The sequence below is a fragment of the Primulina tabacum genome, chromosome 13, assembly GCF_025594145.1.
Source record: "Primulina tabacum isolate GXHZ01 chromosome 13, ASM2559414v2, whole genome shotgun sequence".
NCBI lineage: Eukaryota > Viridiplantae > Streptophyta > Magnoliopsida > Lamiales > Gesneriaceae > Primulina > Primulina tabacum.
In genome coordinates, this window is record NC_134562.1 from 34,409,890 (window position 1) to 34,470,837 (window position 60,948).

General features: G+C 32.4%; 7 protein-coding genes, 2 non-coding genes and 1 pseudogene across 11 annotated transcripts in view; 2 read left to right on the forward strand and 8 right to left on the reverse strand.

The window, feature by feature from the left end:
- The window catches only part of LOC142522053 (auxin response factor 3-like), a 3,741-nt gene extending 705 nt beyond the window's left edge, over positions 1–3,036 (reverse strand). Inside the window, exons 1-10 of the mRNA XM_075625222.1 lie at positions 2,382–3,036; positions 2,257–2,313; positions 1,531–1,710; positions 1,327–1,411; positions 1,161–1,251; positions 924–1,085; positions 551–670; positions 405–483; positions 157–319; positions 1–56 (exon numbers count right to left, since the gene is read on the reverse strand). The exon at positions 1–56 is cut by the window's left edge and continues 500 nt beyond it. Of these exons, the coding sequence (XP_075481337.1) occupies positions 1–56; positions 157–319; positions 405–483; positions 551–670; positions 924–1,085; positions 1,161–1,251; positions 1,327–1,411; positions 1,531–1,710; positions 2,257–2,313; positions 2,382–2,681 (1,293 nt within the window). The 5' untranslated portion in view covers positions 2,682–3,036. The remainder of the gene's footprint in view (positions 57–156; positions 320–404; positions 484–550; positions 671–923; positions 1,086–1,160; positions 1,252–1,326; positions 1,412–1,530; positions 1,711–2,256; positions 2,314–2,381) is intronic.
- A 9,186-nt stretch (positions 3,037–12,222) lies between these two features.
- Positions 12,223–14,009, reverse strand: LOC142523388 (ras-related protein RABA1f-like). Its single transcript, XM_075627171.1, has 2 exons — positions 13,629–14,009; positions 12,223–12,858 (listed from the first exon to the last, which is right to left on the reverse strand). The coding sequence occupies exons 1-2, from the start codon at positions 13,847–13,849 to the stop codon at positions 12,426–12,428; spliced, it is 654 nt and encodes a 217-aa protein (XP_075483286.1). The 5' UTR covers positions 13,850–14,009; the 3' UTR covers positions 12,223–12,425.
- Positions 14,010–18,964: 4,955 nt separating this feature from the next.
- LOC142522691 (WUSCHEL-related homeobox 9-like) lies at positions 18,965–21,953 on the reverse strand. The gene is made up of 4 exons (XM_075626226.1): positions 21,091–21,953; positions 20,157–20,927; positions 19,332–19,564; positions 18,965–19,246 (listed from the first exon to the last, which is right to left on the reverse strand). Exons 1-4 carry the CDS (start codon positions 21,209–21,211, stop codon positions 19,241–19,243), a joined length of 1,131 nt encoding a protein of 376 aa, XP_075482341.1. The 5' UTR covers positions 21,212–21,953; the 3' UTR covers positions 18,965–19,240.
- Positions 21,954–27,512: 5,559 nt separating this feature from the next.
- Positions 27,513–29,272, reverse strand: LOC142522472 (rac-like GTP-binding protein RAC13). The gene is made up of 7 exons (XM_075625892.1): positions 29,051–29,272; positions 28,837–28,924; positions 28,562–28,671; positions 28,396–28,459; positions 28,185–28,249; positions 27,993–28,058; positions 27,513–27,801 (listed from the first exon to the last, which is right to left on the reverse strand). The coding sequence occupies exons 1-7, from the start codon at positions 29,147–29,149 to the stop codon at positions 27,703–27,705; spliced, it is 591 nt and encodes a 196-aa protein (XP_075482007.1). The 5' UTR covers positions 29,150–29,272; the 3' UTR covers positions 27,513–27,702.
- Positions 29,273–32,467: 3,195 nt separating this feature from the next.
- LOC142522054 (ethylene-responsive transcription factor ERF091-like) lies at positions 32,468–33,338 on the reverse strand. The gene has a single exon (XM_075625223.1). The coding sequence runs from the start codon at positions 33,155–33,157 to the stop codon at positions 32,468–32,470; it is 690 nt and encodes a 229-aa protein (XP_075481338.1). The 5' UTR covers positions 33,158–33,338.
- A 1,000-nt stretch (positions 33,339–34,338) lies between these two features.
- LOC142522533 (GDSL esterase/lipase At5g45960-like) lies at positions 34,339–36,088 on the forward strand. Of its 3 annotated transcripts, none has more exons than XM_075625979.1 (5): positions 34,339–34,699; positions 34,835–34,965; positions 35,151–35,384; positions 35,516–35,768; positions 35,846–36,088. In XM_075625979.1, exons 1-5 carry the CDS (start codon positions 34,420–34,422, stop codon positions 36,034–36,036), a joined length of 1,089 nt encoding a protein of 362 aa, XP_075482094.1. In that variant the 5' UTR covers positions 34,339–34,419; the 3' UTR covers positions 36,037–36,088. The 3 variants fall into 3 exon arrangements, with proteins under 3 accessions (XP_075482094.1, XP_075482093.1, XP_075482095.1); XM_075625978.1 differs by having other exon boundaries at positions 34,342–34,699; positions 35,516–35,777; positions 35,846–36,087; XM_075625980.1 differs by having other exon boundaries at positions 34,342–34,699; positions 35,516–35,772; positions 35,846–35,988.
- A 410-nt stretch (positions 36,089–36,498) lies between these two features.
- Positions 36,499–36,571, forward strand: TRNAE-CUC (transfer RNA glutamic acid (anticodon CUC)). The gene has a single exon. It is a non-coding gene; the product is annotated as a tRNA-Glu (tRNA).
- Positions 36,572–38,315: 1,744 nt separating this feature from the next.
- On the reverse strand, positions 38,316–38,389 carry TRNAI-UAU (transfer RNA isoleucine (anticodon UAU)). The gene has a single exon. It is a non-coding gene; the product is annotated as a tRNA-Ile (tRNA).
- A 551-nt stretch (positions 38,390–38,940) lies between these two features.
- On the reverse strand, positions 38,941–41,298 carry LOC142522055 (magnesium-chelatase subunit ChlI, chloroplastic-like; annotated as a pseudogene).
- A 15,960-nt stretch (positions 41,299–57,258) lies between these two features.
- Positions 57,259–60,392, reverse strand: LOC142522551 (adenylate-forming reductase 03009). The gene is given in 3 exon segments (XM_075626000.1): positions 57,259–57,489; positions 58,615–60,262; positions 60,264–60,392. Coding segments are annotated over 2 exon segments (1,677 nt in total). The 5' UTR covers positions 60,338–60,392; the 3' UTR covers positions 57,259–57,489; positions 58,615–58,659.
- Positions 60,393–60,948: the final 556 nt, after the last annotated feature.

The following is a 60,948-nucleotide window of genomic DNA, read 5'->3' on the forward strand; positions in this document are numbered from 1 at the left end:
TTTTTGTACTTCTTGACCTTGCAAGACCTTTTGGAACCTTACATGATCCACAAAGTCTGAAAATTCAAGAATTCAATAAAATATGTGAAAATTTTAACGCTGACGAATAAATATGTAAACAAGAGGTAAAAAGCAAAGCAACAGGAAAGTAGAGACCTCTGGGAATTGGAAAATCTCTTTCTGTTTCAAGAAAGCTGATCCTACTTCTCTTGGAGCCGGGTAACACATAGCTGTTCGGTCCTGACACCGGACTGGATGGTTCGATCTCCCAAGGGGAAACCCGAGAATGGCTATTTCCCTCTGAATCGTCCCATTTTACCTGCAAAGGACATTTAAATTCAATGTTCAATAAATTAAAATAAAATAAAAACAAGAAAAAGCCAGAATGGAAGAAAACCACATACCAATAAGCACTTCCATCTTGAACCAGGCCACCTCATAGGATCCGCATCACTGACGCTAATAACGAGCCCACTGCCGTGACTAAAATACAATCAATTCTCTGGATACTCAATTTTATGGAGCGGCGAAAAAATCTGGCATAACGAACCTTCTGTTAGAAGAATCTTCCGTTTCATGATGGATTTTGAATCTAGTTCCAGACAAAATCGATTGCGAAACACTCTTGGAGAACTTATGATATGGCACTATAATATCAGATGAATGGGCCCTGCAAAACAACCTTAAAATTCAGATTTCTCAATCGGAAAAATAGATAATACAAAGTTATGGAAAGACTCCATTGATGCAACCCCACGTGTAAATGTAGCTTCAGGGGAGGCAATATTGGAACATTGCAGTTACAAGACAAAGATAAACCAAAAGGCGTTATACATCGAAGCCAATTCAGGTACTAAACAGATCCTTGGCTTCATACTTCTAGAATTAACAGATTAAGAGTTTCTACCAGTAATTTGAAGTACCTAGGATTGTACAAAATGCTAAAATTGCTCTGCACTGATGTGGCATTCACTACTTCAGAAATGCTGCTGGAATTGAACTGTTGGATACCATGAGCAAGAATACCACCACTTTTAACTTGAGCAGATCTACGTACTCCAAGCCTCAGCTCTCCATCATTGCCTCTGCAGTATATGATTCCAAGTTAACAAGAATTTTTTTTTTAAAAAAATAAACCATCAATTTGAAGTGATTCAAACCTCAAGAAAAGCACCGCATCTCCGGAAACGAGCTTCTTATTATTGACGAATGCACTCCAACCTGATGTCAGCAAATGTCTTCGAGGCTGACCTGATCCGGAAAAAAAATCAAGTCAGGATGGATCTTGCATAAAAACCAGTAATAGAACAAATATTTAAGAACTACCCCGGTAGATATGCCGGAATTTCCACTCCACGCCATGTAAATCCTTAGCCACAAGCTCCTGTGAAGGTCTTTGCTGCTTATAGTCCTAAAAACAAAAACGGTAAGATTCCTCTTTCAAACAAATCGAAGACATGTACGGAATTTAATGAGAATCAAAATTGCTAAGAATTACGAAATGAAAGGAGATATTGGCAATATCAATACCAGAAGAGGAAAACAATCCTCAGCAGCTCGACGAGGAACAGAGAAGCCACCATGAGTGCTGGTATCAGAAGCAGTTAGACTTTTACAGAACATGTGAGGTGTCAGAGGCTTCAAAGCGTCTTCGGCATCTTCATCTTCCACCTCAGCTTCTATAATACCATCTCTCCATTTTTGCTCAATCTACGGGAAATGAATTTAATGCGCTTAAATCACCATATTAATACTAAAGAAAGGCCCAGCATTGACAACATCCGAGCTCTTTGTAGTTTTTCGAAAGGGAAAAATGGAATATTTTCTATTTATGTGTGAAAAAAGGCCATTTTACCATGAAAAGAACGCCATGAATTTGATTCTCAAAGTAGGTAAAGTTACTGCATTTAAAAAGCATTCTCGTGTAACACCAATACTACGTAGACTCTCTGCTAGCTTCGTATAAATATAGTAATATCGCATGATCTCCATATCCGAAATCAAGAAAAAGACGGCCGACGTCAGATTTCAAAATTTGGAGTTGAAATGCCCAAGATACACTAGACGACAACCTCACAACTCTTTTTACATAAATAAATCAGAAAGAAAAAGAAAACAAAGATATACATGTTCGGATCAACGAGGGAATGCCTTAAAATGTGCTGATTTTTAGATTTTCATCATAAACACGAAGACTCACGTTTACACAATGCGGTTAAACGAACAATGCGATACTCAGACGAGCATTTCTCGTACCTGTTGGTCAGGAACTAAATAAACTAGAGCATAAACCTCGTCATTATTTGCGTCCGCCTAACAATTAAAAATCAGAACTTTCAGTATGGAGAGGCAAAGATAAGGAAAAAAGACCAAATCTGTACCTGGAGTTCGACGTCAATGACGCGACAAAAAACGTGAGAAGGAAGATCATAAGTCACCGCCGGGAGTTCGTGGTGGTGTTCCAAATGTCCCTGGGGAAAGTAAACGACGGCGCTTCCTTTCTTAGGCAACGAACTCAGTGGCCCGGCGCAGGCGTGCCACAGGTCCATGCACACCGCTGGCGCCAACGTCTTCACCAGTCCGGTTTTTTCGGAGACCCCCGACAAGGGGGGGGAACCATACAGCGACGCCGTTCCATCTTCATTATTTAGAATGTTCAAATCGATTGATCCGCACGTCATATTGATCACACTAACTCTGACCGACAAAAATCATAAAAAATGGAAGAAATGGGAAAATTATCATGTGAGTGTACGTTAAACGCCACACAGAGCGAAGCTGAGAGAAAAGATGGGACCTTTTTCACTGAGCAAAGCAATTAACACATCGTTTTCCCTCACTAAAAAGACGGGAGTCCCTTCTCTGTCAAAAAAAAATCGAACATAAATTGTTTACTCCTGCAATAAAGGCGACCTGCAAGTTGCAGAAGTAGATGATGAAAAAAGCAGCGCTGCAACTGCAGGGTGGAGGAAACAGGCTCTTGTGGGAGGATGTGTGAGTGGGGCTGGCAGAGAGTGTGTGAATGGAAACAGAGGATTAGATAATGTATATATTGTATGTATTTATTTCTACTGTATCACACAGTGAGATGTGTTTATGGGAGAGATTTTGGGAGTTGACGAAGGGTGTTCGATTCTTGAATGGATGTAACAATAATAATCTGAGGTATATATATATATATATATCAAGGTTTAAAAATTAAAAAAATGATAAAAAATTATTTTTAGCTTTTAGTATATTTTTAATTATATCAAGTTATTAATAGATTAAATAATATACACAATAAAGAATTTAAAAATAACAAAATTTCAAGTTAGGACATGAGTCTCAAAATAATAAATGATGTGAAGAATATAATTTATTAGTCATGAAATAACAAAAAAAAACCCATAAAACCCTGTATGAAAAGTAAATGATCTCATACAAATTTAAGCAAAAACAACTCTCGTTTTAGGGTTGATTCCATCCTACATGTAGGATCACTACCCCATGATAGAATCAAAGGCTCAAATTTAGCTATACATATATGAGATCTACTAATTTTTTTAAAATCACATATGTGTGTGAATCTTGTCCATCCAAACTATGTGGTGGCAGTGCCTCCACATGTAGCATCGAAGTTACCCTCTTTTGGTTGTGTATACTTCCTAGTTTAAGCAACAAATAATGTTACAGAAAAATAAAAAATTAATTATTTTTTCCATATCATTTATCTAATTTGGACTAAATAAATTTCTTAGACATCAAAAATAAATTTTAGTAAGAATAATCACAAATTGACGATTTCAAACCCGTTTAGCGTCCACGAGGCTGTAAAAAGAGAGAAAGGGGATATTATTTTTTAATTGAAAGTTGTACTAAGTTATCCAATATGATGCTCGAAATTTAAAATGATATATATATTTTTTTGATTTTGAGATAAAAAAACAAACCTAGTTTAAAAATTTTAAAAATATTGGATAAAAACTGGTGAAATTGACGAATACTAGTTTTTTTTTTTTAAATATCCTTATTTAATGATCCGATTTTTTAACAAAATAAAGAATAATGATAAATAATTAAAAATATAATTTATGATTTTTTATTTTTATTGGTTTAATTTAAAATAAATATTTATTTATTTATTTTGTTTCACTTTAATTATAAAATAAAAATTAGATACAAAAACAAAAAAAGTGATAGGTTTCTTACTTAAATTTTAAAAACACAAGGTTATCATTTTGACTATTTTCATTTTTTACAATTTTTATTACATATAGAGAAAATCAAATAATAGGATAATCATAATTTAAAATTTTTCATTTATTTTTTTTTATGATTTTTTTTTGAAGATATAATAAACATTCTCATTTTTTATATATTTTAATTTGTACACCCTTACAAAGTTGAAGGGATGTTCTCATAATATAGAAAATAATTGGACCTTTTGTAGTAGTAAAAAACCTCAAATGAGGTAGATGCAATTAACCTTAGGGCTACGTTTGGTTCGAAGGATAGGATAAACTAATTATTAGTATATAAATGATAAAGAAAATGATTGTGGTAGGAGGGATTAATACGGGGTAAAATAATATTATGTTTGGTACGATTTTTAAGTGTAGGATAATTTTGAATTTTTTGATGAAAAGACGAAATTGCCCTTCCCCTTCGCGGCGGCGGCGGCGGCCGGCCGGCCGGAAATGGTCCGCCGGAAACGGCCGGCGGGGGCTGCGGCCGGAAACGGCCGACCGGAAATTTCGGCCGGCGCCGGAAAAGGTCGGCGCCGACGGTCGGCCGGTGCTCGGCGGGCGGCGGTCGTTGAGGCGGCGGGCGGCGGCGGGAAGTGGTGGTGAGTTTGAATTTAGGCGGGAAGTGGTGGTGAGTTTGAATTTAGGATAAGGGTAAAATTGGAAAAATAGGATGGATTAAGAGTAGCATAAATAATCCTAGGGGGTGAGGAGGTATTATTTTAACCTACCTAATATAACCTAATCATTCATAGGAGGGATAAAATGGGTTAAATAATCACGCGTACCAAACGAGGGATAAAGTAGGTTAAATAATATAAACCTACTTTATCCCTCAAACCAAATGGGGCCTTAATTTTAAAACTTGGTTCTAACTTTCTAAAATTGTCACAAGTTAACAAATTAATTTTATTTAAAAGGAAACCGATATTTTTAGAAAATTAAATCATTGTTCACAATAGCTAATAAAGAAGTTTTTCAATCAAACTATTTTTTTTAAAAAAAAAAGAATTAAGAAAATTATTCTCGAAAGTGCTTCAAAAAACTATTTTCAGGTACCATAAAATTAGTTTTTAGACTTCGATCTGCTTTTCTCGTTTCTTAAAAATACAAGTAGAATTCTTTATTTAAATTGTTTATACTTTTTATAATTTAAAAAATCGAGTTAATGAAATATTTTTACGCGTTCTGCCCGTGGACATACATGGGTCTCGTGTCATAGGTTATGTTCTATGTTGAATTTATTTCATTTATCATATAAGTAATCAATAATAAGTGAATATCAAATTCACGTCTTGCTTATTTTATATAACAACATAACACGCAGTCGATATCTTTCTGATGCTGCTAAAATAAATGAGTCGCGTAGACTGCGCACGCGGGATCTGACTAGTTAGTAAACTAGTTCACTTGGCCCATAAATGAGCTCACCTGGCTGGTAAACGGTTCCACGTAGACTATACACAGTTAATTTTGCGGGGCGTCACCTGCGTCACGAACACTCGTCAAGTGGGCGTCGGGAGGGTTCCCGACGTAGACACTCCGACGCTCAAGTCAGTAAGCAGTTCCAAGGAAACTCAAAGAACTCAAGAACTTTTATAAAAAATGAGAGCATACCTTGAATTGTCTGGGAATTTCTCTATTTATAGATTTTTAAGAGCGTCTAATGAGCTTGGGCTTTTGCAATCATAATCAATATTTTGGACCTCAATAGTGCTAAATCCAATTGATTTTATTAACCCAACAAATAATTGATCTTATATCCATCACTTTCGATACACATCGGATAGAGCATCGGACTAATGTAATGTACAACAAAATATAAATCAGATAAAACAGCAATGAGCTAATCCTATGCGACAAGCGTGTAGTATTATATTGATCAAACATATATATAATGTTCCACAAACTCGAATTCTCGAACACCTTGAGGACAATTACTTCAGTTTTTGCGTATGCTTATTGTCAATGTGCACTTTGTCCATCCAATGACGATAACTGTTTCTTAATTGATCGGTGATAAATTAGTATTCAGCGGAACTTCAAGCAACTCCAATCTAAAAATTGAGTAATGTTACATGTAAACAAATTTGTACAAACATATTTATACTATAAAAAATTCAATACAAAAAAATTATTTGTCAAATTTCATTATAACATCGCTACAAAATCTTATGATATAATATATAAATCTCGTAATATAATATTGTACTATATATTGATGGTAGATTTAATATCAGACTGTCAGCCTACTGTAGAAATTGCATAGTACTAGTTACTAATTTTATAGCAACTTAACTTACTTTCATCAAATTGCTTTGTTATTGAGGTAAAGATTCTATTGTGTTGCCAAATTTGGCGCACTTCAACTAAAAATCGCACAAGATAACTGATATAAATTTTATAGAAACAAGCAACTTCCGAAAGGGGCTAAATCTGGAAAGTAGAACTTGAAATAGTTGTTTTCTCGTAACCAAACATCTATACTATACATGATATTCGAATCATAATAAAAACTAAATAGTGTTTTCATATGATTTGTAAAATATGTGAAGCACTCATCTTTCATTTTTGTAGACTCTTATTTCTTTTTGTTTCGTGAAAAATTAAATTGTGTGAAAAGATTCAACATGGATGTCCCTTAAATTTAGTACATCTGAACGGATCCGAGACCATATCAAGACAATCCCTATCTCACAATCCCTACCACTATCAAGAGCCCAAGCTCACGCTCTCTAGCACTATCAAGGACCCTAGCCCACATTCCTTAGCACTATCAGAAGCCCAAGCTCACGCTCCCTATCACTATCATGGACTCTAGCCCACATTGCCTATTACTATAAGGAGTCCAAGCCCACGCTCCCTAACATTATCCGAAGTCCAAGCCCACAACCCCGAGCACCGTCAGGAATTCAAGCCCACCAAAAGGTCTGGAATTCCGAGCTCTGACACGACCGAAGGATATGAAGATATTCTTGTTAATAGATAAGGATTCCGATAAATGCGGGATTCGGGTAAATCTGATCAAGATAAGACAAGAATCCTAGCCGTCATTGAGGTAGAGTCGTAGTGTTTGAAATATCATATCTCAGGTAGGACTCTATATCAAGTCTTACTCTAACAAGATAACTAATCTCTTACCTCTATAAACACCATATATGTGCTACAATTTTACATTCTCACATTCACTTGCTTACTTCACATTAATATATTTCTCTCTTCTTTAAGTTTGCTCCCTGATTTATTTAAGCATCGGAGGAGTCACGTCGAAAAAATTTCTGGCGCCATCTAACCCTATTTCTGTCCATGTAGAGCCCAGAATTCTGACCTGACTCAATCAGCTGTTAAGATTTGAAAATCCGCTCTCCAGTCCGAACTCGAAATAAAATTTTGGTATCATCAAACACACTTGTTAAAAATCAGAAATTTTTAAATTTTATTTTTAAATTTTTTTGACAATAGTAGTTACATGTAAAAAAAATCATTGTCAAAAAAATTGGTTAGACATACAACGCATTCACAAAAGAGCTAGTTAAGTATAATATATTTATTGCTGATAAAAAAGTATTTATAATTCAGTGATATATTAAAATTTTTATTTTTAACATATCACAACGTAAACATGAATCCGTGTTCCGAGAAAATAGATGAAAAGGGGAAGTCTTAGTCAGAGCCAATTTATTGCATGTAAGCAAACAAAGGGCTACAATGGCAGACTCGGGTCCACATTACGATTTTAACCCTGACAAAACGGGTTATCCTCTCAAGATCCATTTTCATGACCGAATGTGCTTTTGACCCCTACCCGTATACGTTTTCCCACACGCGCCTTTTCGTTGTTCGCCTTCCCGTTTATACTTCTTTTTCGTATATCGCAGCATAATTTATTGATGCTTATTTTCATTTATTGATGCACTGTATATATTCTAATAAATATATAAACTTTTTTTTAAAACAAACAATATACACACTTAAATTAAAATAAATTTATACCATGCTAATACTCTATTATAAAGTTTTTAAACCCACATCATTATATAGCCAAAAAATAATATTACTAAAATAAGAAACGGATGACAATGAAACAGGATGAGAATACCTTCCATATCCCATCCCGGTTCATGCCTTTTCTAATTATAAAGATTCCTCATCCACGTCTCAATGGAAGGTAAGTCTTTATTCATGGTCTTATCTAATTTGGGAGTCTCCATCCTCGACCTCGCGGAGATTAAATGTTTACCACAATTCTCATCTCTGCTTCTAAAAGTTTAGGAATGACGATGAGACAAGGTGTATTTCTTATCCTCATTCATGCATCACTGACCCACCATATATTAAATCCTTGTCCTCATAATGATTTCAAATACTGGTTGAGAATTGGCAAAAAATCTTCAAATGTACTCAAACAATATCGATAAAAAGAATCAAATTGCATATATAAATAATAATATTATTTAAAAAATATAAACTTTATAATTCATGGTTTATTGACCAAAAAAATGAAAACACATTATCACGAGGGCGACAATTTAGATTGTAAACGAGATTTTATGATTTGTTAATTGTTAGAAAAAATCATCATCATCATCAGAGCAGTTTTGGGGATGCCCGTCCTTGATTTGCTAAGGGATTTGAAAAGTTTGAATTCGAATCCATACCCGAAAACTTATTTTCGAATTCGCTTCGTAATTCGGTTTTTATCTGTGGGGACCACCAACCCAAATGGTCTATTATCACTCGAAAATTTTCCAAAAACACATTTTGTGGGTCGTCACTATAATTGTCAAAATAGGCAGATAGGTAGCCAGATTAAGAAATTTCTAACCCAACCGCCTATTTGATGGGGTTGGCCAACCCGACGGACTCAACAAACATTGATAGCTTGTCACTTAGGTCACAAACAATTGTTAGAGATCTTATTTTTAAAATCGGACCGGACCGAACAGGCCACGAGTCCAGTCTAAAACCGTTTTATTGTCAAACCCATCAAGAACCGATCCGACCGGTTCACCACTTTAAATTTTTGATTATTTTCTTATATTTATTTTTTTAAAATTATTTATTATATTTTAAATTGTATTTGTAGTTATATATATGATTAATTGGATTCTAAATTTTTTTTAAAAAATTATTTTAGTAGTATTATTACTTATTTTGATTTATTTTTTGTTTAAAAATATAGATATACATTATATTTTATTATATGTATGTTGTTGATATTTTAAATTTTGATAAATATATTCTTATTATTATATACATATTTAATATATTTCGAATTTTAAAAATATATTTTTACTATGTAGTATTATTATTTTAAATAATATAATAGTTTTTTAGTCCGACCCGTCCAAGTGAATACTTGGACCGATTGAACTATTTTTATGAGGTAGGTCGGTTCGATCATCGGTCCGGTTATGAACTGATTAGAAGTGTCAATGGTTACACTGACAAAAACGATCTGAAGCTCTAATTAGTAATCACCCGATGAAATTCTCTCGATAAAACAGAAGTGATTGAAACATAAAATGAAACTTACCAGCTTGGGACTTGAGGAGTTGAATATTTTTAGATTTTTGGAGAATTTTTTGTGTTTAAGCCCCCACGCGGGCCATAGTAAGTCTAATGACTTTAACAAGGGAGTCCATAAATAATTAATAAAAAAACCTAACGTAAATTTGATTTCTTGAGTTGGACTAATTTATTAAATTGTGTTAATATAATCATCACGAGCCCCCAACTCTCGAGCAGTTGCAGCTAGTTGGAGGTGGTCGAGACTAGAAGTTGCAGAATGGCCAGATCGGGGCTTATGGACAAACTCTTGGGTCGGGTCGGGTCGGGTGTATTCATCAAGAAAAGACGACTTTTCATTCATTTTACATATTTCGATGCAATAATTATTTTTATTTTACTCTCAAAATGCAATATAGTATTATATTGTTGTACTTTTAATACACTAGACATCCATATCCATAGATTTTGAAATTTAGGAAACAAAGAACCCAAGTAAATTCTCACGTCAAATGAAATATATACTACAAAAAAAAAAAAAATCGAAAGAAATTATACATATGATCGAATATAATTATAAAATATCATATATTTTTCCATTTGTTCTTAAATTTTCGATAAAGGATATTCTGCCAAGAAAATAATGCATTCTGATATTTTGTCTGGGGTTCGGAAAGTGATAATCAAATGAATATTAAAAATCCGGCGTTGCTTATTCACGAGTAAAAAAGAAATATTGCTACTGGTTTTGATATAAACCGATGCATGCATGATTTTCCAAGTGAAGAATTAAATAAATGAATGGCGGAAGAAAAGGACGGGTGAGAAAGAATTTATTAGGGTTTGCAGAGTGCCCTCAACTTTTTCGCGGGGATCCCCTTTAATTTTATGGCTTCAATTCGCTGCTACCACATATATTCATCTTTGATGTACCCAATCACAATCAGTTGAGGTCGAGTATGGATATTGCGAATGAAGCAGCACACCATGTAGTACGATTATTTATTTTTCAGTCGAGGAGAATTCGTTTCAAATTTAAGATTTTGGTGTCTAATTAACGATATTTTTCAGTCGAGGAAAATTCGTTTCAAATTTAAGATTCAGTCGAGGAGAATTTGTTCATGCATTCCGTCGCTATTTTAGCGACGGTTGTATCATGAGTTCCATCGCTAATATTTTCGGTAAAATAAAAAAAAATTACTTTTAATAATTTAATAAATCTAAAGAAACTTACAATATTACTATGATAACATAATTCATGAAATTAACTAACATTTAAAAATTTAACAAAAATTAAAGAGATAAAATTTACATTAAATCGAAACTAAAATCGTTAAGAAAGAAAAATTTTAAGTGTTGTGAAATGGTAAAATTGTGTAAGAGAGAAAAATTTTATGTGTTGTGAGGGAGGGGTAAGAAAATGGATCCAAAGTGGCGGTATTTATAGAAAATTGCGCGACAGTTATTGGTTAAACCGTTGCTAATAGCGACGATTATTGACAAAATCGTCGCTAATAATGACGGTATTTTTAAAATTTAAATTTGTGACGGTTTGTACTTTGACCGTCGCTAAATATACAACTGTCGCTAATATTAGCGACGGGTTTAGTAAAACCGTCGTTAAATGAAAACATGGGACGGTTTAACTTAACCTGTCGCTAAATGTAGCGACAGTTTATTAAAACTGTCGCTAATTACAACGGTTTTATAGAACCGTTGTCATTGACCCTAAAAACCGTTGTCTTTTTCCTTCAAAAGACAACGGTTTTATAAAACCGTTGTCTTTTGCTTAAAAAAACACTCTACGACAACGGTTTTTTAACAATGGTTTTAGTTAAAACTGTTGTCGTAGAGGTGTTGTTGATTTAAAAATTTCGTGTAGTGTATAAAAATACATTTGAACGATTATTAACTCTGATTTCACAAAAGGAGTTGAATCATGGTAAATGGAGGGATTTCTTGTTGACAAAAGGGCTTGAGAATTATTACATGGATGATTTTGTTCAGAATCTGCGAAGAGTACTTTTGGAGCGATAGAAAATCATCGGGGGTGAAGATCACTTTCGATGGACATTTCTGTCTTAATTCTGACTATGCCATTGATTGCTTGTGCCCTTAACTTGAACGCTGCATTGCTAATATCTACCAGTAAAATTTACCAAAATTTTAAAGTGCAATCACTGGTATCTAACTACATGCGTGGCACGTTTATACAGTTGAAATATTTGTCTAAACATAAATTTTTACTCTTATACATCACATTCCTTTTATTATAAAATTTTGATTCAACCCCCAAAAATTCAAATGCAATAATTGTGTGTTTTAACAATCAAATTGATATATATATATTTTTTTAAAAAAATAGTAATAAATGTTTAAATAAATATAACACAAAATTAAAAAAAAATCTAAATGCAATGATTATTTGTTTTAACTACCAAATTTATCATATTTTTAAAAAAAATTGTGTCGATTGAATCCGTCCGACTCCCTACCAATTTTTAGAAGAACAATAAAATAAAAATATCTTATCATCATGAAAAAAAGATATCTACCTTAATTTAACACAAGCTATTCATGAAATATTCGGAAAAAATAAGAGAGAATCCGAAACGATACATTAAAACTGCCATAGCATGCATTTTTGCATTGTTACAATTAACGGTTAGAAGTTCGAGTTACATTCTTGCATCAACCAGAGCAGCACCCACTCTTCTTCACAGCCGATACATCATCTTTGGTTCCAAGATTTATTGTCTGGCCCTTGGGCAGAGCTGCCGGATCTTCTCCAATTTCAAGATCCTTCCTGCTTACAACATGATATATCTGTGTCAACACTTCGGTAAATGCATTTTCTACATTCAAAGCTTCTAGGGCCGAAGTTTCCATGAAAAAGATCCTCTCCCTTTCGGCGAATGACTTAGAATCCTCTAGTGCAACGGCTCGTAGGTGACGCAGGTCTGCTTTGTTTCCAACCAGCATGATCACTATGTTCATATCCGTGTGGCCTCGAAGCTCTTTCAACCATCTTTCCACATTTTCGAATGTAACGTGTCGGGTGACATCGTACACGATTAAAGCCCCGACTGCTCCTCTGTAGTAGGCGCTAGTTATTGCGCGGTACCTAAAGTAGAGTTTCATGGAACATATCAACAAGAGACATAGCTCTATACCGCCAGCTGTTTCGAGAAGAAGTACGTAAAAAGAACTGCTTTATGACGGGAAATTTCATGATTTTCATATTGGCCAAAACATTACCAGTCTTTGTAAACGGCAATTAATTGTCGAGTTCGGTTGTTGTAACATTAAAAAAATCAGATTTGTTTCAATCTAGACATGGTGATTTCATTTCTTTTGATAACAAAAATGAATAGGTAAGCACAATTTTGCACAAATAATTCACTGCCCTCCTCTCGGTCAGAGCTGTATACAGGGTGCTAGCTAATCTCATGGAAACAAGATCCAAGAATGGAAGATTTTAATCTTAAAACTTATGATCAATTAATCCAGTCCAATCTATAGTGATGAATCATTTCTTCCTCGACCTCATGAATATGAAGCCTAACACAATAAACATAATTATTGAACCCATCGACAAATTTAGGAGCACTGTTCATTATGGATTAATCCGTTCATGCATTTATATGTAAAGATTTGATGAATTTCCTCTATATTCAGTGAAATTTGCATTCACCAAAAGCCAAATACACCAAGGATCGCATTCATCATTCTTCTCCAGTAAAAAAAAACACTGGAGAAGAATGATGAATGCGATCCTTGGTGTGTGTGTGTGTATATATCGCACTTGTTTTGTTGCATGCAGCATATAAATCGAGAGACGATTATTTTTGAAGAAAAACTAAAATTTTTGGGGAAGAAGGATATGTAACAAACCTTTCTTGGCCGGCGGTGTCCCAAATTTGGGCCTTGACGACCTTGTCGTCAACTTGAATGGATCGCGTGGCGAACTCGACGCCAATGGTAGATTTGGAGCTCTGACTGAATTCATTCCGGGAGAACCGAGACAACAGGTTCGTTTTCCCGACGCCGGAGTCTCCTATCAACACCACCTTGAACAGGTAATCGTAATCGTCATCCGCTCTGTATGGTCCCATTTCTCGATTCCTATCCCTTCCCAATTGTACGATCTTTATTTCCTTTTCCCTGATTTCGAAATATTTTCTGGTTATTTCTCAGAGAACTCCGTGTCGAGGTTATTGTTCTCGGAAGAACGAATGCGAATGCATGGCTGTTTGATCTCCGTTACCTCAGCATTTTCAGGGACTGTGAATGGTAAATTAAATCCGGCCATCAGATTCTGAATAGTGGGTTATGTCAAATTGGGTTGGGCCTATCAAAGTAATTATAAAACGGCCCAGCCTGACCTATTCTCAAAAAATAAAATAAAATATTAGGTTGGAAGGAGGAAGATATATTTAATATTATAGAATATATTAGAATAAGCCAATCTGACCTATTCTCAACATTTAATATCTAAGTAAAAATTTGTATGAGACGGTTTCACAGATCATATTTTGTGAGACATATCTCTTATTTGGGTCATCCATGAAAAATATTACTTTTAATGCTAAGGGTATTACTTTTATTGTTATTATCGGTAGGATTGATCCGTCTCACAGATAAAGATTCGCCAGAACATCTCACGAGAGACCTGCTCTAATATCTAATATGACAAAACGCGAATCATCATATAACAACTTTGAGTAGGTCTCTCGTGAGACGGCTTCACGATTATTTATCTGTGAGACAAGTCAATTCTACCGATATTCACAATAAAAAATAATATTCTCAGTATAAAAAATAATATTTTTCATGGATGACCCAAATAAGATATATGTCTCACAAAATACGATCCGTGAAACTGTCACACGCAAATTTTTTGCCAATAACTTTGGAGTAGCTTTAACTTATCTAAGGGGAAAGTTTGTAAAATAATTACACAGGACGAAACCATTCTTTTAAATAAATAGATGATCAAAGTTTATAAAAACAAAATCATTTTTATCCAAGAGAACGAATATTGTGGTGTTTTTTCTACAATAAATAGAAAAGAACAAAAAGTTTTGCCGTGCAAATTACTTGATTATCTAACAAGTCACGCACCTTCATAATCTTTTAGTATTGGGGATTTTTGTCACCCTACTCGAAATCTTTTAAAATAAAAAAGTAATAATAATTTCAAATGCTGACAAATTAAATATATATTTCTCCTTCCAACCTAATTATTTGATGATGACGTTACCCACACCTGTGAGTTATTTCGTTTTCTACTCCAATCTCCAGACACACACACAGATATATATATATATATATCCGAAAACACAAGTCATGTACTCAAATCTATAGAGAATTTAGCTTTAGAAAGTTGTCTCACCCATTCATCGGGAAAACCAATGCACTAATTTGTCTCACCTTGAAAATATTCGAACGACATTCATCCAAACCCAATGCCCACAGTGAACGTACTTTCACTTCGTAGCAGTTAGAAATATCTTTATATATATATGGTGTGTGTTACAAGATTGTGCATGAAACATCACATTGATAGCAATCATATATCCCAAATGACATCTTTGTAAGAATATATATATATATATATATAGATCTTAAAAAAAAGGAAAAAAAAAATTCACCACCTTTAGGTACGCTAATATTAGTCGTTGGGTCAAAATGAAATGGTGGATGAACAAATATAATCTTTTCAAGTAGTTTGGATTTATGAAAAGAGTAGTTATTTTGTGAAATGATCTCACGAATCTTTATCCGTGAGACAGATTAACTCTGTCGATATTCATAATAAAAAATAATATTTTTTCATGGATAACTAAATAAGAGACTGTCTCAAAAAATACGACCCGTGAGACCGTTTTACACAACTTATTGCTTTATTTTATGAGCGTCCAATAAAAATATTAATATTTCAATATTTAATATAAGGAAATATGTATTTCCATGAAATTATAACTTTAATATGCTTAATGGGTGATTGATGGGATTAAATTTATATTTGTTTTATCTTTCAGAAAAAAATTATATACAATTATAAAAATTAAATAAAATGGGTACGTGAGGGGAAAAAAAAAGGATGTTGGCAGCTGGACAACTATTCGATTGACCAATTTGCACGTAATCTCTGCACCACTCAACCCTGCCAAGATGTTGACCTGTCAACTTAAACGCACACTTTTCTTTTAAAATAACTGTTCAAAAGTATAATCATATTTATTCCACCAAACTTTTTTCAAATATCGAAAATTCAGTTAAAAAAAATAATCAAATTGAGATACTATACCTTAACTTTTAAAAAAAATTATACTAACAGTTCTACACTAATTGAAAATATGACAAACTAAAATCTTTTGACGATGTTTCATAGATCGATGATCAAAATGATCAGCGGAAAAATAGTTAGAAAAAAAATCAATTTTTTACGAGTAATATTTTGTTGTATTTGTGTCATCCAACTTGATATCGTAGCGTTTATTTAACTTAGATAACGTTCAAATTAATCTAACCGACATGATATTTCAAGTGAGGGATTGATACAAACAACTCTTTGTTCTTCTCAAATTTAATTATATACATAGTTTTGACTATTATGTTCTAAACTTATAAGAGAAACAAAATACAACATCAAAATTAAAGTTATACTAACAATTGATATTTCACAGGGAGTTTGCTGCAAAAAACTCTTTATTTTTCTCAAATTTAATTATATACATAGTTTTAAATATTATGTTCTAAACTTATAAAAGAAATAAAATACAGCATCAAAATTATATTTATACTACCAGTTTTATTATTTTGACCTTATGCTAATCAGCAAGTTATCCGGCATGGTAAGGTTTTATCAAAAAATATAACCTTAGACTTGTCTAATAATTTTCTGCTTATTCCCCCGTATTTATTCTTTTACTAATTAGCAATTTTTATAGCACATACACAAATCAAATTTTTGATAAGTTAAAATTGCTACGAGGTATTAAAGCTTATTATATTTAGTTATATTTCTGTTAGAAGCGTCAATATATTTTTACAGTTCTTATATTCTGCTAGGAATAACGAATGAAATAAGAATTAATTTTTTTCAATAATTTAATTTCGAACATAACAGTGATCGATATGCCATACATGTATACAATATATATATATATATATATATATATATATATATATAGCAGAGTTTTTGTCAAAATAGTAATTTCTCGACAAAATATCATTTCTAAAAAAGGAAATGTTTATCATGAATATTGACATATGTGTATTGCAATAAATGATCACTTCAATTATTGTTTGCATTGATTATATCAATTCATTTAATTCAATTAATTTTTTTATTAATTCAAATGTAATTTATGTATTATATGTTTCTTATTTTTTTTACTCAAATTAAGATTAAACTCTATTGAAAATATAAACTATATTAAAATTTTTGCGTATCAATCAGTTTAATTAAAAATTGTATAAATAAATTTAAAATACAAATGATTGCAATGTTTAGTATCACTCATGAGGTAAATCATTCAAAAATAATTTTTTTTATTTTAAGTAATTTCCTGCACAAACTACTTACTAAAAAGAAATACAATATTTAATTAATTTATTTAATTTTTCTAAAAATAAAATTGGTTGAGTGTTAAAAGTTATCATTACAACAAAGTTTTCCAATGAACATTAATTTACCATTTAATAATTATAAATTTTTGATCTCAAATAAATATTATTTCGAAATTACCTTAATTTGAAAGAATTAATGCGTTGTAGTTTTCTTCCAAAACTGTATATTATATATCTTGAATTATCTTCTTAAAAATTCAAATAAGAGAGCACAAAAAATTAAAAGAGATAGATTCAAAAGAGTTTCAAATGGACATTAAATTACTCTCAATAAACATGTATATTACTCTCAACAATAAAAAATGCTTTGACATCCAGCATGCAATTCGAGATTTTCATAATTTGAATGAGTTAATATATGATATAATTCTGTCAAAAGCATCCAATGTATAATTTTTGTCCCTTCGGATGTATTATTTGAATTTAAATTATAAATAATGCAATATTGCATATTATATTAGAAACCAATTTTATTCTATTTATCTTACTAAATTTATCTACTTCAAAATTGAATTCTGAAATGACTCATCTTTTCAGCACCATATATGAGTTGAATCATTCCAAAATATAATGTTCGTTTAAATTTAGATTTGTTTGTTGTTATGAACTACATAAATATGAAAACAACGAGAACAACAAGATACTTTGAAATCTGTCTTTCATGATCGATAAATAAAAAATATTATTAATCTATTTGTACAAAATTTTAATTATTACGTATTATTAATGTGATAATTTTCTTCTATATTACAAAGTTCACGTATACATGATAGTATAAAATTTCCCATAATGCAAATGATTAACCAATTCTAAATAAAGTAAGCATCTTATTAGAAGATATTTTATAAAATTTATTGATATTGTTTTGGAATACACATAATAAATATTAATTAAATAACTTTTCTGATTTATACATAATTTACTTATGATCACATTTTTCATTTTTCTTTCGGAATAATAGGATGTTGTGTATATTAAGAAGAGATTTTGTAAATAAAATCACAATCCATTTAGATAAATATATTGATGAAACAATTATTGTTATCATTCAAATGTGTTAAACACGTGCCATGTTACAAAATTGTTTGTGAAATGTTTTTTTAAAAGTTGCGAAAAAATAGTTTTTATTTTTATTTTTTTATAATTATATTATTTTTTTGAATTTAAATATCTATTACTTTTCACTAATTTTTAATAATATCATTCCGTGCATCGCACGAGTTAAATAATAGTATCGTTTTAAAATGACAGCTGGGGAACGGAGATTAACCATTAAAAAAATCAGCCAGTATAATTCAGCAGCTAATTAATTTTCAAAAAACTACTTGGAAAGAATCGACGATATTTTATGCACATGAACTGTGTATGTGCAGCCTTAATCACGACAATGTTCTCATGTTCGTTTGAATATATTGTGAAACGTCACATCGGTTGAATTCTAATATATGATAGGGTCAGATATATGCCATCGCCGCTCTTCAACACTTCACGAACTCTCGTATATTTTTCCGAATTTTGGAAAAAATAACATTTTTAAAAAACACAATTGATGATATTATTAAATCAGAACCCAGCGGCTCTTACCATCTGCAACCACTACTTGATTATAAAGGAGGCTCTCGCATGTCCACTACAAATATAATTTGAAACGAAATGAAGTACAAATGCATAAGTCCACTACATTTTATCATCATCCCAAGTGACAGACGCACATACCAAAGACAGTACTGCATGATAATCAAACGTTACACTTATACTATTTTAGATATAAAATCTTGATTAATACCAAAACAAACTACTAAACCGCGTTACATATAGAGCCATGCAGTTAACGCAATCTCTTCTCCAGCTTCAGCAATTTCCCCAAATTATATCTGTATAATATTGGGCAATAAACAAATCATAACACATCCCTTCAAAAATGAAATGAAATAGAACAATTGATGTTGTTATTATTACCAAATGAATGGTCTTGTGCTCATCTGGCGTGAATGCGCGAAGCAGATAATAAAATTCTCCATGGTGGAGGGGCTGCACAGTAACTCCCCACTCATTAGTGATCACTGGCTGCCCCGATGACTGTACAAGCACTGCATCATTACCAAATGCCTCTCTCACGTTAAACGGCCCCGATCCCACTTCCAAGCACACGTCGTTGATGAACACTGTTGATTTTGTCGGGACCATTACGCCTACACCATTTATCACATCAGGCAGTCGGCCACTATCGAGTTAAATATTGCCCTCCGACTCGTTTAAACTTTTACTTATTTTGGAAATATAAAGTTATGGAAATTATTAGATTTAACTCGTTGCATGCTCTGATCTTTAGCGTTGTAAGAGGGTAGTATAGAGATTAAAACGAGGGATTGGATAACGTCAAATCATGCAGACACATGAAGGGACAGCGAGCAACAATTAGGGCCAAAGACAAATGTATCATTGTCTCTTCCCAAATATGACATAGATGTCCATCAATAAAAAAACGTACCGAATGCCATAAAGAGAGACAACACAGTGAACGATATCATCAGTTGTCACTAATTACATTAGGTGACTTTACTCACATGCTCACACATGCGGAAATATAAACCAGAATATCGGCAAGCAGCTTGTTGATTCTTATTCAAGAAATTAAACCATCTTCTTACGTGCGATGTTCATGTTTATTGGATATTTTTTTAAATGTAGAGGAAAATTATTCGACTATACGGGCTATCATGTAATTATTAATATAAAATAAAATTCCATGAGAAAAAAAAAACTGAAATGATATTCAGATACCTTGAAGAACACAATCGGTGGGGGATGTAATACCGAGAGATGAAGTGAAAATAGCGGGAACAGTGTTATGTGGTGCGGTAGCTATGGTGTGATTAATCTCCTGTTGCAGTCTAATCTTGTCATCCTCAGCCTTCTTTAAAACAGAATTATTCATCAGCATGAGTTCACTAAGAGGGAAACTTTGGCAATTCCCAATACCCTGATCTATAACAGTGGATAAATCTGGAAAGCAAAACCCTTGAGTTAAACCAGGAGCTGCAGTTGATCCTCCATTGTTTTGTTGTACAGGAAAGAAGAATTGTTCGCTCAAGAGCTCTCTAGGAGCTGGTAAAAAAGGTTGGTTCACCGAAGCAGTTGGAGAATTAAGCAAATCGATCACAGGAGTAGAGCCAACAGAGAGAACTTTTTCTGCTGAGCTATTCGGAGAATTTTTATCTGAAGAAGATGATGAAGATGTTGGAACCGTGATAGCGGTGGTGATAACGTTGGAGATGGGAGGCGGAGGAGCGGTGGTTTGAGGCTGGGATTTGGTGATGTTACTGAGTTGGCGTTGCTTGTGTTTGCTTCTTGATTTCCTGTTCTGGAACCAGTAAAAAACATTGGCATCTCCGACTTGGCCATATTCTTGCAATTGCGCCCTAATCTTCCTTATCTCATCCCTTGGAGGATTCACCATCCCTGAATTAAATATAGCTTCAAGTATGCGAATTTGCTCTGGTCTAGGGTTCCATCTTGGTTTTGGCTCTTGAGTTCTTTCTTCACATCCAGGAACTATTTGATAAAAAGCCCATTACCATTAGTTTGAAAATTTTGAACTTCTTTTCCTTTCGTTTTTCTCAAGGAAATGAAACAATAAATCCATGATAAAAGATATCATTGGGAAAACCACTAAATAAAATTATAAAATACCCGTAACATGAAAATATATATGTACCTGGTGTATATGGCGTTCTGTGGTAACCAGCACTCAAGTCATGCTGCTGCCATTGGAGATGAGTTGTGTTGCAGGGTTTTGACTTAAACATGCTAGGCCAATGTCTGTTAGATGATGCCATTATCGGGGTTTTGATGCTATCAGGTTAAAGCTGTGAATAAAGCTGAAAGAAATTTTGAAAAGCAGCCAACCCGAAGAGAGAAACAAATCACAAATCTCTTAGTTCTTGCTGGTCTTTCACTGACTGAATCTTCTCTTTATAGCCTTTTTCACATCACCTACTCCTGTTATGAGTCCATCAGCAATAAATAGTCAAGTCATATATAAAAGGGGTTAAATGAAATAACTAAAACAGTAACAATACTAAGTTTATGGTGAATTAAGGTTTATTATAATGAGAAAACTAATGATAATTAATTAAGATGAAATTAAAAAAAAGGCCAAAACCCAGGACAATAATCGCCTGCAAAATCGCAAACCAAAACAGAAAAGAAATTAAATATAAAGCGAGGAAGATAGTACAGGCCCATACCCTTGCCCACAAATATATATATATGCATTAAAAATTAGAACCCGCGTTTGTTAAACATAGTACAACAAAATTCCCACGGACGTGAAGCAAAGAGAACATTGAAAGAAACATATGCCGGGGCTTATATTAGAATCTTCATCAGAGTGGACAGATGGAGTCCTTAATGCACGAGGGTGGGATGGTGCCGCAGAACGTCTGAACTGCACAGACACACACAATCAAAGAGAAAAAAAATTATTTTTCTTCAAAAATGATTATTGTTTATTATGCGGGCTTGTGAGGATCGGAGGGTTTTTGTTCATCAGAAGAATAGTATTAATGGTAGAGGAGAAGAAGAAATGGATGGTGGACATGGGATTACGTATATATTTAAAATATTTTATTTTATATTTATATAGATTACTGTAATTCGAAGAGGTGGTTGCAGGAATTAAAGAAAAGAGTGTTTGAAAGTCAAGAAAGGGCACATAGGGGTTTGGGAAGCAAGTGCTGTATGGATTTGCTGTCGTCAACACTTTCTGAGGTTTTCTTTCTTTTATTTTATTGATTTGAATTCATGAATGAATGACGTATATTTCATCCACGCGACGATACAGCTACAATATAATGCAAGTTTTTTTTCAATATTATATAAATTTATAGCAAATACGTACCAAAATTTATTTAAAATCCATCTTAAAAATTGATTGAATTAAATCAAATCAAATCAGATAAATTTGTGTTCGATGAAAGCTTTTCCAGTATTCATTTCCTTTTCTAAGGCCAAAATCCATATTTTAATTTAAGAAAATCAAAATTGTTAGCGTCAAACTGACTGAGGAGACCTAAATAAAATAATTTTAACTTACACGTGTGAGACGGTGTCATATTTTATAAGACGTGTCTCTTACTTGGGTTATCCATGAAAAAGTATTATTTTTTATGATAAGAGTATTATTTTTTATCGTAAATATCAGTAAGATTGACTCGTCTCACAGGTAAAAACTCGTAAGACCGTCTCACAAAACACATAATTTTTTTTAATTATCTTTCAAACCAAATGTTAGTATAAAATATGTTCTAAAATAGTCCAGTCCGTAGGAAAAACCTATATCTGTTGGTGATCGAGCGGTGAATGATGTAATAATATGATACGTTGCATCCACACAGTGGATAGACAACATGACTTGACTTTTTTTTATATAAGTTTAATGATAAATGGAATAAAATTTCCAAGAATAAAGAAACATTACATATATTAAAAAAAAAAATTTTCGGGCGAGAATTACGTACTGATGCCACTTTTGATGGTTAGATCCTTAATTGATCAATAAATGAATTGTGACAACTGATTTTTAATAAAGAAAATATAATAGTAATAACTAGCTAATTTGGATTGTACGTAATGTGAGTTATTATTTAAATTAGTTTTTAGATCAATTAACCTTATGTATTAATATATAATGTACATTTTTGATTTTATGAACTACCAATGTAACATCCTAGTTTGTTGTTTGTCAAATGAAAATATGAACGATGAAAAAGCCACCGATTTTATTTTTTTTAAAAAAAGATTCTTTCACCGAAAACAAAAGATATACTGGAGAATTTGTTTGTTTTTAGTATATGTTCATCATACCTCAAATCATCACAGATATCTTTTGACATGATATTTGGTCTATATATATATATATTTGTTTTTTTATGGTCTTATTATCTTATATATCTGAGACGGGTCAACTCGATCTATAATTATCATGAAAATTAATATTTTTGACTTAAAAAATAATATTTTTAATTAATCGACTAAGTTAGAGATTTGTCTCATAAAATTGACTCTTGATACAATCTCACAAAATTTATTGTGTTTTCTTAAAATAGACATAGAAAGAATTTAATATACTATGATATATAATTTATGTTGGGTTTGTATACATAGATATATCACACGGTAAACACTAAACAACACACACATTTTAATTTTTTAGGATTAAAATATTATAATTAATTTAATTTAATAATTTATCTCAAATCTAAAAAAAAAATATTACGTGGGATTCATGCATCTTTTGGATATATATATCCAACCACCTCCATATTTATGTTTTATCTTTGAAACACAATATGAACAAGATCTCGCAATTAATTATCTTTTAATGTTTATTTCCTTCAAAATTAATTTATTGTTGGTTTTCTTTTCTAGATGACGAATATATTAATGGCACCGTTTGACTCCATGGAAAGAGCATTGTTTGGCGTCAAGCGAAGTTTGAAGGTCGTAAATATTCCTCCGCAAGAAAGAGGTCACCGCATTGGACACGAACTTGTAATTAATTTGCTAATCGCGACTCCCTATACATTTTAAATCAATTGATCAAGGAGAGTAATTGCTCTTATCCCGACATTAACAAAAGCTCCAAACTCTAACAATGGAGCATGCATGTGTTGCATAAATTTTAAGTTCATCAATTTCTCACCAGAATTACTCATTTATTCCAACAAAAATAATCTCGATCGTCGAATGTTTTCAAACATAAGTACTAACAATATGATCTAATATTTTTTGTGGAATTTAATCGTAATTATTGAATAGATTTTGGAGTCAAAAAGGTTTATATTATGCAGTGGTGATGGACAATGAAGTATCATGGAAAAGGGACAAAACGCACAATCCCATCAAACGTCTCTCAGTTCTGAGTAGACCCATGATCGAATGCTGGATATGGTAGTAGTTAAACTCCTACTCCTATTTCATCATTTTAATTTTTACGGTGAATTTAATTAGGTAAGATTTAATAATCCCATCAACAGTACTCAGTGAAACTGGAGTTCAATCGTGGCGGGATCTTCAAGAAAGAAAGGGAAAAAAGTGGGGGGGTTGGGTGGTTGGACTTTTGGTGATATTTATTGAATAATTTCCAATATTATGTCACGTTTGCCTTTTTCACGGCGTTTGTTTCTTCCTTTCCTTCCATTTTGTCTGCAACCAAAATGGTGGTTTTTTTGGTTTTAATCAATCTCATTTCTCGCCATCCCCTTACACTTTTTTTTTAACCCCTATTTGCTGGTTAGGATAAATTTTGATTACCGTAGACTAGTGTGTGAATATTTGGCTAGCTACCTGTAGACCTATTTAAACATTTGTATCGTGCAAGGAATATAAAGACCAGCTCGATCCAATAATTTGCTTTTAGACTAGTCGACCGTCCTTATGACCATACCTGTCTTTTATTAGACGATCTTTTATCTTTTTTTTTTATACCAGTTGACCGTCCTTATGACCATATCTGTAATGAAAATTAATACTTTTGACATAATCAAATTGTTTTTTTATTTGCAATGAAAAATAATACTTGAGACGCGTTGGATCGAAAATTCGTCTCAGAAAATTGATTAGACTGATTTTGTGACGTTATAAATTTGGTAAGAGTAGGTCTTTTGTGAGACAATCTCACGAATATTTATCTGTAAGACCGGTCAATCCTACCGATATTAACAATAAAAATTAATACTCTTAGCATGAAATTAATACTTTTTCATGGATGACCCAAATAAGAGATTCGTCTCACAAAATACGACTCGTGAGACCGTCTCACACAAGTTTTTGCCATTTGGTAAAGGGCACATGTAGTATGATTCATTACATTAATCTCAATATTTATATTTTTATTATAAAATTCAAAAAATAATAATTAATAATATAATTAAGTACGTTAGCTAGACACTAACATTAGGTCGAATTTAAATAATTTATTGATTGTAATTACTGAAAATGTTGACTCGCCCGAAGAAGTAATAACTCAGACGTTCTAGTCAGTATAAAATTCATAGAGTAAATAAAAAATTTCACACCCCGGGCCCAAGCATGTGCGATTGCAACAATGAACCCTTATAGAAACCACTTCGTATCCGTTAACGCTTTACGAAAATGGTTAACTCAAGTTGCTATAGAAGTCTATTGTAAACTCTTAAAAAATATTTTAAACTTTCATTGTCAACCAATGTAGGACAAGAGTATCACAAAGAATGACATAAGCTTTGTGCTAGATTTATTTTTATATTTTTAAGATCATGTACTTGAGCTTAACTTCCCAAAACCTATCTCTAGGAGGAGAATTGTCCAAATTCATATATAAAACTCCCAATAGCTTAATTCAATCAATGTGAAACATCTGACACACCAAAAGCTAGCTATAGGGAGAAAATTGTACAAATTCATATATACAACTTCCAACAACTTAATTCAGTCGATGTGAGACATCTGACACAATTCCTCACGCCCAGAAAATTAATAAGCAGAACGTGAGATTCACAAGATATTAACGGATGGCCAATAAGACATGCACAATCAACACATGAGCTCTGATATCATGTTAAAATCATAGACTTGATTCTAACTCCACCCAAAAGCTAACTCAAGAGGAAGGTTGTCCAACTTTATATAAACAACTATCTAGAATTTAATCTAACCGATCATGACACATCTAACATACATAATTATTCACTTTTGCTTTTCTTTTTATAACTTATTTTCATTTTAGTTAAATAAGATGTGCCAAAATATGGTAATGTATAACCGTGAGGTATCAAACGATTATTTTCATGGTAACATCATAGATGTTTCTGAAATAAGAGAAAACATATAATAAAAAGAAGATAATTAGTAATAAATTAAAATTAATATACGAGACTCGTTAGAAAAATGAGTAAATTTAAATAGTGGATAATATTATAACTCAAAAAGATGAAAAGTTATGTTTATTTGTACGCATAAAATAGCATACATACTCGCATAATATATTCACGACACTATAATAAAATGCACGAAATAATCCAGTAAGTAGTGGACACGACGGAATAGTTCTATATGTTTAAGGTAGCACATGTAACAATTAATGAATGCCGCAATTTAAAATCGCATTTTACTGGAATAGGTATGTGTGTCTTGCGTGAAGTGCGCTTACACCCTTCCCTTAATGCAGACGTGCTCTCAGTAAATGCGAAGTGGACACACTTTAATGCACTGATTTATTTGTTTGCTCATGCAGTAATGGTAGAGACTTAGAATTATACAATTGCAGAAAAATTATCTTTATTAACGATATATATATACAAGAATGAACTAATTGTGTGTGGGTTATTCATTGAAATCTTCGGGAAATTAATATAGTTTTTAACTATATAACTGTCAACTAACACGCTAATTCAACTTCCATTAGGAACATTTGAGTCCGTAAACCTAAAATACTCTAATTGACCTGCAAATTATTAATTTAATTCGAACGAGTTTCATAGGAATTTTTATATATAATATAATACAAATAAAACTCAGAATCTGAGAAAATAAAGGGGCAGCAACAGCAACAACATTAACAACAATAATCAGGCCTAAAAATATAAAGTCAAGGCTAGTTAGGGTTCTTCCATATTGGATGTTTGTGTTTTCTCTTTATCTTCTCGATAGTATAAATCCATTTTAATAAATCAATCAATTAATATCAAAATAATAAGAATAAGAAGAAATAAAAATTTGTCATGATCCACAAAACACGGGTACATCCTTTATTAGACCCTGATGGTGTTTTGCTTGGGGAATTGATGACTTTTCATTATATAATATATAATTAAAGAATTATTTTTCATGTCCTGCATGCAAACAGCTCATTTATGTTATGTGGATTCATTCATATATAATAAATTGATCAAAATAAAATAAGACCAGGCCGCACAATACGATCGATGGATATTTTTTGGACGAATTTTATACATTGACAAAAAAAATGTACGTATAAATAAAATACGTATCACATATATGGGTACGTACGTTAACAAGAATGAATTTAAGAGAAATTAAGTGTACGTATAAATAATGAAAATCACAATTAAAAACTACTGATAAAATTAACGCAAATCGAATTCATTCGTCGCATATATTTAGGCTTATGAAATAAAACATAGAGTTACAAAATTAAATTCCGTGATATAATAAACACAATCAGAAATCTGGCATCCAGTGTTCCATTTTATAATAAATTTGATATTGTAATATATAGAACAGACGAAGAGACACACATGCGCGCGCGCGTGCGCTTATGTGAATTTTAAAGGAATGTGCATTTTCTGAGCTTGAGAGGCTTTCTCTTCATTTTCGGCGGTCGCAAAACAACCTTTATCGCAGTATCAAACACGACTTTTATATTCTGAAATTGAACAAAGAAAAAAAATTAATAAAATTTTACAAGAATGTTGAATTTACCAAATCGAACAAAATTAATTACTCTTTACGTATACATATCTAAAAATAACTTATTAAGCTAAATAAAAATAGAAAATTATGGGAAATCTTAATTTTTTTAGAAACATATATTTAGGCAAAATATTTGTGATTTACCTGTTGAGTTTTGGCACTACACTCAATATAAGCTACTGCTCCGATCAGCTTCTTCAGTTCTTCACCCTGGTTCAATTTTTTTTTTTATAAAAAAGTTTAATTGTTTTAAAATTGATTGTTATGGTACTATTTTTTTTTTTTTGGAATTGAAAAAATTAAATAATTTCGAGAAAATGAAATTAATTATTATACCTGGGCAGTTGATATTGGAACCGCACCAGGATGACCACTTAAAAATTGCTCGTCTTCTCTCAAGTCTGCATTTTTATAATTTTATCCGCAACATATTTATGAATAAAAGAATAATCCCCCGATTTATTATTTCACCGAAGGTAATTATTTGGTTACCTTTCCTTTAAAAAAAATTAAAAATAAAAAAAGTTACCAAACCCATTAATTTTACCGAGTTTGGTTCCCACGAGTACAATAGGTACGTTCGGAGAATAATGGCGCAATTCTGAGATCCACTAAGATTAAAAGGAAAAAAACTAGATTATTAATTCGTAAATATTATATCTATATAAAATTTTAATTACAAAAAAAAAGGTTTGGGAAAAAAAGAAACTGACCTTCTTGTATATGTTCTCGTAGCTTGCTTTGCTGATTAGTGAAAAGGCCAACATAAATACATCAGCTCCCCTATAACTTAGGGGCCTTAATCTGTTGTAATCTTCTTGCCCTGAATTTCATCAGTTTTTGGAAATTATACTTAAATTTATGCCATCTACATTTATAATTTGGTAACAACGTATTCAGTAACCTTGAACAGAATTATGTAATGTAATACTCCTATTCTCGAGTTCTAGCCACGTCGAAGAAAATACGAAGGAAAATGTTAATCAACCTGCTGTGTCCCAGAGGCCAATGTTCACCGTGTTGCCATCCACCACCACATTAGCACTGAAGTTGTCGAACACAGTTGGAACATAATCCTATATACATATTATCAAGTATTCAAAACAGTACAAGAAAAAATACATCAAGTAAAAAGGATTTCATGAAATAAGAAACCAATTAGGGCAATGATCTATATATGTCATGTAAATAAATAAGTATACCGTCGGAAAAGTATTACTGGTGTAAGAAATGAGCATGCACGTCTTCCCCACCGCGCCATCGCCAACAGTGACACATTTTATAAACCTCGTTGTAGCCATTTCTTGGCAGGAAAGCTATGCAACACAACAAGGTTAATAAAAATTCTGCAAAACCCTAAATCTTTAATGTTTTAGAATCTCCAACTTAGTGTGGATATTTATAAATATAATCAGTCTTCTTCAAATGCCCATTATAATGTAACATTAAAATGTGACATAAAGATAAAATATATAATTGGGAGAAGTTGGCATTATTTAACAACCTCTATAATGATTGGTTCAAGACTTTACTTTTGTTTGAAGTTGAAGAACAAAGCCAATTGCAAGAAAAAATGGTGCGTATGTGCAACAAATTAGGTGGTAGTGGTGGTGGCTGTTTGTTAGTTAAGTAGACAACAAGGGACAAAAAAGATTATTAAAAGAAGAAGATTGCTTCTACTTATACTATGATTATTATTTTGTAGGTAGGTTTTGAAAATTACGTCTAATTAATTTAAAACATCATTAATAAATGAGCCCAAGCCCAAGAGTAATGTCTCACATCCCTTCTCAACCCATGACGCAATTTATTTAATCTATGAAAATAACTAGGCAAAAATTTGTGTGAGCTAGACAGTATCATGTGTCGTATTTTGTGAGACATATCATCTCTTATTTGAGTCATCAATGAAAAAATATTACTTTTTATGCTAACAGTATTACTTTTTATTTGAATATACGTAGGGTTGATCCGTCTCTCACACACACAAACTCTATTAAATAAAAACTAATATAGTAGAATGTTATAAAGTAAAAAAATATAATTAACAAAAAAATTAATAGCTAGATAAAATAACAAAAACTATATGAGTGGATACTTTTCGCTAAGTAAAATAATAAATCATAAAGACCAACGACAAAAACTTGTGTGAGACGGTCTCATGGGTCGTATTCTGTGAGACGAATCTCTTATTTGGATCATTCATGAAAAAAGTATTACTTTTTATGCTAAGAGTATTATTCTTTATTGTGAATATCGGTAGGGTCGACCCGTCTCACATATAAAGATTCGTGAGACCGTCTCACAAGAGACCTACTCAAGACCAACATGTACAAGACAATAAATTCATTTCAAAATTTTAACATGATAAAGAATATTGTGACTAAACCTATAACTCATAGAATATTAATTAATTATTCATAAATATATATGATTTTTGTCCATTGTAATTAAATCATAATTCAGCAGTTTGATATATTTTTGTGTGTGTTAAAAGTTTTTAATTCTTCGTTAATACTGTAATACTCGTGACTTAAATGCATAATTAGTGCGGAAGCTTTAAAATATAATTTGGAGAAAATGTGTAATTTTAAAAAATTTGGGCTGCATCTCCCCACAAATAGGACATGCCACCTGTCTCAAGCAACACAAAATACATGCAAAAGATTTTCATATTTATCAGATACCATTTAATATAGTATCTACCCATATTTCTTATTCAAAAACCAAAACATGGTTTACAATATTTCCCAAAATAATCATAACCAAAACATAACAAAATAGCATCCAATTATAATCTCCAAAGTTTGGCATATTCCCTTCTCTTGCTCCGACAACTCAGGGATGATCAGTCTTTCTTACCTGTGCCTGCATCACATGAACATAACTGGAATGAGTATAAAACTCAGCAAATAGAATCAATACTAACAAGATACATATATATCATTTTAGTGTAAAACATAAAATGAATAGCCTCAATTTCATTTTCTTGAAAACATTAACCATTTCATTTCATAAACGTCGAATCATCATTAATATCATCCTTCAAGAATCATAATACAACAATACATAGGGATGATATTCATTTCATTGATCAACTGAAGAATTGATAGTTCTTATAAGATAGTTCATTAGTTGCTAACTCTCTTCGTAAAAACGAATCTTATAGGAGGGACACGTACCTCTGCATAAAATGCATCTTATAAGAGAGCACATGTTTTCATCGTTAATTGGCCAATTAGATTGCGGATTTAGAATTGTCAGAGGCAACACCGCTACTATCACTATCAATCCAATCATTCAATCATATAAAACTTCATTCAAGCATTTTATCAAACACATTTGAGGCATTATATAAAGTTTAACTCATTCCCTTCAAAAATGCATATAATTGCACTACCATATATACATATTTACATATATATATCATGAATGGAATTTGAAAGGAGTTAACATCATAAAATCATCAAAACACATACATATAGGATCATGTGATGCATTGAAGAAATGATTCCACTTACAACACTTGGAGCACTTGGTTTCCTAAACTTTGATGGTGATCCTACAATAATAAAGCCAATAACTAACCATCAACACTAAAATAACAACATTAGATGACCTATTTAATCCAATACATCAATCACAACTATTATGCCCTAACTCCACCATCTTCAATAACTAAAGAACAAGAAGAAAAACCACTTACCTTTGTCCCTTTCACTAAAAAGATGAAGTTCCAACTCCGGATTGAAGATTAATTGCTTGATTGAAAGAAAGGATAAGAAGAAAATGAAGAACCCTAGCTTGGAATCGTTGGAGAAGAGAAAGGAAGAGAAGAAAATGAGGAAAAGTTGTGTCTCAACCGATTTTATACCTTAAAACACCCAAAACACGCTTTTGTACTGTGCTGGGTAGAAAGTTATGCTCAATCTCCCAACATGTGTCACTGGAGGAACGACGATACACACGACATACTTCGGGACGCTTTTGGCTAGTCTTCCACAATAGTTTGAACAAAACTCAAAACATGAAAGCTATAGCTTTATGTCTTATCTTTCTAATGAAAGTGGCCTCACATCATTTGGATCACAATACAAAATATTATGCTAAAAACCATAACTACTACCACATTTTCATACCGTTTTAGCACTTCCATTACCTAATTGGCGAAGGATCAACCTTCTATCCTACCAATCCATTCTTTGTTTCATTCTATATCATTAAATACCATTCATATCATATCTTGAAGCCATAAACCATCACCATTACATCACATATCCCCAAACGATCATCATAATAAACCATAAAAGGAATAATGACCATACTTAATCATAATCATTACCTTACATCATATGCATACGAATGTCTGGGCGTTACAAATACAATAGTTTTAATTTGAAAAAGGAGTTCATAAATCATATTTGATCGATAAAAATTACAGGAGTGAAGAAATGTAATAATAATAATAGATCCATATTTGGCACAATTTAATTTCTTATATTTGACATGCATATTTTAAGATGAATTATACTGTCAAATTTAAGAGAGTTGTGTAGGGGAGCGAGACTCCGACTCGTTGCAGCTAGACTAGATACAAACAATATGATCATATACATCCATTACATAGAAAAATGGTTATAATAGGTGTGTGTGGTCCAAGACAATGGCGGCTGTTCACCAAGAAATGAATCCTCTCTCTGATCATGACCAGAAATAAAACAAGAAACTCCCAGTTGGGAAACAGTAGAATCAATTGTTGAAGAAAAATCTAGGCACTTTGTGTGACACGAAATTCCTTTTCCTTTGGCCCGACCAGTTTCAAGTGGAAAATTTAGACACGCCTTTCGTCCTCTTATTCTTAAAGCAGCCTCATCATACGCGACTGCAGCTTCTTCCTCTGTGTCAAAAGTCCCCAACCAAATCCTCACTCCTTTTTTGGACGAATCTCTGATTTCCGCTGCGTATTTACCCCATGGACGTCTTCTCACCCCTCTATAACGTTTACTGATCTTTTTATCGGCTTTTGAATCATTTGCACCTTTTCCTGAGCTTAGGCTTTGTGACTTCTCTGTATTATTAATGCTCGATGCGGGGATCGTTTCTGCGAGAATTTGTCTCCATGCCTTTTCTCCCACGGATGTCCATTCACCTAAACTTGGCAACCTGTCTAAAACTTCCATTATCGATTCATCTTGTTGAAGGGTAGATACGTAATCCCAAGAATCCGAGGACTCGACTGTTTCATGTTTTGCAATGAAATTTGCCCACACCTGTTCCAGAATTCCATCTGGTGAGGGATTACAATCCATTTATGATTCCTGATACAATTCACCAAAACGTTGAAGCTTGAGATTGATGGCAATTAAATAGAGCAGTGACTATTTATTTGATAAAAATATGTGGATATACATGACAGCTAGCTAATATGAGTTGGAACCCGACAAGAAACTTGCATTGCAAACAATTAGCTATTACAGACATTAGAATAAATAGAAGGGCATCGATTTTTTACTGTACTATGTTTGACATTCCATGCACGCGCACACACGCACATATATATACATATGTATATAATTGTTTGATGAAGAAGCCATACTTAAATTTATATTTTAGGAAGTTTATGTGGGATCTAAGCAAGTAAATGGAGACAATTATTTCTTAATAGATTGCTGATTTCTCAAGACTATTTTAGCTTGTATAATTAGAAAAAGTAGGGTATGTTCAAAAAATTCGAGTAATTTGCTTGTCGATTGTTGGGATAATAGCCAAAATGATCATAGCTAAATTTGCTTATTTTGTATTTTAATCTTATAAGTATTCAAATTAAGGTTTTGATCATGCCACTTTTTAAATTTCTTATTTTATTTGGGTGAACAAAATTCAAATCGATTCAAATGACACCCAAATCCATACATAACTTGCGGCTTATAATCTTGCCTTCACTGCTAAATTTAAGTTTTTCTTATCTTGAGGCGGGCTGTAATCTTTTCTTAGCCATAGGGAATACCGACAGGACAATTTGTCACCATAAATTATATAGCATTCACTACATCCTATCAAATATTTTGAATTTTACATATAAATTTTTAAAGATTAGTTAATATTTAATTAAATCAATTCCGCTAAATTCTTGATGTTAATCATGTTATATATGTCGATGACTCGATGCTTAAAAGGAAAAAAAAGTTTGAGATGTTTGATTATATATTTTTATTTATTTGAATTTTGAAAGAAAATTAATACTATATTAATTACTAGCCGAACCCAATGATAAGTTAACTTAAAACATTCAAGCCACTGTGGGTAGTTTTCCAGTATGATCTTCTAGTCCCACTTTGTGTGGTGCTACTTGGATGCGGTCCCTTTGGTTCTTTAACTAAAAGACTGTTTGATCAATTTGCTCATTCTTTTAAATGCTTTGTATCAGTCAATGCTTCGACAATGAGGTCTCAATATTTTTAAATCTTAATACCAATAATGCATATACATATGTTTTCAAAATAATAATAATAATAATAATAATGTACTTCAATGTGTGTGTGTGTAGAGTGGGTCATTTCGATTTTCGATCATGCTGTCTCTCTCTTGTTCATCTCACCGTGTTGCCATACTTTTCCTTCTCGTTTCATTATACACAGCTGAGACTAGAAGCTTGAAAGAGCGAATCTCTGCACTGAAGAATGTTTCAATGTCTGCCATTTTTGTGTTCGGAGATTCCACCGTTGATTCTGGCAACAATAATTTCTTGGAAACCACTGTCAAAAGCAACTTCCCGCCTTACGGTCGGAGATTTCCCAACCATATTGCCACCGGAAGGTTCACCAATGGCCTTCTTGCCACGGATTTTGTGGGTACGTACATTGTATTTTTTTCCATATTTCGTTATCTGCCAAATGGAAATAAAAATAAAAACGAATTCGTTCTTGTAGACATCATCTTTACAATTATAGAATTACTAATTTCATATAATTTACTATATATAACAGCTCAGTACCTGGGGATCAAAGACTATGTACCACCGTATCTGGACTCAACACTTAGCCTCGACGAACTCAAGACCGGAGTTTGCTTTGCTTCTGCCGGCTCCGGCATCGACCCGCTTACAGCTCAAATAGATGTAAAATCTTTCCCTCTCCTTATCTTTAATCTCCTATAAATTTGAACTTAATTTGAATGAAGTTTTTTACACATATGATCACCGACAAAATTATTCATAATATAAACAAGCTTATAAACGGCATCAAATTAATCATGATTTGACCGGCTGATATATATTTTTTTTTTGAAAAATGATTTTGACAGGGTGTGCTTCCATTGCAAATGCAACTGGACAATTTTAAAGAGTATAAAACGCGAATGGAGTCCTCCATTGGGAAAGAGGGAGCCAAAAATCTCATAAATAAAGCTCTTTTTCTTTGTAGTGCGGGCACGAATGATTTCATCGTCAACTACTACGGCCTGCCCGTCCGGAGACTAACCTACACCATCTCCGCCTACCAGAAGTTCATTTTACGTAACGTACAGCTATTCATACAGGTAGTACTACCGTTCTACGATTTATCATAGAGTAATTGTTGTCAAGCAAATAATAATGCAACTCACGCGGTTACATTAATTATTATTTTATTCTATTAAGATATATAAGTATTCTATATAATGGTATGTAGGGTTTAGTGGAGTTGGGGGCGAGGAAGATTGTGATAGTAGGGTTGCCCCCGATAGGATGCGTGCCAGCTGTCATAACACTGAATTCCGACAACGCTTTAACGCACCGTGGGTGTATCGAATCGCTATGCACCGTCGCACGGGATTACAACCGCATGCTCCAGACCACACTCACAGATATGCAGATGAGTGATGGGGCCCGAGTGGCCTATATCGACGTATACAAACCCTTGGATGCCATCGTCAAGAACCCTCGTTCGTTTGGTAATTAATTAAGAACTTTTCAAAATTTTATTTTGGCTTTTTTTGAATAATAATAATAATATTTGCAGGGTTTGAGAAAGTAAACGTGGGATGCTGTGGAAGTGGACTGCTAGAGGCATCATTCGCTTGCAACCCAGAGTCGGTGGTTTGTTCGGATGACTCAAAGTATGTGTTCTGGGATGCCATACACCCCACTGAAGCAGCATACTACGCTGTTTTCCTGTCCATCCGCCCTGTAATTGATTATTTTTTACGTTAGGATATTTATTTTTGTCCATCCATCGATCCCTCACATAATTATTATTTTTATTACAATATTATATATCTTAATTCCTTTTAGAACATACAGTATGATTGAGGGTAGGCCGTACCCTAAACAAATATTTACTCGACCCTACCCCTGCTGACAGTGCCCGCAAGGAATCGATCCAACGGCTCGGATTTTTCTGAGTTAATTTTTTTTTTATATGGAGATGTCATTGCACTGGCTGCACGGGCAGGGTGATACAATCCAACAAAGACCATACATGACATTTTGAATTGCATTCATGATACGCATCAGTGAATTGGCCAACCAACTCCATACAGCAAGCAATATTCGATAACATTCATTAATTACTAGTAACTGTACAAGTTGAAATAATGTAATGCATATAATTCTAATATTTAAGGTGCCGACTATTTATATATAAAAAATATATATTTTTAACCGATCACAAGATCCGTTGTAGTCTAGTTGGTTAGGATACTCGGCTCTCACCCGAGAGACCCGGGTTCAAGTCCCGGCAACGGAATGTTTTTTTATACTTCCTGAATTTTTTTTCCTGCGTGGTTTACAAATGCAATTTTAACTCTCATTGCGTCCAATTCCCTGTCATTCAAACTTTGTCTTAGACTCTTACAATTAAATTAAATTTTATACAAGTTTAGGGGACACAGTAGTTTGGAATTTATAAATCCTTAGTACAAAGTAATGCTAGAACCAAAGAGCATTGGCCCAAATTCCCACTCTCTCCAAGGTAGTAAGTCCAGCAGTAGTAAGAATGCTGGACTTGCCATGCAAGAACAACACCGTCTTCGTCTCCCATCCAGAACTTCGGCATACGTTCTTCGAAAGCAGTTGGTTTCTGGTACACAGTTTATGCAGTCTTGATTAAGATTACAGCAGTCAGAGCCAATATTACGTAAGATTCTTTCTCCCATTTGTGATCAAAGAAATGCAGCAAATATTTATAACCTATCCACTCGCACTCCTCTCCTCCTCGGTTTTCATCCTAATCATCCCATCAAATAATGATCATCATTATTCTAAAATATGTCTTCTTGTTTTTCTGTTCTTTTTTTATTTAACTAAAAAAAGAACAGAAAAACAAGAAGACTAAAAAACACTATTTGATTTATAAGGGTGATATTGTAAGAAGTCGAAACAATTGTAGATAATCATATTCAATAACATGAGTGACAATAGGGAGAATATTACAATAAAAGTTTGCACAGAGAACTTTTGACCTTTCTGATAAAAAATTTGCATAAACGAGTGACAATAGGGTTTTTTCTATCATTAAACAACAATGTGTTTTGTTAATTAAGCTTTAAAATTGGTTGGACTTGAATTAATTTTTATTTACTTACAAAATATCATCCCACTTTTTTAAAACACACACTTTTGCATCTCTCGGATGTCTCGCACCTAGGCAAAGGCGGTTTCAAGTGATGTGCTTGGGTGCAAATATCCTAGGCCCAATGGGTGTGCCTCACTGTTCTTGTTGCCTAGGCGCATACTTTTAATAATTATGGTAACAATGGTGAATACAAAAGAGATGCTAGTCGAGCCCATTGTGTAGAGCTTTGTCGGAGCTCGTGGTTTTGGGGTGTGGAGTAACAGTTTAATTTTATGCATCTTCCTTTGGATTCAGCTCTCCGCAGTTTCACTCGAATTAGTAGAGCTTCATTTGACAACCATCTTGAGTAGATCTCTTCGAGCAAAAATTATCCCCGCCAAGGAAGCAGGGGTTCACGAACTAAGAATACGTCTAAATAATAACTTGGGTAAATGTATTCACACAAAGGAACATCCTTAAGGAATCAAAACTTTCTGACAGATAAAAAGCCGAGGAGATCGGTGAACTAGGTTGACATGCATTGGATAAGAATGATTCTAGGCAAGTTACAACATTTACTAATGAAGGATCCAACCCTATCTCCCTCCTTTGCTTCCGGCCTTGTGGTTGTCTCAGCATCATTGGCATCTGTCTCCTCAGCCTTCCCTCCGGGCAATGAAACTTCACCTGTAATCCGCATAATTTACAAGTTAAAATACTGAAAATAACTCATAAAAACCTTGTAAGAGTCGACAACCATGCGAACAATTTATTTATCTTCCATAAAATGAATTTCCGTGAATATTAGAAAAAAATATGCGAGTTTATTGAATCTCGAATATTATGAATAAATATAATTACATTTTAAATTATTTATGTAAATCACCCGCATAATTCCGGTCGTCGCCCGAAATGTCGAAAAAAATACAAATTAATGTGGTCCCGGCGGGGCTCGAACCCGCGACCTTCGGCTCATAAGACCAACGCTCTAACCAACTGAGCTACGGGACCTCTTTCTTTCACACAAGTTTTGAGTTTTTTAAAAATTTTAATATAACTTAGAATTTTTGTTCGCAGCAGTTATTGGACCATCTGTTTCGAAATTAAATCAAATTATTTAAAAAAAAAAAGATTTGTTCGCAACTGTCCGTTAGTCGATCGAACTGATAGCTATATCATCTCCCACACAAAAATTCGCATTAGTCATTCGCATTTCGAAGTTCGAACCATCTCTGATAAATTCCTAATGGTGCGGGAAAGCTTGCAAGAAAAATAAGTTTAGGTTCTTTCTTTCAAAAAGAAGATCCCTTCAAATTTCAAGAAAATATTTGCATGTCAATTTTTATTTTATTTTTTACTAGAAACATAAAAAAGAAAGAGAGAAAGGAAAACATACTTGTAAGGCATAAGCTTCAAATTTCCAAAATCTTGAAGCATAAAAAGCAGGCATGCATTGAAGGTTCAAAATCATTATATAATGCCGTACGAGAAAGAAAATATTCCACTTATTATTATCCAAGCGAAAGATGAATGAATATAACATTACTCTGTTGTCACACCATCTAAAATTCTTCTTGATCAACTCATACAATAATACTTCCTTAACTCATGTTTTCTCAGCTCCAACTATTGAATTCAATACCGGAAAGTTGATCATCTATGATACAATTATGCTAAAAATAGAAGGAAAAAATTGTACCTATCTCAGCTAAAAACCTCGTAAAATTTCGCGATCACCAGTAATCCTGAGTCATTGACTCCAAAGGGTCCTTCCGAAGGAAGATGTCTCAAGCAATTTGGGATCAGAGAAGCGATATCTTCTGCAGTTACTTTATCTCTTCCTTTAAGAGCAGCCAAAGCTCTTGCTGCCCTATTGTTCACTATGTCACCTCTCAATCCATCAACGTTTAGCTCAGCGCAGACCTTGGAGATATTAACTCTTATCTTCATGATCAATTGTGACAGAAGACAGTGAATTCCGAGCAGAGGAAATCTGCTCTTGGAGTTTGTCTTGCTTTGCCATCTAAGATTCTCGAAATTCTTTAGGATCCCTATCAAATCGGGCCTTCTCCTCGACAATTTTCACCCTGAGCTATGCATCCTTCACCGTTTCGACCTGAGCATGCATTCCAAATCGATCAAGAAGCTGGGGTCTAAGCTCTCCCTCTTCTGGATTTCCAGAGTCTGAGTATGAACCAGGCATGGTGATATCAAGATTCCTTCCCGCTCCACCGTATTCCAACCACAGGCAGCAGAATTAAGAACGTCTACCAAGTGGTGATCCAAAAGATTCACTTCGTCCACATAGAGGATTCCTCGAATCGCTTTAGCAAGAAGGCCAGGCTCGAATGCTTTGACACCTTCGGTAAGGGCCTTTTCAATGTCAATTGTATCACAAACTCTATCTTCTGTGGCCTCCAATGGCATGTTGATTTTGACAGACACGGTAGGGAGTTTTTCGCCTCTATCAGTTTTCTCTCGTGCTTCAGGACCCTGAGCTTCTGGGTCTTTCAGATCCGAATTAAATGCGTCACCAGCAATTATTTTGATATCAGGAAGTAGATCCACCATTGAACGAAACCCTCCTGGTCCCTCGGTTACCGATTTTCATCACGCCTCCTATCTTTGGGTCAATCACATTCAGCAAAAGGCATAGTTTCATCTCTTCTTGCCCAACTATAGCTGCAAATGGGTAAACTGGCCTCTGGCTCTCCTTTGAAGCAGCAACCTTCTGCACAATACATTCACATATTAGAGGAATTATTTCAGACTATACCGTTATTATCTGTCAGCAACAAATAAAATAACTGATACTTGTTCTTGACCAGGACTAATCTCACCGGCAACATTAGAGATTGCGACAGAGAACTGACAACGTCCTTGTTTGAGAGGAATCCTAATCCCACCAAAAAATTTCCTCCCCGAACTCAAACCTGCAGCAAATCAACAAAAAGCAATCAACTTTGTAGCAACCACCAAACCCCCATGACTGATAACACCGTTTATTCATTATCACCCTAAAGTCCATGGAATTCGAGCTTTAAGTACAGTAAAACAATGGAACGAGTGTTCATCTCTCATATTTCGATTGCTCTCTTGTGGTGACAATTATTATTTATCGACAAAACTATGGATGGATTTCGAAAAGGGATAATTTTCTTTGGTTAAAATTACTTCAGATAGTAAAATAAGTCATAAGATAAGAATAAAAACAAATTGTCATTGTTAGTTTAAGGAGTGACATGAAAAATGATTAATTACATTTACTATTATTTTTAAATACAAAATTGTAATTGTAATTGTAATTAAATATCGTATTTATTCAAACCAAAAGAAACTCGTATTAATTGGCCCCTCCAAATTTTTGAACGCCCATGGGCTCTCGATTTCATTTGCATAAAATTAACGCGAGTTTCTTGTACATTTCCCAAACCTCCTCCCTCCATAACTCAACCCCCAAACTCCATTTCTGAATCATTATTGAATTTCAATTGCCTCCAAATGCCTAGTGCTCTTCCCACCTTCAATCTTCTCTACAAATACTTTCACAACACCTCCCTTCTCAAGCATCTCCTTCACAATACACCAAAAGTAATGGCATTCTTGTCTCTTCCCGGCAAGGAGAACACACCGAGTTCGTCTTCTCAATTAGGAGCTAAGTTTTCGGAAATTTCTTTCCACAAGAAGAGGAAATTGAGGATACCTCTGCAGGATATCACCAGTCAACTCCACCCAGAATGCTTACCTTCTTTAACAGCAAGCCCATTATCATCTGACGTGTCTTCTTCCCTTTTCCTCCGCAAGTGTTTGATTTTACAAGTCAAAAATCGATTTACGGGAGCTGGGTTTGGTCCGAATGTTTCGATGTCGAAGAATTCGAGTGTCGTTGCTCTGAGAAAGCACTTCAGGTAGGGAGGGAGTTAATGAATTGGATTGGGATATTTGTTGGATAATGAAATTAGCGTACGACGATACACTCAGATACATAGCTACTAAAAGATTTTTTCCCCCCATTTTTTAATGATTTGTCAGAATCCCTTTATAAACTTGACAATCGTGATGAAGAATTGTGAGATGTTCCATAACTTGATCGTTGAAGTTCAGATGTTAATTAGTCATGTCTTGCTCCTCATGCTCAAGTTCATGGAAATGGAAATTAACATTGCAGCGCTGAGTTTATGAATTATTTTAAAAGAAAAATCTCATGATTCGAAACGTTTGTGGAATTAAAGTCGTAACAAAGTTTTTTTAGATGAAAAGATTTCATTTGAAAAAACGATTTGAAATGACACTTATTATATCACATTTTTATTATATTATATTTACTTCATTTCGCAAATGATTGGATTTGAAATTCATCCAATAAATTTTCGTCCACTAATTAAATGTGTTTCAAGTTAACGTGTACATATATAGATAGAATATAATGCCATGATCAACCACCAAATTGAATCCTCGGTCAGAATGTAGAGCGTGGGAAGGATCTAAAATGTGTCTGTAATAAGTTCAATTTTATTTGAGAAGTAAATCCGACTATTCAAGACGACAAGTGTGAAATCTGTAATTGACAAATTTTTTAGTACAATTATTTACAAAGTACAGTTTCGAACAATCAATTACGTGTGACATGAATATTAATAAGTAAGGTTGTCGCGGTCAGCTGTCCATAGTTGATGCATCGTTTCTATTACTGTTTCTTGGGGTTTCCATCGGGGGGAGGGGTGTCACCAGGGAAGGGGATGTGTGTACGGGCAGAACTGGCACCTGACGGGTTTGGATTGTGTTTGGATGATATTAAATGGGTATGTACCGGATAACGGGCTTTAATAATATTCTATCCATATCCAACTTGTTTAGGCCTTTTTGAATCAACTTATTTTTATTTATCATATGTGATATCTCTTGTCTCATATGATAAAAATAATTAGAGACTTAAAATGAGTTTATAATGGACTACAATGAGCTTCTATAACAACTTGAGTTAATCATTTTCATAAAGCGATGACGAATACCAAATAGTTGCTATATGTGTCCATTGTGCAGCCACATGGGCGCTCGGGACGTGACATAATGGTATCAGAACCTGTCACCAGCAAGGAACACTGGGAAATAAGTGCTATGCGGGGCAAAGTGCTACGTGCATGGAATTCACGTCTTGAATCTGCGGGACAAAGTGCTGCATAATGAGAGCCACCTCTTGAACCTGTAGGGGCTACCTCTAGATTCTTGGCGCCGGAGGATCGAAGGGTCAGGCCGCGACGAGGACGTCGCGTTCTGAAGGAGGGTGATTGTGATACCTCTTGTCCTACGTGATAAAAATTAAAAATTAAAACGGGTTTATAATGGGCTACAGTTGACTTCTATAACAACTTGGTTTATCGTTTTTGTAAACGATGACGAATACGAAATATTTGCTATATAAACTTATTTTGCAGTCACGAAGACGTGAGCCCAAACTCGGGATGTGACATTTTCATCTTCTCTCGAAGAGTGTGTTTTCTGTGAGATTTGTGGATTGCATTATGCAATATTCAATTAATACTTTGTGATATTTATATGAAATTATTGGTTTCGTAGAATTGTTGCTTTGAATGTTTAGTTCAAAGTGTGATGTATACTTTGTTTGAATATTTTTTATTTGATTATTGTTATAATTGTGCAAGTTAAAATAGACATAAATGATGTCAATCTTTCGAAATTGAATGATACTTATATTTAATTAAAATTATTGATACGAAAAGAAAAAAATTATAATGAAATTATTTTTAGTAATAAATTTTTTTAAATTAAAAATTCATAATAATAACTTGATCAAAAAATATAATAATAATTATTATTAAATAATAATAATAATAAATATTAATACTTTAATAATTATTTTAAAATTAACTTATCACATAAGTACATTTACATTATTATTATTATTTTATTTGGTAAAATAACTATAATTTAATAAAATAATATAATAAATAAATATTTATTTTTTATTTTTATCATATGTTTATATATTGGTATTATTATCATTATTATTGATTTATTATTATTTTTATTTTAAATATTAATATTAGCATTTTAATTTTTTATTTTAAATAAAAGTAGTATTATTTTATTATTGTTAATATTTTTATTATTTATTATTATTATTATTATTATAAAAATAAAATAACTAAAATAATGATCATAATATATATTATTTGTTATTATCAACTATTATTTATTATTATTGTTGTCGTCGTCATTATAAATAATATATATTTAAATTAGTTAAATTAATAGAGTAAAATTTTTGTAAAACATATAAGAATTGAGAACGAGAATGGTAACTCTCATCTAAAATAGATGGAGTGACAATTCACATGAATATGTGAATAATAGTCATTCTCATTGATATGAACATTCACATTTCAATATCTTATTAAACAGGAGTACAAGGAATGAGACATGCTCTAATTATCTAACGGGTTTCATAGATAAAACCCGTTAACTTTGGACATGGGTCGAGATAGATATGGATTTCGATTTACACCGGTCGAGTCGGATATCTAGTATAATTTACTTTCGTGCTAACTAGGAAATCTCTTTAATGCTTTAAGCCAAAAAGTTCTTGGGATATATTGACCTAACATACACATAATCACATGCATATGTAAACGAGGGATGAATCCTCGAACACAACACACAAGTTTCTATAAAACGATTCAAGTCAAAATAATACCATTTTTGCCAACTTGTGATACTTACATAGTCGAAAACAAATCATATATATATATATATATATATATGTATTGTTTTCGAATGCAAAATTTCAAAATCACATTTTTAAATATTTGTAAACATTGATATAAATGCTTTTGGATTACGATACTTTTTTTCTCGTAACCCGATCATAAATTTCAAAACAGTAAAAATACAAATTTCAATTGAAGATCTCTATAACATATATAGGTCATATACATCTAATTTAAGCCACTGTTACCTCCAACAGCGCCAATCTTTATGTTTTGACTTGGTTTAATTTGGACAATTTTTTAAAAAAATTGTGCATGCATGACTTTTCCATATATTAAATTAGGAAAAAAAAATTCAACTAACTTATCCAATTTTCGACTTTCAAATTTTGGTTTTGATACATTAAATATTTATTCAATTTTTGACTATTTTTGTCCAATTGTTGACGTGACACCGAAAAGTCCTAGCACGATTTTGAAAATTATTGAATTTTCAGAAGCCACGACAAATAATTAGAGCTAAATAGCCAAAAATTAGAAGTTAGTCATCCAAAAAAAATATATTTGAAAGCTTAATCGACCAGAACTCAAAATTAGACAAGCTAGTGGACCAAAAAAATATATTTTTCCTATTAAAATTTTATTTTAAGTAAATAAGCACCACAATTATCAATATGAATTACTTCCTTTCTAAGTATTTCAAGGGTAAACTGATGGTCGCACAACTCGAGACCATATCTCAAACTTGAGACATTGATGTTTGTTAGGTACTCGGACACAAAAAATTATTTTTGAAAGGGTGCACATAACTCATTATTTTCCAACACAATTGATAACAAAACTTTATTTTAATACTCAAAGAAAGGTAGCCATCTGCATATATTGCATTAGGTCATGACTCATCCCCGTACGAAGATAGACGATCATAAAGTATCTTCGTCCATATATATCCAAAACTTTATCGCTGATGTTAAAATGATATAAAGCTGCTGAGGTGTTTTGTACATCTTTTCGAAATACTTTGGAGAAAGCCGGTTTGTTTTGCTGATCATGCATCGAAATCACACGTAAACTAAGTCGATAAACAGCCGCCCTCTATCCAATGAGTTTCTTTTTCTGCATCAGCATCTATTCGAAACTTGATCTCATCTTGCTGTAATTTTGATCATTTGTTTTTGTCATCCGCTAGCGAGAAAAGTTAATTTGGATCGTGTGGTACGCGTCTTTCGCCAGATGGTATCTTTACACTGCATTTTTTTGGTTTAATGGGCGGACACCTCACCCTCGAACTTCACTGGCTGATAATGAGTAATTAATTTGCTCTTTTTCAACCGCAAATAAGGTCGCTCTACAAATGAAGAATCGCTTTGATAAAAGAAAAACAATTGTTTGGTTTTGAATCCGTCTGCTTTATTTGATCACTACTTAGATTAGATATATCAAGAAACTGTATAAATAAAAGTGACTGCAGTCTTCATATCACCTAACTTAATATACGAGAGAAAAATTACAATGTCTGGCCTGAGCTTTTCGACTTGCCTCGTGATTTGGTTCTTGATTTCATCTGCAGTCGTAGGGGCTCGTCCCGTTAAGCATATAACTCTTGCAAGACGATCACTGGAGGTTCAATTTGGAGGGGAAAAGGAGATTAATCCTCATCGTTACATGAATGAATGGCCTGAAAGAGTGAGCCCTGGAGGACCGGATCCACACCATCATTTTATACGCGATTGACATATAATATCGAAGCATCGTATCAAGCTTTTCGTACTACTCCTTGACATGCAACCGAAGCTCTGAGTTACGTTCTTTCCAATCGTAAAATACAGTTTCATATCCAGTGACTCGTTCATCTTATATTTCATGTCGCATAATTTGGAAGTAAGAAAATTCAGGTGTTTATTTTTTAAAGTAGGTATGAGACACTTGGCAACAAAACATTATTGTATCAAACGATAAGATTTCGATCCCAATTAGAATGCAAAATGTTTGGGTGTTTATAATTGCCATTTTGAATTTGAGAAGCTCTTCGTAAGCACTAAAAATATTTATATTATTCGAAAGTTGTAACTGTGATATCTTTATCCCACATCTTAAAAATTAAACATTTAAAATGAGTTTATAATAGGCTACAATCGACTTCTATAGCAATTTGGGTTAATAATTTTCGTAAAAGCGAGGACGAATACGAAGTAATTGCTATAGGGGCACATTGTGTGCAGTCACGTAGCAACTTATAGTTTTTTGACGGTAAGTTTTGCTTCTTATGTTTTATATGTTTTTGCGTTGCATGTAAAATTTATACTATGTTGAACTTAATTTTCTTATTAATTATTATCATATTTTTTTTATTCTTTCACGGAAATATATGCTTATATTGTTGTACTTCAATAATCAAGCCACTAATTAATTAAAACTTCTCCATTTATGTCTTTCGAACTTTTCTTTTTTTAGGAGACGAAATACATATTTCTATTTTATTTTCTGTACGTGTAGTCTTACATATATGCTAGAAAACCATGCAACAGCATACACAATATTTGGATCAAAATAATCAAATGACTACTTTACAACTTGTATAAACAACATTGGGAAAATTACATTTTATGTAGTGTTTTTTCATTTTTTTCTATTTCTTTACGTTTTCGATCCATTTACGATTTGTAGTTAATTTTTTCGATTTTAGTTATCGTTCATCATAGTGATGATATGACATGAAAAATTGTTGATATTACGACATATACTACTTGTGTGTAGCACGTGACTCTAGTAAAAGAGGAATGAAAATCAAGAAGAAGTTAAATTTAGTGGACTAACATCATGAATTCACCAATAATAAGACATAAAATATAAAAACATGCAATTCACAACATCAAATATATGTTTCTCCCGATAAATACGTTAAAATCTCATATGATTTTAACTCGATTCCAACTACGTATAGATAGATACACAATTACATCAGATCACGCAGTACAACCAACAAGAAATATTATAAGTCGATAAAATATGGATTGGAATTCCACCAAAATTATTTAATCAAGAGTTGCATGTCATCTCTCCATTTTCCCCCGTTGACATATAATTAAATTTCAACTCAAGTATTGCGATGGTCACGGGTGGACAACCACACAAATAAATTATATCATTACAAAAGGAGTACAACTTTAATAAATAAATTATAAGAAACCATATTAATATATTAGTGGCTTGTTGGAAAGTGGGATTCTGCATGTGAGAAGCGGCTTTCACGATATTAATAAAATTGTCACGCCCATATTGGATAATCAAACAATTTGTTTATTGCTTTCATGCAATGCTCACATTATTATTCAAATCAATTGATCATTCGTATTACAATTCAAGCACACTATTCCCATAGCATTTAGATTAACCGAAACTTGATAAATCCAAATAAATTAATAATCGCTTTAATTTACGATTAGATTGGTTCATCATCGTCGTATTTTTCTTCTTAAACTTTATGATTTCTAGCAAATGACGCATAGAGCTTAAAGCCTTAATTAAGGTGATTGGTATGCTCAGACCTTTTGTAAATTTAAGTTCAGTTAGTACAACGTTGAACACTAAATATGAAAGTCATCTCCAGTTTTTTTCGGTTTTTTGTTTTGTTTTTATTAGAGAAAATTATTGTGCTTTTAGGCCTCCATCCCCACTAACAGATGATTTGCTTTTTAGCCCCTTTTATCCCGGTAACACTTTCGATATTATAAAAATATTCGACATAGTTTAATTCTTTGGTTAAGTAACAAAATTTAAAAAAAAATTATATGAAGATATTTGGGAAGGAGATAATTATGAATTTTAGGATTATATATATATATATATATATATATATAGTTAGCGTGTGTGGGTGTGTGTAAACCCTTCCTGTTGGATCGGTATGCCGTATGTGGTGGCTACACACAAAAACCGAGGGATAAGGGCATCTGTCTGGGGTACTATAAAACTGCCCAAACAAGAATACAAAAGGCCATTGTCTTTAAAATTGTTTGGCGGTCAAATTTGACGTGGCGATTCGAGTCTAATGCTAACGCCGGCCTCGTATTATATACCAATAATAATACCAACACCAATAGCAATATTATAACTGTGTAGAACTTAAAGTGTCCCTATGTTTTGTTTTGTCCTAATTGATTAAGACGAACTTAGTGAATACTGAAATCACCTACTTTATTTTATGACAATAATAATGATATAATGTGGATACAATGATTTTATTATATATATGTTGGGGTGTTATTTTTGTTGAGAAGACCAATTGAAACATGATTTTGAACTGCTATTATCACCAGCTAAAACTCTCGGTCTTATAATTGATATCAAAGCTAAGGTCACGAGTTCGGTTCTCATTAATTGCAAATAACGCAATTACCGAGAGAGATTGTAGGGTAAAATAATTGTCTATGTTGAATATAGCAATCGAAACGTAGCACATGAACTATCGTACAATTTAAAATATTTTAGTTATACCGCTGTCATATAATTTTATATATATGTGTGTGTGTGTGTGGAGAGAGTTATATTACGCTGCACATCAGTTGTGGAATACAAATATGGGGAACATGACGTGGTGCCCAGGGGCGGAGGCACAGTACTCTTTACCCGGGTTTTAGCTCGGGTGGTCCAAAAAAATTTATATGTAAATTTTTGTATAATTTTGGATAAATTTGATATTAGCTCGAATAGATCAATTTAAAATATTAAAAGATTTTAGAGTTTAAAATTCTAGTTCGGGTAGAATCGGATTCCTGACTCCGCCACCGGTATTGCCAACCTCAGCATTTTTTAGATTTTTTATTTTTTGTAATTTAACAAAACGGTCCTCCCCCAAATCGCATTAGAACAAATACTCACGCAAATTCTGCTCGCCTCCTAATTTTTGAAAATTTGAAAAACCCCACAAAATTAATCTTTTTTTATATCTCTGTTTCGTTGAAATTTTCCTAACTCGCAGGTAATTTTTTATTTCCTCTAATTTTGGTTCATTTGATGATAAACTCTGATATTTTGTGGTGACATTATCTTTGTAGCAATTCGTATGCCTTCTTCTAAGGGTTAGTTTAATTGGCATGATAATAGGGTGATTGATGAGTAATCACTCATCATCACAAGTTTGGTATAAGTATTGGTACTCCCAATTATCTTGTGGGCTATCACATGGCCCGTGTATGTTCCGCACTGTACACATTACATGGGAGATTAACTATCACATCTTGTCCAAGTGATTCTTTATACAACCCAAGGACAATAATATATAATTCTTGTTTTACCCTTTAATAACAAGTATGAACTAAATTTATACATGTGATTTAATAATATTTATGATAAGAATTCGAGATAAATATTAAAATATAAAAGTTTATGCAATAAAATATAATTGTACAATCTTAAAAATCGTCTTAATCCCAGCTTATTGATTTACTACTCAATATTTAATTTTTAATTATTTTTCAAATTATATAATTCAAATTAATAATAATAATAATAAATAAATAAATAAATAATAATATGTAAAATAATAATGCTAATAAATGAGAAAGTACAAATTAATATCAATAATAAAAAATTAAATAATGATAAAAAATTAATTAAATTAAATCAACGTAAAATCAACAAAATCATTATAAGTAATAAGAAATAATTATATAATAAATATTAAAAAGAAAAAAAGATAATAATGAATGATATTTAATGAATAGGTAATAAAATAATATTAAAAATAATAAGAATTAATCAAATATTTTTTAAAATTATTTATTTGTTTATTATTATTATTATTATTATTTTCTATTATTTATTTATTTTTTCTTTATGTTTATTATATTTAGGTAAGGTGATTATATACACATATTGAGGATATTTTGGTCATTTCAAGATAATACACAAAATTAATCCATAATTTTAAAATCATACCAAACATTATATATTTTATCCCACTGTATTATTTATCATCATCTCTCATTTTTTAATCACTCTAATTACTAATGCTTTAGTTATCCTATCCTACACACCAAACATAGCCTAATAGTTTAATCGAACAAACTTTCTATGGTGGTATTTTTTTAGAGCATTTAGCTGTCAAATGTTTAATTCTATATGATTTTGTGATGTTAACCCTTTTTTTCCTTTTTATTTGTGTTTTTTGGTTTGGATATGATAATGTCTTTGTGTAGTGATTTTACTTGTTGAAGGAAAGAAATGTAATCGATATGTTTTTATATTATTTTTTATGCTATCCAATGCGTATGTTTCATAGTACGTCAATTTTTTTATTTTTTTTAAATGCCAAGGTGGGCGCCACATCAGCATCGTACACATTGGTTTCCTGCAAGTGGTGTGCAGTGTAATATAACTATACATCATTGTGTGTATTTTGCATTTGGATGAATATTTTTAAATTTGAAAAATATGATATCAAGTAATTTGGTTCGAAATGATACACGTAGTTGGCTAAAATGCCAAATATTTTCAAAAAATTTATGCATCTATGATATCTATATATATAGTATTATATAATAGTTGCACACCTTGATATTACTATTTTGACATCACAAAATTTTTTGTTATTATTTTACCCCAAAATTTAACTTGCATCTCCTTTTAAGTTATATCTCAAACAACTAAATTATCCTCCTTTTTCTATAATTTTCCTATCCCCTTTCTCTCAAATTTTTTTTCTATATGATTAAAAATTAAAGAATTAAAGATCAAACTAAATACTTCGATCAAGTATGTGAAATTTAAACTTCATTTATACCACTATAGCTCATCAAACACTAAGGTTCCAAGTTTTGGACGAGGTCTCTAGTTTGAAACTCGGTTATCACAAATCCATCCATCGGCTCAAGGATTCATGCATACCAAATTCGATAAATCAAATCCAGCCAAGTAAATTAAGATTATAAATTCCGGCAAAAAATAGCGTACTCTTTCTTTTTCCTTTCTGAAACAAAAATTGTTCATGAGCATAAACAACAACTGGATATATATATAAGGCGACAAAAAGCCACATTTTTGCATTTAAATTTGTTAAGATCTAGATTTTATACTCCAAAATATGCTAAATCTTATCCCATTAAAACCGTTGGCCCCATTACCACCAAATCTTTTGATTTGTCCGACTAAGTTCTTTATCCATGTCGATTTAAGATTTGTCCTAGTTCGTACATCCCATATAAATAAACAAAAAGATGACTAGACAACAACTCGTAATCCAAATTTTATGCGTATTGAAAGATAAAATCATGTAGGAAACCAAAGAGTGTGTTGAGGCAAATAAAGCAATTCCATTTGTAATAAACAGACAAGAAATTATTGGAACTTAATGAACTGCCGACGCCAACAGTTTTCCTTGTATTTGTCATTCTGTAAAGATTTAAATTCTTGTAATTTTGCTGTCACACGCATACACACACACATGTATACACACATCACTATATAAATCATGGCCTATGTGGTACTGGATCTTACACTTAACCATAGATTCTAAGTAGATCATCCATAAATGGCTGCTTCATTTCCCACGAGATCAATCTCTATATTGATGTTGTTTGTTTTCATATTCTTGGCAAATTCTGGTGTTCTAATGGCGGCGAGTAACAATGGAAACATGCGAAAAGGAATCGATAGCAGGAAAATATTGCAGGAAATGAGGTTAAAATTTGGAAAGTCGTCGAAGCAAATGAACGGACGGCGGGTGATGGCAGGTATACGTAGAGAGGCACCTGAAGGACCAGATCCTCAACATCACTGAGAATTCAAGTATCATGCCGCACAATTTCTCGATGAGCCAATCAATCGATTTTGAATTCCTGAGATTGTTATATGTGTTCTGAAATATTTTACGAGACAAAGTGTTGTCACCTAAGTCAACTCTTTTGCACGAACGCCTGATTTTTGCACATTTACGTATCCATTGTTTGGACGCAAATCATGTTGTCTCTCTCAACTGTGATATATTTTGTGTTAAATCTATAAAATATTGCTTCTTTCACAACTTTTTTACATGATTCATATAACGACAATAAAATAAATATTATGTACATTAAAATTTATCTAAAAAAAATAAAAGAAAATAACGAGTTTTTTCCCTCCCATTTTGAAATATTAAGTGTCCTTTTCATTTTTTCCATTTGTTTATATTTATTTTAATGTGTGTAATATAGGATATTGGTGTCAAACAAACAATATTCGATGATGTCAGTGGCTTTTGACAAAAAAATCAAAACAAAAAAAATCAAATTAGTGGATGAAAAACAATCATTAACAAATTTTTGAACTAAAACTCAAAACACGCTAACTTATAAGATTAAAATTACTAATTTTTCAGATAAATATATTGGTAACATTTATGTCAGCTTTAGTTGACGAAACAACATAAATTAATGGGCAGTTGTGTTCTTAAAAAGAAATCGAGCCGGGGACATATATTTTTAAGCACATATATTTTATTTATCACGAGTAATTTGCTATGTGCAAATTTAGCCCATAATGTTGGCCGAAAGAATAAAGAAGCATATATTTCAAATTTGTGTTTAGGAAAAAAAATTTTATCGAAGAAATTTTGACCAATTCTCCCTTATTGTACTCCTTCGATGACCAATTATAAGCACTTTCAAAAGAGTAATTGTTACTTTTATATGGTTGCTGGATTGCATATGGATCTATGAGGTGATAATATCATAGACTTGATGAAATGGAAGACAAACTAAAAAATTAATTTTTTTTAAAAAAGAGATAAAACTAAATGAATTTTTTATTAAAAAAAAGGTTTAAAGGTGTGTTTGAATCGAGTTATTTAAAGTCAATTTCAAATCCTTAATTTTGAATCCAAACCAAATCTTAATTGTTTGGATAATTTTGATTATTTAGATTTGAATTAATCTATTATCAATTTAATGTGATAGTAATAATAATTATAAATAATTTCAAACACATTCATTTGAAATTTATTTAATATTTTAAATTCATTTTCAAATCAAATTTCTTCGTATGAATTAAATTTTTCATTAAGAATGCCATTAAAAAAATACCAAGTATTATACCGACGTTTAAGGAAAACATCAAGTAGGTCAAACATAAATCAATAGGAAATCTAATTTGAGATTATTATAATTTTACTGACATCAGATAGCAATTCTATCAGCCGAAATCTTTGTTAGAAATCCAAACGAGTCCGGAAAAATCCAATGGTTTAGCATCGGGTTGATTCTAATCTACCATTGTGTGATTCTCGTGGAAGCATATACTCGGAGGTGTCAAGATGGGTTCAGGTCGGATAAGCTTTGTCCCGCACAATCTAACCTTGCTTATAATTATTTTTTTCCTCTTTCTTGATATATCTCTTATATTTTTAGAAATTCTATATATTTAGTAAAAAGATCGTTCTACTTTTATGTTTGATAAAATTTCAAATTTCTAAATACAAATTTAACTATTTTTTAAACGTTAAAGATAAAAAGTCACGAGAAGGAAAAATAAGGCAAGAGTTTGGACCATGTTGTAACCACAACGGCCTAATTGCATGCAACCAGTTTTGGAAGCCCAATTTATTCGAAAAGTAGGGTTTCAGTGAAATAGTCTTAATGATACTGATCCATTCGATATATATTTGTGTGCAAAATAATATTTTTGATATAAAAATAATAATATTTTTTCATATATTGGGTTATATAGAAGATCTGTCCCACAAAATTGGCATGCGAAACGATTTGTATTATTCGATTTGGACTAAAACCGGGTTTAGACTCCACACGCACTATTGCTTTACTCTCCCCTCAATATGCAAACCCATGTTCTCCATGACTTGGGCCATATGTTTATAAATATTTATAAACGTTTTCATAATAAAAGTGTTTTTTATTAAAAAAATTATAAAAGTTTTTTTTAAGAATAAATATATGTTTTGATTACTATTATATTTAAAAAAACATTTTTAGAGTTGGAAAGGTGGTTGAATAACTTTTAAATAAACGTTTTTATAGTTAAAAATAATTAGAAGATGTTTGGACAATTATTCTATAAAAATATTTTAATTTTCGTTTAATCTGCGTTATTTTATTTCAGAAAAATCAAAACAAATATTTTTCAATTGTTTTTTAAAAACTATAATTGGAAAATATTTTTTTAAAAATATTTTTCAAAAACGTTTTACAAAAATTTTATTCAAACATATATTTAAATTTTTTTTGCTAATAAAACACTACAAATTTAAATTTAAATTACTTTTCGAAATGAAACTTTAATCTACTTAGTGATGTAATCGAGTTGAACCAAGCCGAATTCTTGAATGTTTGAGCTTGACTCATTTATAATCGAGTCGAGCTCGAGTTTTATTTAACGGATATATTCACGAGCTTATTCAAGCTTTTATCGAGTATAAACGAGTTTAATAAATATGAATTATACATTTAAATCTTAATTAAATTCATTAAAAATAAATTATATATTTAGAGAAAAATATAACATTATTATTAAAATTCGTAAATTTATTATAATAAATAAATTTAATATTTTTTTATATTTTATAAATAATGTGCAAAATCAATAATTCAAATACAAAAACTATGATTTTTTCATTTAAGAGGTGATTCATGAACTTACAAACGAACATGTTTATGAGCCAACAAGCCGAATATTGTAAAGCTTGAGTTTGGTTTGTTTAACTTTAAGAACCTCATTAAACGAGATCAAACGAACTTTTATCGAATCGAGTTTCGAATAGCTCACAAATAATTTAGTTCATTTACATCCCTAAATTTTATATATTCACAAATTCTACACGTACGTACACAAGCACAAAATAAATTTATTAAAATATAATTTTTTAAATCATATTTTTAATTTATTATGGCAAAAATTTGTGTGAGACGGTTTCACTGGTCGTATTTTGTTCGACGAATCTCTTATTTGGGTCATCCATGAAAAAATATTACTTTTTATGTTAAGAGTATTACTTTTTATTATGAATATCGGTGGGATTGACCCGTCTCACATATAAAGATTCATGAGATCGTCTCACAAGAGACCTACTCATTTATTATATAGAAGAAGTACTTTCTCCGATAATGATTAAAACAATTTTTCTAAGGGTTTGATTCAAAATATTAAATTATTTACATACGCTCATATCGAAGTGTCTCCTCGTATTTTCACTTGTGTGGATATATATTATAGTTTTTAGATCATGAATATCTAGATTTTTATCTAAAAAAATAATGTAAGACTTAATTAATTTAGAAAATTACATATTATTATTAAAATTATAATTTTCAAAATGTTTTTCACATGAAGAAAATAAAATCAAAGAGGGAAAATAATTTTTTTCTACTTACTTGTTCAATTTTGGGTTTCAATTTTTAAAATTTGTTTTGATGCATAAACTTTTAGGTTTTGGTTATTTGGTCCAAATTGTGATGTGACACCGAAAAATACTGATATGACATAAGAAAAATGCTCACATAATATCGAAAAATACTGACACGTTATAAAAAAATTTGACTTGTCAATAGTTATATCAAAATAGTTGTAAATTAAAAGTTAGTGTAACAAAATCGAATTCTGGAAACTTGATTGACTAAAATTCTAAATTAGACAAATTAGTGGACAAAAAAATTATTTTATCGAAAAAAAATATGTGGACCAGATGCCGAAATATTTGTTAATTTTCTAATCTAATATACACACGGACCCACCAAATTTTTTAAATATTTAATTGAATCGTAGCATAATATTTTTAAGAGTTTATGATAAAAAAATATTGATATATATAAGATCCATTAAATTTTTAGTTGATGTCATGTCTATTATTAAATGTCCACTTTTCAATGCACGTCTAGGTAATGTGCTAAATGTAGTTTGAATTTTTCGATGAGATTATATGGTTTCGGGACCACGAAATTTTGGGTTCTTCGGTTGTTTGTCCTGTTTTGGTCATGGCTCAATCAAAGTTTGGATTTTTTTCCATTTTTAGGGGAAAAGAAAAAGTCGTTTACAGAAAAATCTAAAAAAACCTAAATTTAATTTTTTTAAAAAAATTATATTACACCCAAAATTCTTTAAAGTGTCACTTAAAACCCTATCTGTCCATTTGAAATTTTAATTTATTTCCCTTTTCTTTTTATCTTCACCTTCCACATCTTTATCGTCTTTTTAAAGTTGATAAGATGATAGTATAAACACATTATTCTTACACTAAATCTAACGATCTAATTTTAATTCGATTATGTGAGATTCATATATTTTTATGAATTTCACGTATCCAAATCAATTTTGGACCATCGGATATTGCGTTAAAGTGCTATCATTATGTTAGCATGATTCATGAATTCAACCTCTTTTCAATAACTTGCTTGCTAAAATGGAAGCAAACGTGTTGTTCTCTGTTTGAATATTTGTATTTTAATTTTTCTATTTATTTAAAAATTTGATTGTTCTAATCCGTCCAAACACGACCCAAATCCTCCTTTCAGCTTAGTTTGGAAGTTGGATTGGAAAAGAAAGGGTGAGAAAAGAAGGGAATAAAAATGGTATTTTTATTTGGGAGTTGATGAGAGCAAAGAAAAGAAATCGATGTCTTAGTATTAAAATATCTTATCTCCTGGAATACAAGATTGTCCATCTTGTTTTGGCAAAAATTTACGTGAGACGATTTCACGGGTCGTATTTTGTAAAACGGATATCTTATTTGGATCATCAATGAAAAAATATTACTTTTTATACTAAGAGTATCACTTTTTATTGTGAATATCAGTATGGTTGACCCGTCTCACAGATAAAGATTCGTGAGATCGTCTCACAAGAGACTTACTCTTTTTTTTATATTATTATTATTATTATTATTATTATTATATTATTATTATTATTATTATTATTATTATTATTATTATCTATACACAAGATTATACTGCACCATCTCTTATTTTTATCATTTATGAGAAGGCCTTTTTACTGACGTAGTTATCATAAAAGTTTGAAAATATTTTCTGGGAGCTTGGTTTGATTATTCTTTTTATTAATTTTTAAAAATATATTGATTAAAAATATATAAATATAATTTGATTAAATAAAAATATATTGTCGATCGATAAAATATAATAAGGAGTTCATGATACTCTAATTGCCAACTGAAAAAATATCGTAGCCAGATTACAAAATATTCATGTGTTTTCCATGGATACAAAACATGTACTATTGAAGATTACATGCAACTTGAACACAGATATTAATTATTATGGATACAATGTCCTAAATTTATGCAACAGATGTGAACTATTAAACAGCTTCCAGGTTAGTGCTGCATTGAAATACATACTGCATGAACTCGTCTCTCGGACAACAAAGTATCACGCTTGCAACAACCTAAGACGTAAAACAGAAGAAAATTAAAGTTATTACCTACAATAAAAAAGGAAAATCGATAAATTAGTCCTATAAGTTTGCCACTTTTGGTTTTTGGTTCGTTATTTTTGCTATCTTTTATTTAGGTATGGTATTTTTCTATTATTCAGATATTTGGTCTTTTTTACTCAATTTTCACCACGGTTGCTAACTTGACATTTTTTCTTTGCGACTTATAAACTTTAAATTATGGGTTTTTTCACATCACACTTAATGTGGGATATAACATAATCATCACACCTTCTCTCCCACATATCCATCGGCATGCATAAAATTTTATTTAGAGGAAGCAAATCCATAATATTCTTTCAAAAAATCTCTAAATTTCTAAGAAGAATAAAAGTTATTTTACACGAGATTACGACGTCATCTGTTTCTGAAAGATGGATATTGTTATGTAAAGATGGAAAAAGAGCACAAATGAGGGTTTCTTGGGAAAGTGATAATCTAGGTCGAAGGTTCCATGGCTGGCGAAATTGGATAGTGAGTAACTTGTTTTTAAATTCTTTTATAGTCTTGTACTAATTTGTCTGGTGAAAACTGTTACTTTCTATGACATAATGATATGTGTGATTATTTCTCATGGGAAGATTCACCAATGTGTCTAACTATAATTTTTTGACTTGAAATGGAAATTGGTTGTGCTGAAAGTTTACAAAAAAGAAACAAAAAAAGAGAATAAAAATTTGAATTTCTTGCTTGCTGGATCATGACTGATTTACTGGATAATTTCTTAGATAAAGATTAGACGCAATTAAAATCCATATTTCTTGTAAAATAATTTCTCTTATCTAAAAAAATTGGAGATTTTGTAAGAGCAAAAGAGAGACTTGTTTTCCCTCCATGTAAATGTCGATGGATATAGGAGGGAAGATGTACTCACTTTCTCTCCAATAAAAGCTGAAGTATAAGTTAAATTCCATAATATGTGTGATCTGTCAAAACTTACGATTCAAAGTTTATATGTAACTAAGACTGTGTTGAAAATTAGGTAAAAATGACCAAATGTCTGAATAATGAAAATATATTAAAATAAACCAAAAATGTCAAATATATCGGATCAAAAATCAAAAGTTGCGAACTTACCGATTTATCAATTTTCTCTAATTATTAATTGCAACTGATCAAGATTCAAGAATCCCAAATTGGGCCAAATGCAGCAATCCCGTTAGCCTTGCATGCATCAACTATGTCCCTGCTTCCCTCTGGATTACTGGTCACCAGGACCACCTCTGCCCCCCAAATCCTCGCCGTATCAACACTCAATTGCGAGATGTTAGGGCGGCCAAGCACCGCCGTGTCGTGTACAATAACCTTCTCTTTTGGGTGTCCACTCATCCATTCTTTAATCTCCTTCCCGAAATTTTGTTCCACGTTTTTCGTCACCCACAGTACGCAAACGTCAGCCTTGCATGGCTGAATAAGAAATGAAAGAAACACGCAGATTCCGGAACCCGTGGCAACTAAAAGAACCCTACTGTACATATTTGTTAAATAGGGTAACCCCACGAAATGCACCTGTCGAACCCACAGGTGAGTCGGCGGATTTGAGACTAGAGATTTTGTGTAGTCGCCGACTGCTCCGGCAAGCATCATGTGTTCTTTTTTATTATCTGAGATTATCCCAAATGCGTGCCATTCCGAGAAGGGAGATGGGCTGATCCTGCCTAATAATCCAGCTTTAACGCCACCGTCGAATTTGATTATCGAGGCGTGGCTAGATGGGGAAGAAACCCAAACTGGTACACGTCTTACAGTTATCCATGGGACGATGGTTAAACAAGTGATAGCAAAAGTGAACCAAAATTCCTGGCTTTTCATCAATCTGGACCCGAGATCATCACGGTAGGATTTGGTTCCAGGGTCATAAGAAATTGTGAGGATGACAAATAGCCACAGGAGGACTAGAGAAGTCCAACCGGCAAATCGGTGAGTTCGCTCAAACACGTTGTGATGGAGGTGGCGGACGAGGGGGAACGCTGCCAGAGCAGACATGCATAGAAGTGTAAGAATGGCGAATGAGACGCAAATGATTTCTGGGGACGTGTTTTCCCTGTCTCTGAGAGTGAGAACTAATGCATAAATCAGCCATGCAATTGAGGAAACTCCACAGCTACTGTGTATTCCTCCAACAGATTGTAGTAAAGAAGTGGTAATAGTCTTGATTCGCAAAGGAACAAAAGGCCACCCTAGAACGTTAACTGCCAGCCAAAATACAATCCTCAAAAACGCTTCGCTCCGGCATAGAATCAAAGCAAATATATTGGCAACCGAGAATAAAGCAGCCCTGCTTCTTGCATATGGGAATTTACCAGTGGCTGCAAGAACAAGGCCTGTGATATTCAGAACCAAGCAAACGACAAAAAGCTGTTTGTATACAGTGAAAAGCCCTTGATCAAGAAGCATAACACTGAGCCTCGTATTCGGCGCCTGTTTCTTGGCAGCAGCTTCGGATTTCGGCGGATGTTTCTCCCGTTTGCTGAAGGTTGGTGGAAGAGGAAGCGGCTCCTGCACTACTTTCTCTTCTTCGTGGCCTTCCTCAATATCAACAAGTGTGTCAACATCTTCATCGTCCTCATCTTCGAGATCACAAAAATGGCTGCTTGTTCGGCTTATGGACCTCTCTATGATATGTGGGGATGGAAAAACTACAGACAAATTCCCCCATGGAAGCCGAGATCTGCGACTACTGCTGTTGTGTGGTAGGTTTGTGGGCGGAGCAGGAATGGCATAAATCTGCATGGGGTTTAATTTCGAAAGCCACGCCTCTGCAGCTCGAGAAACGACCATATGTTTCAACGCTTTCCATTCACCAGCAAAGATTTTGTCAGGGATATTCTCGAAGAGAAGAAAGGAAAGGAAGGGTTTTGTTTTGCTGTGTTCTTGACTCTGGAGGAGGTCTCAGATTTATAAGCTGGTGGCATCCATCACTAGGGTTTTTTTTTATTTAATAATATCAATCAATACGTAATTTGACTTAATCGTAATTAATGCGAGTTGCGGCTCTAAGTATTCTTTTAAAAAAACAAAAAGAAGAGAAAAATTCTAACCTGAAGAGAACGTAATTTTGTGGGGTTCATTTGACATTTCTATGATAGTTGCGAGAGAGTGACTGACTGGATGAATGTTACTGGTGTCCAGACAACTTCCATTTGAATACTTTGTACTATTCGGATTTGAATCTTCTGACTGATTTGAAAAGATAACATTTGATGCTATGTATTTTTTACACGAGATGATCACGTGATCATCTTATGAAATCATATTATATGAGATAAATTTAAAAAATTGTCAAATTAAACGAGATGATAATGTGATCATCTTGTGTAAAAAGTGCACAGCACTTGATGTTGTGTTTTCAACACAGTAGAGGATCCAAATCCGTACTATTCATGAATAAATTTTTAAATAATTGAAAGT

Bases quoted from the DNA above. Each gene is read 5' to 3' on its own strand.
- LOC142522472 (XM_075625892.1), bottom strand. From the start codon at position 29,149: ATGGCTACAACGAGGTTTATAAAATGTGTCACTGTTGGCGATGGCGCG. The intron at 28,460-28,561 runs GTCAGTTTCTTT...TTTTAATCTTAG, and splicing joins ACGAGAACATATACAAGAAG to TGGATCTCAGAATTGCGCCA. The intron at 27,802-27,992 runs GTAAATCACAAA...GTTCAATTTCAG, and splicing joins GTAGTGCCAAAACTCAACAG to AATATAAAAGTCGTGTTTGA.
- LOC142522691 (XM_075626226.1), bottom strand. From the start codon at position 21,211: ATGGCATCATCTAACAGACATTGGCCTAGCATGTTTAAGTCAAAACCC. The intron at 20,928-21,090 runs GTACATATATAT...TTTATCAAATAG, and splicing joins CAGAACGCCATATACACCAG to TTCCTGGATGTGAAGAAAGA. The intron at 19,565-20,156 runs GTATCTGAATAT...TAAATGGTGTAG, and splicing joins CACCGATTGTGTTCTTCAAG to GCGTAATGGTCCCGACAAAA.
- LOC142523388 (XM_075627171.1), bottom strand. From the start codon at position 13,849: ATGGGACCATACAGAGCGGATGACGATTACGATTACCTGTTCAAGGTG. The intron at 12,859-13,628 runs GTTTGTTACATA...ACTCTACTTTAG, and splicing joins GACACCGCCGGCCAAGAAAG to GTACCGCGCAATAACTAGCG.
- LOC142522533 (XM_075625978.1), top strand. From the start codon at position 34,420: ATGCTGTCTCTCTCTTGTTCATCTCACCGTGTTGCCATACTTTTCCTT. The intron at 34,700-34,834 runs GTACGTACATTG...TATATATAACAG, and splicing joins TCTTGCCACGGATTTTGTGG to CTCAGTACCTGGGGATCAAA. The intron at 35,778-35,845 runs GTAATTAATTAA...TAATATTTGCAG, and splicing joins CAAGAACCCTCGTTCGTTTG to GGTTTGAGAAAGTAAACGTG.
- LOC142522054 (XM_075625223.1), bottom strand. From the start codon at position 33,157: ATGGATTGTAATCCCTCACCAGATGGAATTCTGGAACAGGTGTGGGCA.